The sequence below is a fragment of the Chenopodium album genome, chromosome 3 (assembly GCF_948465745.1).
Source record: "Chenopodium album chromosome 3, dcCheAlbu1.1, whole genome shotgun sequence".
Lineage (NCBI taxonomy): Eukaryota > Viridiplantae > Streptophyta > Magnoliopsida > Caryophyllales > Amaranthaceae > Chenopodium > Chenopodium album.
Window position 1 is genome coordinate 4588713 of NC_137836.1, and position 69770 is coordinate 4658482.

The window sequence follows — 69770 nt, forward strand, 5'->3', positions numbered from 1 at the left end:
GATGAAACCTGCAGTTATTTGTTTTTGAACTTCTTCTTTTATTTTAAGAGCTACGTCGGGTTTCATTCGACGCAACTTTTATTTTACAGGTTTCATTCCTGGGATTAGTGGTATAGTGTGTTGAGCTATTTCTCTATTAATGCCTGGCTTATCTTCATATGACCAAGCAAATACATCGATAAATTCTTTAAGCAAGTTAATTAAATCGGTTCTTTCTTGTTTATTCAATGTTAGTCCGATTTTAACTTCTCTTTTATGAGTTGAATCATTCGAGATGTCAACTATTTCAGTTTCTTCAATTACTGGTGTTTTCTTTTCGAGTGTTTCCATTGCTTTAATAATTTCTTTGTCTTTTTCACCGTTAGCTAAGCAATGCTCGTCATCTTGGGTTAGGGAAGAACACAAGAAGTAAGGAGAACAAGAAATATTATTATACTCTGAGATCATTACATCAAAGAGTGATATGTCCTCAGGGACTGGATCACTAACTATCCTAGGAGAAGAAATAGGAAGGGGAGGTGTTATTGTTAAAGACTTAGAAGACTCTAAAGGGAAAGACTCTGACTCAGACGACTCTTCGAACATCGGCCCTTGCCCTGTCGTGATTGATATCTTCCTTCCACTTGGAGTAGTCACTTTGATAGTCTTGCGCCACCCTTGTAATGATCCTTCGGCTGGAGTAATTAGCTTCGAGGGGTCGAAGTTTTCGCTTTGTAGGACTATTTGAATGAGCGAGGAGTTATCTTCTTCATAAGCTGGCTCATTCTTTTCTCGCCCAAACAGTAATCCCATGACGTTAAAGTCAAAGCATGGGGGTGCTTTCTCCTTATGGACGGGAGTTGGGATTTCGTCAGTGAAGTAGCAATCCAAGAAAATCTCGAATCCTGGTTGTCGTATGCCATTTACAACAAATGGCTCGGGAAATTCGTGACATGGATAATCCTCTCCTTCTTTTATGAACTGACCATTAAGTGTAAGAGGGTACTGATCCGTTGGAATTTCTTTCTTTTGAATGCGAGCGTCCCTACGTGTTTTCAAATTGTCCTGGGCTCGCTTGAGATCTTTCCGAGTCGGTTCGAAACCAAGTCCGAAAGTATCTAACTTAGGGAGGCCAGGTGACTCCAGCGATTTTGCTATCCCCTTCTTCTTTCTTAGGGTCATCCCAGGGAAGTGTCCTTGTTTCTTCAGCATGGTGTTGACAATCATGTTGGAATGGGGGTCATGGCAAAGAGATGTCCTTTCATCCTCCTGGATTAAGGAGACTTCTTCGTTAAAGCCCCATAGGTCTTCATCATCTTCGTCGTGCTCCACATTGATGATTGGATTTTCTATGGATTTGATCCTCATCGGCGAAGCATCAATAGTGATTGGAATTCCTCCAACTATGGCTTTCACTTGTTAGTGGAGAGATGAAGAGACGACTTTTAGATCATGAAGCCAAGGGCGTCCCAACAACAAATTGAATGAGGCTTTGATGTCTACTACTTGAAAAGTAGTGGCATGTTCTATTGCTCCTGCCGTCACATTTAGGGTTATTTTGCCAAGAGCTTGACGGCGAGTATTATCGTAAGCTCTTATTCCTTGTGTGGACGGAGTTAAATCCTTGTCCCTTATGCCGAGCATCCTCGCAGTTCTAAGTGGACAGACATTGATAGTTGATCCGTTGTCTTCAAGAGTCATGGGAACATTCATCCTTTTGCAGACTACTGTGAGGTTTAATGCTTTGTAGTGCTTGTCACCTTCCGGGGGTAAATCTTTGTCAGAGAAGGTGATTAGATTAATCGGACTAGGAAGGTCACTTGTGAGGAAGTTAGCTAGTCCCTCAGGAGTAGTGTCAGAATCTATCCCGATTTTATCCAAGGCATTCATTACAGCCAACCTATGTTTTCGATATGTTGCCAGGAGCTTCCACACATTCATCTCAACTTTTGTCTTCTTAAACTGTTTAACAATGTCGTTGTCTTCGATGATAGGTATGGGAACTTGTTGTACGGTAGGCATAGGTTGTGTTGAAACGGGAGGTTGCATCCTCCCAGATCTTGTGAGGACGTCTATTGATGAATCTTCTTCAGCCCAAATGTCGTCTGTGGTGTATGATACAGAAGGTGAAGGTCCTACTATGTCCTTTAGGTAGACATCTTCTTCATCACTGTCCCACACTCCATTAACGGTTATATCCTCTTCTTGTTGAAATTGGACTAATTTCTTTTCATCAATCATTTTCTATACCAAATCCTTGAATTTGAAACAGTTTTCTATGGTGTGCCCCCCTGATTGATGGTACTGATAGTAATATCTATCTGTCCTTTTTAATGACTCAAATGGTCTCGGTTCGAGAGGTTTGACCTTGCCACTCTCGGAGAGCATTTCGAACATTTGCGCATATGGGATCCCAATTGGAGTGTAAATCCTATTGCTTTTCTTGGGTTTTTTGGTGACTTGTAAGGGAAAATACTTTGCCTCATAAGTCGTTCTCGCTGGTGTGAATTCTCTTTTAGGTTCTTCCTTTGGACATGAAAGCTCATCATATTTCTTGTGAAGTTCGTTCATAACTTTGAGAGCTTCACGTAGTAGTTGCGATGCCTCCTTCATAGACAATGTGAGCAATTGTATGTCTTCCTTATTTGCCGGTTCTGGAAGGTTATCTTTGACATCGAAAAAGATCTCCTCTTCTTTTTCTTCGATGGGCTTAATGAGAGATGAGGGGTCAACCTCGTTTTCTTCATCGGAGATAGCCAAAGTATGAGCTAGAGGTGCATTGTCAATGCTTGGCTTCTTACTGGCAGGGGGCAACGACAGTTTGTTATTGTCAATTAGGTCTTGGATAGCTTCCTTAAGCTTCCAACAGCTTTCAATAGAATGGCCCCTACCTTGGTGATACTTGCAATGCGCGTTGGGGTTCCAGTTAACCGACCTCTACTCAACTGGTGGGTCTCCAAATGGTCCAATGGGAGTTATAATACCTTTTGCATTTAATCGATCAAATGCGGTGTCATAACTCATGCCAATAGGAGGGAAGTTCCTCCTAAATGGTTTCCTTTGTCCTTGGTTGTTCATGGCGAGGACTTCTCCTAGATTAAAGGTGCTAACGTTATTTGAGTTGGCGGTTTTGGAAGAAGAAGGATTGTCGTTCTTCTTTCCTTTCCAGCCACTGTTGGAGTTATTGTTAGCAGCTTTTGACTTAGCCAAGTCATCTTCAATATTGATCCCAATGTCATAAACAGCCTTAAAAGTATGAAGGTTATTTTGATATTTGAGATGTTTGGAATATTTTTCTTGGAGATTCTTGATAAACAGTCTCACATACTCTTTTTCACTTGGTACCTCAATCATTTTAGCTGGGGTTTCTCTCCACTTGTTAAAGAAAGAAGTGAAGCCTTCATTCTCTTTCTGTTTGAGGATTTCAAGTTCTCTATGGTCAGTCTCGACTTGAATGTTGCATTTGTACCTATCAACGAAAGCGTTTGCTATAGACTCCCAGGTAGAGGTCTTTTCTTTCTCGAGAGAAAAGAACCATTGTTGGCAAACGGTCTCGAGAGATAGTGAGAACAGAGAAGGGAAGACCTTCTTATCAATACCCTTGATACTCATTATTGTTTCAAATGCTCTTAAGTGGAAGTAAGGGTTGTCAATTGCTCTAAATTTTGGGATGTCGTTGGCGTTGAACTTCTGCGGAAGAAGATCTTTATCCACCGAGACCCCTTGGGATGTGACTTCTTGAAACTTGTAGTCGCTGGACAACTTGCTTAGGCTCTCTTGCATGAGGTCCATTTGTTGTTGTTTCACGGGATCATCGATCCTAAGTGCGAGAAGCTTCAGTGTCTCGGTCACAGTAGCCAGTTGGTTCTTAAGATCATTGACTTCTTATTGAGTTGCCATTATAACTCTTGCTTTCCTTTTGCGGGCTATAGGTTTGTCGAAAAGTTGGACTTGTACGAAGAGGTTATCTTTAATTAATCGTCCTTCCTTTCTTGACCACGCGCTGTAAATTAAACCATTTTGCGTTTTAATTACTCGACTCGAGTCAACTTGACTTTATGGTTTATTTTAAAAAAAGGGTGCATATTTTTGGCAACAATTTTGGCAACAATGATGTACATATTTTTAGAGAATTAAGTATTATTATTTATATTGAAGGATTAATATCCGACTTACCCCCCTAAAAAAAATGACGGAAAAAAAAACGCGCACACAAGACTCTCTTAATCATGGTCAAAGCATGTGTATTGGTGTGTGCATTGAGTGTAAGTGACATGCTTGAACTCTTGTGTAAGACCATGGGACTTAGTGCCTAAACTCGATCATTGATTCAATTAAGCATTATTGTCAGCAAAATTAACCGAATTAAACAGAAGACTGATTAATTAGACTTTAGGTGACGACTCGACAAATAATCCGAACTATCGGCCAAGCGACAGGACTGGCGTCACAATGTGGTGTTTGGCGCCAGACAATTTAGCTGTCGTCTGGCGCTACACACCATAGTGTGGCGCTACAGCTCAGACTTTGGCGCCAATAGTGGAGCTTCGGTCTGGGACTGTTTTCGGTATTATTAGTCAACTGGGGTTTGCCTAAAGTCGTACTAGGTCAATTCCGATTGAAAAATTAGACTTTATTGACTCAAATTAATCAATTAATTAATTAATTAGGCAAAGTTCTTTAAGTCATTAATTTATTTATTCTCAACACAAATCAACAAACGGTTAAGAGAAACATATAATGTATATGCACAACAAATAATGCACAATTAGTCAAGTAGGCACAATATGATGCAATGAGTTTGCAACCTAACCATGGCTCTAGTTCTCTAAAGTTCGGGATATGGTTTAGTCAAAGAGGGTCCATGGTTAATTGTCCGGATGCACCGCGCGGAAGCCTAACCGTGAAGGGTTGGCGCGAGTGGATAGGACACCGCGAGTTTTAAGAAAACTCGCTTCCATGGTTTGGTGAATTCAACATCTCGGATGTACCCTTTGTTGCACGGAGCGTTCAATCGGGTAGATGGAGCATGAATTCCCAGAGGGTTATGTCCATATGTAGAACACATATGGGTTTCAGAAAAGTGAGAAAAAATTCAATCAGGAAGTAGGATCGAGCAAACAATACGAAAAACCGGTCGAAATCAGAACGCATATTTCTGGCTCGGTATTGGGGGAAATTGGCGCCAGCAAACAGAGACTGGCGCCAGATTTTAACTGTAGCGCCTGGCGCCAATGCTGGCGTCTGGCGCTACGGCTAAAAGTCTGGCGCCAAGCTCTGGCCCCTGACGCTACTTCCCACATGCCTCAGCAGCTTTTTGTGCTCGATAAAATCTTCCAGTTTCGCGCGGTGTTATTTTAGTCTTAGTTGTGAAAGATATTTCTCAAATTTCCAATGTGTAAAATCCTATGTTTTTGACTCATTACGGATGGTCTTTCCAATGAGAACCTTTTTATGCATATGACAATAATGTTAATCAAAATTACGCACATGAAATACTTAGAACTTTTCGAGTTTCATCCACTCATTCTAAATCATTGTCGAAACAAATTCAGAAATTAAAATAGAAATCCTCCCCAGTGGAGTCGCCAAAAACTGTAGGGAATAATTTCAAGCCTTTAAAAATCCCACTAGCTCGAACCCCACTGTGATCATACACTAAAGTACGGTGGCGTCCAAAAGGGAAGAAGATAGAGCAAAAGAGTCGCCAACAAGTTTTTTAGGAACTTGTAAACCGTTCATAGGATGAAGGTTACACCTCTTAACGATCCAAGAGATCGTCAACTCCATAAGGTCATGAACCAAATAAGGGTTCGGGGATGATGGTACAAATCCAACCTAAAAGAGATTGAACTTGCCCTAATAATAGGCCTCTACTTTATTCTGATCGTATTCATGTGCGCTTTCTGATTAACATGCAATCAATAGGAGTAACCCTAAACCTGTTTATCTATGTTGGTTGAATATAATGCACAAACAAACTATTATTGGCGATCACTTGAAATTATAATCACATTAACCCTAACAAGATTATTAATTATCTTATTAAGCGTGATTGCAAGTACAAATTCCCTTTAAGCATGCATAAAGGTGATCAAGCAATAACAAATATAATATCAAGCAACAATAATAATCATAAATAATAAATAATCATGAACCATTATTATAACAAATTATAATGACCATGAACAATAACGAATATCATAATCATAGCAATCATAGTTAATAATAATCATAATAATCATAATATTCATGTTAAAGCATAAAAGCAAGATCCTAAGCATGATACTAACAAGATTAATAACAAACCCTAGCATGTCACTAAACAATAAAAATCAAATCTTTAACCCCAACATGATACTAACAATCATAAATATTAGGAAGAGAATAAAAGACATCATAGCAATCATATTTAATATCAAAATTACCCTAGACATGATACTAGGAATATCATAATAACAATATAAACATGATTTCTACATCATAATATCAATTAATCAATTAAAGTACTTACTTTGATGCTTCGTACCTCTTTCTAATAACAAAATACACACGTTAGTAACTTCAAGGAAAATAATAATCAAAACAATTAAATTAAATAATTGAAAGAGAGATTTGGGACCAAACCCTCAGAAATTAAAACCTTTCACGTCTAGGGCGAAGGCAACTTCGAATATGGCTAGGTGTTTCTAGATCTTGTGAATGCGGAATTTTGTATGAAAAACAAGGTAAGAAAGAGATGAATGAAAGAATGCTAAAGAATTAATGATTGTTGATGAAAGATAATTAAAACTAATTGTTGATGAGAATTCGTGAATGAAAACGGAGTTTTTGATACGATATTTATAGAGAAAATCAGCCAAAAAAGATAATTTAACAAAACAGAGTCCGACGCTCAGGAAACAAGGTTGGCGCCAACCCTGGCTAGCTAGCGCCAGGCACCAGTGGCTAGCGCCAGGCGCCTGGCGCCAAGCCTGGTTCCAGGCGCCAAGGCCTGGGGTTGGACGCCAGTCTTGATTTTAACGCGTTTTCGAAAATACGATAAGTTTACCGTACTGGAGGATAAAATAATATAATTCCTTCGAAAATGCTATTTGATTTTGATTAAAACTCTGAAAAGTCAACAAAGTCAACTTATCAATGCTAATTGAATTAGGAATGAAAAGAACCTTCTAGAAGAATCTAGAAGACTAAAACCATTCCTAATTGCATTAGGAATGATAAATCATATTAGGCCCTCCCCTAGATCATTGGGCCGCATATAAAGCTCAAATCGGGCCCAGTTTAGTAAATTGGCCATAACTTCCTCAATATTCATCGGAATTGGGCTTATAATATATCGTTGGAAAGGTCTTTGCAAGCCCCATCCAACTACACTATCATTGGACCCATATCATGGACCAAACAAACTGGATTGGCTGTTTTCTTAAAATAAAGTTTTCCAAAACAGAGAGAAGAGAAAAGAAATAAAAACTTTCCGCAACACTAGACCTATCCACACTTTCGTTTCATTTGATTATGGTTCGACGTGAAAGGTACTCATCACTGGGTTTGGTTTTGGGGAGACACAAATGGGTGTCTACAATTAGCTATTTATTACAAGTGTTTGGAGGATAGCTAATAGCTAATTTTTTGGGTAAAATGACCATTTTACTCATAGGCTTTTTTCCTTGATTCACATTTTTATTTTGTCTTTAATAGTATTATTTGCTCATTATGTATACTTAAGTCTTTTTTATGTAGATTTGTTAAAAACCCTTAAAAAAAACTATTTTAACCAGCTATTTCAAAAAGAGTTTCTTTCACCCAAAAATAAAACTATCGCAAACCTCTATCTTTTACACAAGAAAATAAGAGGTTTTGGATTATCACCAACATTACCACCACCACAAACGCGCCCAACAATAACATAAACAACTCGAACAACAACAATAATCAAATAGTATCGTTAGCAAAATTTGAAGCCAAGTGAAAATCGGAATTTTTGGTGCTGGTGAAGGCAAATTGGTGGTTGTGGTGATAATGTTGAATTTGGGGTCTTTGCAATTGTCGTGGTGATGTTGGGGTGGTGAATGGTGATGGGGGATAGAGAAGGAGATGAGAATGAATTTTATTAGATTTTTATTATTTTTTTTTTTTGGTTTTTGGTTTACTAATTTAATCGTGGTAATGAAATTTATGTTGCGATTAATTTTTCCATTCATTAAATGCTCTTTTTAAGGTTAAATTTTAGGTCAGTGATAGATAAATGGGAAGAAAAAGTGTCTTCATTGGTAATAATTTTGAAGTAATAATAATTTCGAAAAGGTGTCTTCAAATGGTAGTAATTAACAAACTTCCTTGTATAAAACCGTTAATTTATGACAATTCTCTAACCTTTAAATAGGACCAAAGAAAATCAGAATCTATCTACTAACAACATAACCCTAGTTCTACCAAATACAAAAGGGAGCATTTGGTATAATTCTACAAGCAATCAAATGAAAACAATATGACAAGGTTTTCTTTAATAAGGGGCCCGGATTTTAATTTCATTAATTTAACAACAATAACATATGCGTGGTTTTTGGTACCCTTTAAAAATGGTGTTTGTTACTTATATCGCATTATAAACAAATGCCAAACAAGTAAAAATGAAAACATTTAATCGAATCCATTTCCCACCTAAAAAGTTTCCACATTGAACACCATATTAATGTTGTTGTATGATCAATGTCAATAATATGTGAAGAAAATGAGATTAATACGTTCAAACCTAAAACGAGGATTCAAAAATTGAAGGTAGCATATGCAATTAACACTATTATCATAATTGATTCTATTCACATGGTAATGAAGCTTTTAAATGTCCTAGTTCCACACATCAGCGTAGCTCCTCTTTTCACCTTTTGAATGATCCTTTACCTACTCCAAGACAAATTAAATTATCCTTTACCACATCAACATAGCTCCTAGTTAATGACCTTTCGCCTTTTGAATGATCCCTCTTTACCTATGCAAAGACAATTAAATATACCATGCCAGCCAAAAAAACAAAAGCAGAACAAGCAACGATACAATAGAATAAGCAAGTCAAGTTTGTTAATGATGTCACTTAAAACTTGAAATACACTAATGCAACATTAGCTCTTTCTTGTTAATAAGATAAGTTCATCCACTTAAATGAAGCCCCCTTGATATATTTTCTCTTCATTTTCATATACTTCAACATTTAGAAAGACAAATTTAAGCTCAATATCCATATTAGTCGGTCATGCTATATAAACCTCCCAAAAAAGAAAAGAACAATGGAAAGCCAAATAGAGGAGAACAAAGAAGCAACAACATGAACCACCACAACGACTGCATACAAAAGCCTCAATAGGAAGAATAGAGAGGCAAAGAAACACCCACATGATGAGTCAGCGGAACCGAATACTATACTCTCCTTGTTCACACAAGAATTACTTCCAATCGAATCTAACTAGAAAGAAGCACACCAAGTTGGTAAAGAGGGCTTAATACTATTACATACTAAAAGTAACTAGAGATAAGAAAATTTTCTTCTATGGCTCTACAAAGATAATCCAAAACAAGGATGAAAACCCTGCCAAATGCCAGTGTATTGGAACAAAAAAGCCATAATGAGTAAAATAGACAACTTGACATTCAAATATATACAATAAGAATATATAATGCCATTAATTTAATAACATATGTGGAAACTGGACCTAAATTAAATACTAATACGAGTTTCATAGTTCACAGCTAAAAAGATTATACTCCTACATTTTTTTTTATACGGGGCATAAATTATCAACAACAGGCAGCATATAGCTTTCAATTAAATATCACTTAACTTGGTTATTGGTGCTACATAAGAAAAATTTCCTACATGAAATGTCATAGTTAGTTACTCCGTATGATTAGACATGAATGTAGAAACATCACCTAATTACAATGAAATATACCTGAAATTTAAGTCAAACCTATTCTAACACAATTTCAAATTTAAATAAACATGAAATTAACCACTTGAACATCTCTTGTACCCCTTCCGTTCAATGAATTATTTGCACCCTCTTCATTCTCTCATTGTATTTTAATTTTTGTATGCCTTTTAGTTGCAAACATAAAAAAAAAAAAAAAAAAAAAAAAATCCCGGCCTTTTTGCCACTCTTATTCCTCTATACAGGAGAGGCACTTGATCTCACCCTGAAGAATCATTAGTGTTGCAGTTAGTTGATAAGGTAAGCTTGGTTATTACCTAAAATTTTCACCTACAATGCCCTTACAATGCCCTCATGAATGGTTCATTTAGACCACGCTGTTGAACTCTTGGAGAGCATTGATGCAATGGACCAAACCAATGATCCGTTACAAGCTTAGCCACTCATACAATACCATAGAGGGGGGAAGCCGTTAGGACAAGCAAGTGAGGACAGAGTGCTGCAACCTTGGAAGGAGGGGTTCATCACTTAAGGAATGAAGACAAAACTCTATTTTTATGTTAAGAAAGTCAGCTTATAATTAGAATAGTATTATGGAAGTAGTATTGTTGTAAGTGCCTTTTGCTTGTATGTTTACTGTTTTTTTTTTTTTTTTTTTTTTTTTTTTTTGCTATTTAGGTGTGTATGTGTTTGTATTTAGGAAGGGAGAAAGGAAGAGCTAGTCATGTGAGAAGTCATTTGTAATTCAAAGATTTGTATCCTCAAGATACTCTTAGAGAGTAGTATCTTGAAGCTATTTTATTATCAATCAAAGCAAATTTCCTTTCCAAATTCTTTAGTTCATTCACAATTACAATATTATTGCTTTAATATTACAATCTTGAGTTATCTTGAGTTGGGGTTGTGAGTTGATCCATCACAATTGAATTAGTCTCATGAAACTATGTCAATTGTCGAAAGGTCTGGAAAATTAACAATCAAACATTCAAACCATAACCTCGCAAGGAGAAACGAAAAAAGAAACAAAAAAATAGAGAGAGAAAGATAGACAAAAAAGAAGATAATTCCTTCAAGAAAAAGTGTCCTCCCTTTTTTATGGTTGAATTAGAATATTTCCCTTGATCAAAGCCGTGTGCCATGAATCAACAAAATCAGATGCAACATCCTTTAGTCAAGTCATGAAAAAAGAAGTAAAAACAAATAAATGAGTCGGATTTAAAAGGGGGGGGGGGGGGGGAGGATCAACTATGCTAAGAAATTGTACCTTAAGCTTCAGATGAGATAAACAAAGTTACATGCCCCTCATACAGATTCGGCTACATTGCAAGCATCATTCAAATATGTCTTCTTTTTTTATTTTGGTAATTACATTATGCTCAAATTCTAGTTGATTTAAAAGAGGGGGGGGGGGGGGAGGGAAGATCAACTATGTTAAGAAATTGTACCTTAAACTTCAGATGAGATAAACAAAAGTTACATGTCCCCCATACAGATTCGGCTACATTGCAAGCATCATTCAAATATGTCTTCTTTTTTTAATTTTGGTAATTACATTATGCTCAAATTCTAGTTGTTTTAACTCCTGCAAAATATACTTAGCCACTGGAGTATCTTTGAAGGTCCACTCATCATATGGTATCAACAGCTTTTTCCGAGCAACAAACTACAAAATGATCATCTCAATGAAGTTCCTTCCATCAATAAGTAGTGATAGAACACTTTTAACGTCTTTCTTATGAAAATCCAGCAGAGTAGTAACAACAACAACTTCTTTCTACCACGAATAACATGTATTAAATAATAGAAGGTAACAATAGTGAAAAATGCTACCAAATTTCTTCAACAAAAAATAAAAACTAGCTCCAAATCATTATAATGAACAAAAATATTTGATACCATGTCTGAATCGCACAATGTGAGAATCAGGGTTGTTGTATCGTGTTTGACAGTCCATTCTCTGACACGTTTGTGATACCTGTGATGTGATATATCACGTGAAATCTTAAGAAATAAAAAATAATTATTAAAAAACATGTGAAAAAATATAGAAGACAAAGAAACACCTTAATGTTATGAGTGCACTACCAAGTATGGATGTATGGAAACCACGAGCATTAGCATCGACTCTATGTGCTAGGAAAGTTTGAGTTAGGGGTAAAGATAACTTAAAAGCGACTACCTCCAACGGAATAGATGCCTCACTGATATGAAAACGGTTGACATCAACATCAGGTCAAAGAGGAGACTCGAGTAATGCGGAGACACACGCTAGAGCATTGTTCTATCATAGTAAAGCAAAGACCTCCACGGTGGGGAAGTCATGAATTAATTCATGATTTGCGTTAAAAAATACAGCAAACTTGTCTTTGTCATCATCACGAATAACTTTTTCAATTTGGGTCAACAAATAATATGATGAAGAGATGTAATCAATCTTTGATTTATCCAAGCCTTTGGCATTGTTGAAGCTAAGTCGAGTAAGTCAGGAAGAACACCGAACATCTCAGCGTTGCTTAGATTGAAACAATTTTCTCTCAAGTCAGCTAACTCTTCAGCCTTAACTTCTGGGGAGAAAGTTCCATGACATCCTTCGAACTAGCAAGAATAATACAACAAATAATAGAATAATCATTAGTTTGATCAAAATATATAGTGAGCAAGCAAAGTGGAAGATCCCAATGTCCGACAATATGGAAGAAAACATGATGGAAGAAGATCAAGAGCCAAAAGAAAACATGATGGATAGATATTTACATGTCCAACAGCCACTCGTACCCTAAACCCAAAGTCATTCAATTTTGAAATCCCAATGACCGACAATATGTACCAAGTCAATGAGCCATAGGAATAAACAACAAGAATATGGGAGGTTAATCATCGAGGCAAAATAAGTAGGTAATTCCCAACAATTTAGAATGATTGTGGGAATAAAAAGTTTTACTTTTTAATTGAATTATTGAATCCCAATAGTTAAAATTAGATACTTCGACTAATGTCCAACAAAGTGAAAATAAATATTTCCCAATATAGCAAAACTGAAAACTCTTTTATTTTCAATACAAGGGTTGAGTTCATGAATGGTGATATAAGTCGGTTTTAACTATAAAAAACATAAACATGGACTACATGGTTAATTATTTATCAATTAATTGAGTAAAGTAAGAAGGATTGAAAGATGATGCATAAGGCCTACCTGAGCTTTATATAAACTCATCGTTCCTTCCTGAATTAAGCAAGCTTCTGGATTTTTCCTTCCTGCATTGCATAATGTTTTCATCATATTGCGTGATTTTAAAGAATAATTTAGCAATTGATTAGTTTCAAACACTAAGCATCACTCTCGAATCTGGTTTCAATAAGCTTTGCCTTGAAATCGATTGCCTTAAGCTCTACTCTTGCTTGGTGAAGTCGGATGCTAGTCCTTCTGTTTTTGGGTCGATTGTTCATGATATTTTAAAGCTTTCTAGTTCTTGTTTATCTTGTTCTTTTTCTTTTGTTAAGAAGGAAGGAAATCGAGTTGCCCATAGTCTAGCTTCTCTATGTAATAGCTATGGGGAGCTTATGGTTTGGATGTAAGATGCTCCTGCTGCTGCTTTGGAGCTTGTAATGGCTGATATTAGCTTTCTCTCTTCTTAATAAAAGTAGACAAGAAATGCAAGACTTTTATTAAGAATAGAGAAAGCTAATATCAGCCATTACAAGCTCCAAAGCAGCATCAGGAGCATCTTACATCCAAACCATAAGCTCCCCATAGCTATTACATAGAGAAGCTAGACTATGGGCAACTCGATTTCCTTCCCTCTTAACAAAAGAAAAAGAACAAGATAAACAAGAACTAGAAATCTTTAAAATATCATGAACAATCGACCCAAAAACAGAAGGACTAGCATCCGACTTCACCAAGCAAGAGTAGAGCTTAAGGCAATCGGTTTCAAGGCAAATCTTATTGAAACCAGATTCGAGAGTGATTCTTAGTGTTCGAAACTAATCAATTGCTAAATTATTCTTTAAAATCACGCAATATGATGAAAACATTATGCAATGCAGGAAGGAAAAATCCAGAAGCTTGCTTAATTCAGGAAGGAACGATGAGTTTATATAAAGCTCAGGTAGGCCTTATGCATCATCTTTCAATCCTTCTTACTTTACTCAATTAATTGATAAATAATTAACCATGTAGTCCATGTTTATGTTTTTTATAGTTAAAACCGACTTATATCACCATTCATGAACTCAACCCTTGTATTGAAAATAAAAGAGTTTTCTGTTTTGCTATATTGGGAAATATTTGGTTACTCGGTTCCCATTATTCTAATCAGCTCACAATTCAGCCATGAATTATATGTCATAGCACAAAAGCCTATGGTACTTCATTTCCGATGGCCCACAATATATACTCTGTATTTGCAAGCAACAAGCCAACAACACACAGAGCCACAAGAAAGAATTTAAATCATAGAATGTAAGCATATGCATTATACAAGATTGAGTAAATATTTAAAATTATAATCCATTTAGCTTTTTTTTTAAAAAAAAAAAAAAAAACAAAATCAATTTTGCGTTCACCTTCTCCTTTTGCTTTCCTTGACTCAACGTCTCCACCTTTTCAATTTTAACCAAAAAAAAAAGAAAAAAAAAAGCAAATTCCTTTCTATTAATCTCAAACAAATTAAAATCTACATATTATTGACCAAAATAGCGATATAATTGAGGAATATAACAAAATTGAAAACTTATTTTGTATGAACTCAACCAAATTATCCTGAAATCATATTGTCAATTCCAACAAGATTACGACACAATTAAAATGAATAACATAATTGAAAAGCTAGAACAGAACATAATACATCAAAAATAGAATTAGGTTAAAATTACATAAGAAATTGAAAACAAAAATATCAAATTCAAAACGGAGAACAGACAATTTACCAGATGAAATACAAGGGATTAGAAGGCAAGCTTTAAAACTTAAATTCTCATCAGAAAAACTTAAAATTTGGATTTTTCTGCAAAAACCAAGTGAAGGATTCCAGGCTCATTGGTTGAAGCAGAGCAAAAATTAAGTTGGATTACTTATATAGTTTCCCCCGTATTAAGCAGAGCAAGAAAGCACCACTGCCTCATATGAATGGTGGAACAGGAAGCAAGGATATAGGGAAAAGCACCAAATACATTATTAAAAAAAAAAAGAAAAACAAAATCAAAAGTAAAAATAAAAATAAAAAAAATAAAAAAGAGAAGACAAGGGTAATTTTCGATCAAATTGAACCCTAAAATATTCAACCCACAAATATTAATAAAAATTGGTTTCCATTTTTTTCTCAAATTAGATCGAAGTAAATATGATAATAATTCACAAAGAGTAAATCCGATTTTAAAATGGAAACTTGATGATTGAAAAACACATTACCTTGTAAGCTGCTTCAATAAAGGGGAAAGCTCAGAATTTGCTTTAATCGGAAAAAGCTCGGAAGCTGCTTCAATGGAGAAAAAAAAATAAGAAAGTCGCATATTCGATCATTTAATAATAATAAAAAAAAAAATTTAACCTCAAAAGCTATTTCTATGGAGGGGTGAAAACCTAAAAGCCGCTTCAGAAACAGATTCAATCAACAAGAACAAGCAGCATCTACAAAAATATCACATAAATCGAAGAAATTGAAACCAAAAACTAACTTCGTTAATTAAATCAAAATCAAAGAACTCACCTTGAGGAAAGAGAAGAACCAAATTGCAAACAGATTTCTCAGCTTGAACCGCTACAACATCACCGCGATAACCCCGGCTATATGAGAATTGTTCCTAATGGTCGTGATCCCATGATTCCAGGCCCTTTGATGTTGTTAAGATAGAAATATATGATATTATCTTATATTGTATAGTTGGCATAACTTAGGACTTATGGCAATATTTGATCTCATCTAGATTGTTTCTTAAGTCCAACAGGATATCTTTGTACACTATATATTGATGGCATCTCTAATGAATGAAGGCAAGCTTTTACACTACACATTATTTTTTACATGGTATCAGAGCCGATTTTTTTAACCCCTAGCAATAGCAGACGATGATATACCACCACCGCCACCACCTTCAAAAATTGAACCGAATTCCCCTTTTTACCTTGGGTCGCAAGATCGACCTGGTGATTTTATAACTCCGACCCGCTTACGTGGAGACAATTACGATGATTGGGCTGCGGATATTCAGATGGCATTGGAGGCACGCCGGAAATTTAATTTTTTAGATGGAACGATAATAAGTCCGACTCCCCCCTGTACGCAGTCGGATTGGAACACGATCAATGATATGCTTGTTTCGTGGATTATGAATACCATAGACCCTGAGGTTAAGAGTACCCTGACAAAGTATAGAGAGACAAAGAAGCTATGGGATCATCTAAATCAGCGCTTTGCACTTGTTAATGGTCAGAGAATTCAACAATTGAAATCCTCGAGTGCAAAGTGCGAGCAGACGAAATCCATGTCTATTTCCACCTATTTTGGAAAATTAAATGCTCTGTGGGAGGAGCTATTTCATCATGAACCCATAATCAATTGTGTGTATTGCTCCAATTTCAAGGCAGGTGAACTCCACGCTCAAAGACGTGAGGCAAGGACGCTACACGATTTTTTGATGGGTTTGAATTCTAAGTATTACGCTCAATTGAGGGACAACATCCTCTCACAAAACCCTTTGCCCACCATTGATCGGGCTTATCTGCTAGCAATTCAAGATGAGCAAGTTCGGCAAGCAAAGACCACTTCAGGGGATAAAACAACGGAGTCAGTAGGCTTTGCTATGCGTGCTGCTGCTCCTAGTGCAGGTAATGGACGTGGCAGAGGAGAAAAATCCACCTTCACTCATTGTAAAAGGGTAGGACATGAGGCGTCAGGGTGCTTGTATTTGCAAGTTTGTACCCATTGTAAGAAGCAGGGTCACAAAGTTGGTGACTGCTATCTATGAACTTAATGGCTATCCCGAAGGATGGTTTGATCAGCCACGGTCTGATAGGGCAGGTCGGGGTCGTGGCAGCAACACAGGCAATAGTCGAGGTGCATCTCGTGCAAATGCAATGCACAACAATACAAGGACTTCGGTTCCAGGCAGCAACAATAATACGGCTACTCAGATTTTCACCCCGGATCAATGGAAGGCTATCGCAGCTGTTGTTAGTAATAATAAAATGTCGGATAATTGATTGAATGGTAAGTTCAATGATAATTTGTGGATAATCGATACAGGTGCAACTCATCATGTCACGGGAAATTTTTCGTGGTTGTTTGATACAACTCCTATTTTTGATTGTCCGGTTGGCTTGCCTAATGGTGAGACCGTGCTTACCGAGAAAGAGGGCTCAGTGCGCTTATCTAATTCCATTGTGCTTAATCATGTCCTCTATGTTCCAAACTTGACTTGTAATTTGATTTCGGTTTCTCAATTAAATGATGATTTGTAATGTATTGTCAAATTTAATTCCTCTTTGTGTGCTATACAGGACCAAATGGGGACGCTGATTAGAATGGGAGCTAGACGAGATGGACTTTACTACTTCGGAGGGCATTCGGTGCAACAAATCTCAGTGAATGTGCCAACATCTCAGTTAGATCTATGGCACAAGAGACTCGGTCATCCTTCGGAGAATGTAGTGAAGTTACTTCCTCTTGATAGTTTGAAGGGTAGATTAGGTAAAAATTGTGAAGTTTGTTTTAAGGCCAAACACCCTAGGGACAAGTTTCTTACTAGTGATAATAAGGCAAGCCGTATGTTTGAAAAAAATACATTGTGATTTGTGGGGCTCTTATAGACATGCTTCTTCTTGTGGAGCTCGTTATCTTTTTACTATAATTGATGATTTTTCCCGTGCTGTGTGGGTTTATGTGTTGGATGATGAAACAGAAGTTTTTCGTGTTTTTATGAATTTTGTAGCCATGATTGAACGTCAATTCTCTCAAACAATTAAAATTGTTCAAAGTGATAATGGTACGAAATTTAATTGCTTGCGTGACTATTTCAATGCCACTGGAGTTCTGTTTTACACATTTTGTGTTGGGACACCTCAACAAAATGGTCGAGTCGAACGGAAACACAAACACATTTTAAATGTTGCAAGAGCCTTGCGTTTTCAGGCACAATTAACTATTTACTTTTGGGAGGAATGTGTTCTTGCGGTCGCCCATCTGATTAATAGGACTCCCTCTCCTTTATTAAACAACAAAACACCCTTTGAGTTTTTATTTGGCTTTACTCCATTATATAATACAATCCATACCTTTGGATGTTTATTCTTTGCACATAATCAGAATGAAGGAGTTGTGTCTTCGATAAGTGCAATTACTAGATATATCAAGGATCACTATTATGGAGATAATAAGTTCATTCTCTTGGGGCGTCATCATCTGTTGCTAGACTATGAGAGATGATCTTTAGGCTAGTAAAATAGTCCAAAGCCCGCTAGAATGGATCCTATGAGGTCACACACAAAGGTATTGGGTTAAGCAAGTAAGAGGCCCATTAATGGGCCTTATGAGCATTTAACTAATCATGAATAGGATTGGGCTAGTGTAGTTTGATTGGGATTAGGAATTGGGCTTTGTAATGGACTCTTATTAGAGATGTGATCTATAAATAAGATCCATGCCTAGGGTTGATAAATTAAGTCACAATTAACTTACAGTGAATTGTGAATCAAGGCAAACAAAATCCTAAAAACCCTAACCTCCCCTTCTCTCTCTCACGACACCCCTCTCCCCTCCTTTGGACTTGTGGCCGGCCACCCCTAGTGGCGTTCGCGGTGGTTCATGGTGGTTTGTGACTAGTTCGTTGTTCATACTTCTCCGTAGAAAGTCGATTGAAGAGTTCGATCGCGACTAACTAGCATTAGTGGAGGTCTTAATCCGTGCATGTGGACCAAGTAGAGGAATCACGTTTGAGGTTCTTTGTCTTCCTTGTTCTTGCTCGATTACTAGTGGAATCACGCTTCAAAGGTATAATTCTTACTCTTTATGTGTTATGCATGAGATCCTTGGTTAGGTGCTTTATGAATATGATTCATGTTTATTCCGCTGCGTAGTACCTATAAGTCCCTACACAGAAAACCAAGGGGGATAAATTTGAGAGTCGGAGTAGAAAATGTGTATTTTTGGGATATCCGTTTGGTAAAAAGGGATGGTCATTATATGATCTCGAAAAGAAAGAGTTTTTCATTTCCCGGGATGTGAAGTTTTTTTAGGATGTCTTTCCATTCCGTGATTCGAATGAGGTGAATATTGAGCCAAAGAACATTATGCCCATGGTTGATGATGTCGTGGTTGATCTAGATTTTGAGTATAATTTGGTACATGGTGAAGCGCAAGAGATGAATGTCGTTGAGGAAGACATTACAGTACAACAGCCCCCTCAAGAACAGACTGCAGCCACGCCACAACAGCATGAAGCTGCCCTCATAGACCACTCCACGGGCAACCCGTTGTAATATGTTGCTGCCCGCATGGAGGCCGCGGAGTGCACTGCCAGCACGCAACGGCAATCTGCTGCTGCTATTCCAGTTCACCAGCAGCTCGGGTCTGACCCCCAGCCCGAGGCAGCAATGCCAGAGCAAGCTTAGTATCTTGAACAGTCCACGGCAGCCCAGTCTCAGCAGCTTGGTCGAGGTTTTCGTGAAAAAACTCCGTCGGTGAAATTGCGGGATTATGTGACGCATACAGTATTAGCAAAAAGTCCATCTCCATCAACGTCTACTCCATGTTCACAGCGATCCTCAGGTACTCCTTACTCTATAGCACATTATATCAATTGTGACAAATTTTCTGCAAATTATCGTCATTTTTTTGCAGCAATAATTTTGGGACAAGAACCAAAATCTTTTAAAGAGGTAATGAAGCATGAAGGGTGGAGGAAGTCAATGCAAGAGGAAATAAGAGCGTTGGAGGATAATGGGACATGGACTCTAGAAGAATTGTCGCCGGGAAAACGTGCCCTTGGTAGCCAGTGGGTATGCAAAACAAAATATCTCTCAAATGGAGATATAAAGCGTCTCAAGTCAAGATTAGTGGTGTTCGGTAATCATCAAAATCCGGGCATCGACTATAATGAAACTTTTGCTCCTGTTGCAAAAATGACTACAGTCTGAGCTTTCTTAGCTATTGCTGCATCGAAGAATTGGGAACTTCACCAGATGGACGTTCGCAATGCCTTTCTTCATAGTGATCTTGATGAAGGAGTCTACATGAAATTGCCTCCCGGGTTTGAAACACAAAATCCGAATTTAGTTTGTCGATTGAGAAAATCGTTATATAGTCTGAACAGGCTCCAAGATATTGGTTTGCTAAACTGGTCACAACTTTGAAAGGGTATGGTTTTCTCCAATCTTACTCTGATTATTCCTTATTTATATTCACTAAGGGGTCTGTTCAGATTAATGTTTTGTTATATGTTGATGATCTTATAATTTCGGGTAACAATTCCGCTGCGTTGCGTGCTTTTAAGGCTTATTTGTCAGATTGTTTCAAAATGAAAGACCTAGGTGTTTTGAAATATTTTCTTGGCATCAAGGTTGCTCGGAGTGCGACTGGATTGTTTCTATGCCAGCGAAAATATATGCTTGATATCATTTCATAGGCCGGTTTGACTGGTGCAAAATCGTCCGGTATTCCTATGGAGCAAAATCACCGCTTGGGTCACGCACAAGGTGCTACTATTTCAGACCCAGAAATGTATCGTCGTCTAGTTGGACGACTTGTTTATCTTGCAGTAACTTGGCCTGATCTTGCCTACTCCGTGCATATTTTATCTCAATTTATGCAACAACCTCGAGTGGAGCATTGGGAAGCAGCTTTACCGGTTGTCAGATATTTGAAGGGAACCCCTGGTCAAGGTATTCTTCTTCGAGCTGATAGTGATTTGACTTTGCAAGGATGGTGTGACTCAGATTGGGCAGCTTGTCCACTCACTCGTCGTTCCTTGAATGGATGGTTGGTTTTCTTAGGAAAGTCACCTATTTCGTGGAAAACAAAGAAACAGCCCACAGTTTCCACATCGTCCTCAGAGGCGAAGTATCGTTGTATGAATGCTGCCACTTGCAAACATAAATGGGTAAAGGGCTAATTGCTAAGTCTTGGCATTCAACATCCCCAAGCTATTCCATTATTTTGTGATAGTTAATCGGCCATTCACATTGCCAAGAATCCGGTGTTTCATGAATGCACCAAACATATTGAGATCGATTGTCACTTTGTGCGAGATGCCCTTACGGATGGTATTATTGAGTCGTTTCATGTTTCTACGGACTCTCAGTTGGCGGACATTTTTACCAAGGCACTTGGTAAACGACAATTTGATAACCTCTAGTCCAAGTTAGACACTTTCGATCCGCATCGTGCTCCAACTTGAGGGGGGGGGTGTTAAGATAGAAATATATGATATTATCTTATATTGTATAGTTGGCATAGCTTAGGATTTATGGCAATATTTGATCTCATCTAGATTGTTTCCTAAGTCCAACAGGATATCTTTGTACACTATATATTGATGGCATCTCTAATGAATGAAGGCAAGCTTTTACACTGCACATTATTTTTTACAGATGTACATCCATGAACGATATTCCGACCAAGGACGCTGACATATGGATCATCGAAAAAACTAAATGTAGCAGCTCGATCTCCAACACCCTAAATTGATAATTCTTTTTTTTTTTAGGGAAAATTGATAATACTACCTCCGTTACAGGTTATGTGCAACGATTTGACATTAATCGTTGCACATAACCTGTAACGGAGGTAGTACTTCGTATTGAATTATAGATAGAAAAGGAGAAATTAAATTAGAGAGAAAACAAGAGGATGAAAGTACTACAATTCATCATTTTAGAGAGAAGAGATGAGTATGGATTGAGGTGAGAGAAGAGAGAGAAACAGAGAATGAGTGGTAGAGAGTAACTCACGAGAAAAAATATGAAAGATGTGGACACCTGGGTAGTGCACCAGCAAAACTGATAAGGGCAAATTTGTAAATGCACTTTTTAAAGGTTAAAATGGGTAAAAAAAAAATAAGAGACTTTTTTTAAGGGCAAGATCGTCCGCACACTATTCATAAGGAAATCCCAAAAAGTAAAAATTCCTCAAACCAATTTGGCTTTTAAGAGGTTATAGATTTGTTTGGTTTTGAGTTGAGAATGGTATGTTTTTCCTTTATTTTGAAGCTAAAGGTATGAATGTGGCTCATATCCACTTCCCCTTAGGTTTCAAAACCCCATACCTTGGGGATTTAAGGTATGAATTTCAAAATTGAATTTTATAAAAACAAACGATAGGTATTGGTTTCACTCATTCTAGCTAAACTCATACCTCATACCTTAGATTCTTGAACCAAACGCCCCATTAATGGTTTTTTAATTTATTTTTGACCTATCACGTGTTGACGCGCGTTAAGCAACCTACAATAATGGGTTATTGACTTTTGTTAACCGGTTTGAGATAGTTAGAAGAAAACCTGAAATTGGCATAAAACATGTTAGATTAAGCAACAATACCAATTAACAAACAACCAATCACACCTATTCACTGTGGTGGTTGGCCACCAAAATGGGGATAACCAGGGGGTGGCCAAGTCCCATTTTGTTTCATCCTATATTCGATGATGCAGTCAGCCAAGAAACCAGGGTCATTTGTGCTTCCAACATGTATGATGTAAATGTCCTGATTAGGTAACCTCCTAATCATCTTGAACACATCACCATCATCTTCTAAAGTCCTATACTTCCCTTTATAAATATACTGGAACATGGGGTACATGATGTCAATTGATCCTTCTACTGGATCATCCATATCCCGAAGTTGATCTTCAAATGCTATTGCTGTATCTTGTAAGTTACTTTTGCCAATCTCATATTCAATGTCAATAACAACACTCAAATACTTAAATCTGAGATCCACCTTGTTCTCTTCCATTTCTGCCACAATAATTTCAACAACAAATAAATATACAAGCTGACAACATGCTCCAATCAATTCTAACAGTACTTAAGTAAACAAATTGCAAACACAATTTCACCAGAATTAGCAGCAAATCATTGATAGAAAACAAAAATTGGGCGAAGAACAAGAACCCTAATTAACTATTGACCCAATTTTCCCCAATTACAATACTATAAGAACCCTAATTTGCGAATAAGAAGAACCCTAATTAACTAATCAACCAGTTTTCCCCAAATTCACTACAATAAGAACCCTAAATTTATAGAGTAATCGACAATACCTGATGTGAATTCACTTTATTGCTTTTTTTGAGGATGCGTCTGCAATTACAAATTAGGTGAATTTGTGGAATTTGGAGAGAATTTGCAGTAGAAATCACAATTTATGGTAGGGGATATGTTTTATAGGAAAAAAATCGGGGGAGATTTCAATTGGGAAGCAAGAACTAGCCATTATTAGCCGTTAGCAGGGTCCCACACATCAAAAATCAGCCGGGATTTCAAATAAGTTGGTAGTATTAATATTTATTCAATTTAAGGGGTTGTAATTTAAAATAAAATTTTTAACGGGTGATTATTTTGAAAATGGTTCTATTTTTGGGTGGTATTTTAAATTTTTTCCTATATATTTTTATATTTGATGCATTGTTTGTTTTGGAAAGTTTTTTGTTTTTAATTTTAATATGAAAAAATAAACAAATTTAGAAATTTTATTGGGTTTTTATAATTTATGCCCCAAACTTCTTCAATTTATAAGTTGTGCCCATGTCTTTTCAAACGTCTAAGCTGTGCCCTGAAACTCACTAATTTTATTAACAATAACCTTTGACGTCAATAATAAATTTTTTTATTATTTTATTTTCTGATTTTTAAATTTTTTTAAGTGTTAAACCAATTAGAACGGGACATGTGTCAAATTAATAAAGTCACGATACATTGTTGATAAAATAACTTAATTTTTGTTAATGGATATGACTGTCAAAGGAGGACACAGTTTATAACTTTGAAAATGCATATGTACAACCGTATAGTTTAGAAATCGAATAACTTGGGGGACATGGACTAATTAGAGTCCAATTCATTAAAGCATACAATGTTTATATCAAAGAGATAAACCAGGGATTCTCATGGCTTTTTCCTTCAACTTGACAATCTCCCCTTTCTTCCTCTCTCCAATTCCCTTCATTAATCCTCCCTTACCCCGTTTTCCGATTCGCGTTAATGGGGCTCCCCAATTCAACAGAATCGCTGCACCATCATCAATTGTCCGAGCTTTCAAAGAGTGGAAGGAATATGAACGAGCTGTAAAAGAGAAGGACCTTGCTAAAGCACTCAAGTTCTTAAAGTCAATTGATGGTGGAATTCGCATTCAATCCAATGAGTCTGATTCCGGGGCTTCGATTCCGACTCGTTCCCAATTGGGTTTTCCTTTATTGGACAGAGATTGGGAGGTTCTTGATACTTGCTTGAATGCAACTGATATGAGGCTTGTTAGTAGTGCTTATGTCTTTCTCCAAGATAGAGGGATGTTACCCAATTTTGGGAAATGCAGAAATCTTGGTTAGTTTGGAAATTCTGAATTATTTTCAATTTTGATTTTGATTGTTTATGCAATGGTATTTTTGGTCATCTTATTGAATTATATGGATTGTGATTAGTGATCTTAATCTTTGCTTTTTGGAGTGTAGAGAAAACCACGTAAAGAAATGATATAGACGGGATTTGATACCAAGACTTTAACCAATTAGGCTAAGTTGGCGTCCCCTTACTTTGTTGTGCTTTAGATCATAACTTTATAGGGTCTAATTGTGCAAATAGCAGGTTACCAAAATACCAAGGTTTTGAGATGATCACGAATTCGGTTATCTTGTTAAACCCATATCCATGATGAGGTTAAGAAGGCATGCTATCAATGAAAGTTCTTGAATAGCTTGTATGGTAAGGAATTTTTGTGAGGAAGTCATGTATGTAAATGGCTATGGTGATGCAACTTTACCCCAATCATAACTTTGACAAGTCCTAATCACAATTGATAGATATTACATGATTGATTGTAGAAATAGAAAAGGATATTTAAGGATGGACATGTATTAATGTGAGTTTATATATTGTGTATGTGCTTATTTTGTGAATTTAGTGATGTATGGATATGATGTGGAACATATCTTTGCAACTAGATAGAAAAGCGTGGAACTTACAAGTGGCATTAGGAACTATACAATTCCTTTTTAAAAATGTGTGATTAGTTTGATTTTAAGAAAATGCTGCCAAGTTACACTTATTCTTGCCTGAGTGGAATCCCTGACGCTGCTAGACAAGTAATATAGGTCGATCTAGCTGATTTTGTTTTGATGAAAAGCCCTTTGGAAGAGTTTTTATTACAGCTTATAATCTGCCTCATTTAACAAATCGATCAAACCGTGAGAACTATTTTAATCTGAGTGCTAACACTTATCGAAATCTGCGGCGTTGGGCAACTGATAATAAACGTGTTTTCACTCTTGGTCGTCTTGGACATTAATTTTCATAGAACTTCTCGAGCTTTCCCAAAAATGTTAACTTATCTCTTACATCTAAGAAATTGGGTGCAATAGAAACTCTTGTTTGATCCTGTCATTGGAAGCAAAGCTTATGGTACTGGTTTAAAATTTGAATATCAGCTTGTTCCGAAGTATATGGTTTTTGTGCTATTGTGAATTGCACTTAACTGTCCTTATGCTACTTATCTAAAGAAGACTGGCTGAAACAGTTCTCATTTCTTCTGATTTAAAAATCTAAACATTAATCTACAGGGCATATATGGTCCAGAAAATATCATATTTTATATTTGCAATTATTATGCTTTGTGTTAGATAGTATTTCTTTTATGTTTACTGTGTTCTGCATATTATAAATCAGTCTCTGAAACAGTCAAACTCTGATGAGCTATGACTCTTAATTTACTCAACAATCTTATACATCCAGTTCTAGAAGGACCGCGAGATGTTACTCCAACAATTCTGAAGTCTTCGACTGGCTTAGAAGGTTTGTCCTGTTGTCCTTGCCTTCCTACTATGCAAACTTGATTTTTTTTTTTTTTTTTTTCAAGTATTTGCTTATAAGCTTACAACATCACACTCATTGATTTGTTTCCTGTTTGGGAAATGCAACTAAGGCTACACACTTCATTAAAATTTCACATATATCATTGTAGTTTTGTGTAGCAGTTGCTTATATTGAAGGTATGTTACTTATATTTGGCTAGAAGTGCAAGACTCAAGTGTGTTTAAGTGTCAAACACGGTCATTTACTATGGTGTGTGTCCAAGCCTCCAATATTGTATGTCTACCTATTTATCTAATCAATTTCATCATTGTGTTTTATCTTACAGTGTCCAAACTCTCTCCAAAAAAATGGGGTATCAGTGGAGCTTCCAGTGCTGTTCTATTTACCTTTTTTGGTGGCGTGTCTCTTTTGCTCTCCCAAGGAATAGATTTGAGGCCCAATTTAGCAGCGATTTTAGGATTAGCTGTAGCAGACTCTCTTTTTCTTGGTGGTTCTTGTCTTGCACAGATTTCTAGCTATTGGCCTCCATATAAGCGTCGCATCCTTGTTCATGAAGCAGGGCACCTTTTGACTGGTAAGTTCTTGAAGTTCTTTTGAAACAAATCAAGTATTACATATAAGCTACTTCAAGTTATCAATCTGTTCAAGATTCTGCATTGATGATGTGTTTGAAGATTGCAACATATGTTATTTTAACACTTCATTTTACTTTAATTACTAGTATTGAAATTGAACTCTTAACACTTCAACATGGATATGAATCCCTAACACCCCAATGTAGGGGTGAGCATGGGACGGGTACCCGTACCGTTAGTACTAACGGTTCGGGTACCCGATAACCAAAATCACTAAAAGTGATACCGATAACCGGAACCGATAAGTTCGGGTACCCGGATTTTCGGATCGGTTATCGGGTACCCAATAATGATAATTGAACTTAATTATGTAGTTATTATGATATAATTTACAACTAATTAAAAACAATACCATATGATCTTGACCAAATTATTAATAACATTACTAATCATTGATATTATAAAGTGATTATGAAGTAAAGTAAAAGTTTAGATTTATATTAATAGATTTAAGTAGGGAAAAAAAGCAAAAAAAAATGCTTATCGGATCGGATCGGGTAACCGTTAATTTTAAAATGATACCCATAACCATACCCGATAACAAATTATCGGAACGGGTACCCGAACCGTTATGGTTATCGGATCGGGTACCCTAATTTTCGGAACGGTTACGGATCAGTTTTTTGGGTAGTTTTGCTTAGCCCTACCCCAATGTATGCCTAAAACATGAACCTGACACTTAGATACATAAGCATCTCTAACATGGGCAATGAAGTCATATTTACATGGCTGACAACTATATCGCCAAGAATTGATATGGTTGTTATGGGCTATGTTACTTGGACTCGGGCAACCATGTCCGACACGGGTACGTGTCCAAGTTCCCGACTCGGTTATTTTGTGAAAAAATTCCATGATTTTAAACTAAAAGTGAAGTGTCCGGGTGTCATACCCATGCCATTGTCGAGGGTCTGACACGGGTACATGAGGTGAAATGAAGAGTCCGAGTAACATAGATTATGGGTATGAAAGGTATTCGACACTTTGAGTTACTATGCCCCAAAATTCAAAATATGGAGATATTGTTCTAAATTTGATTACAATATGAGGACTTGGCATTACCTTTCTCTATTTTCAGACAATGCAACAAAGTCAAAATGAATTGAAATAATACATACATACATAAAACAAAATTATATAAAACAAAATAATATACGAAGTATTTTTTTTTTTCCTTTTTTTGTATGGCATTAAATACTAACCTTTCTTAGATCCTTGATGATACAAAATAATGTTTCTAAAGAAAATTGATTTGTCTAAAGCAAAAGGCTACAAATTGTATGAGGGAAAAAAAATATACGGAGTATTACAGAAAAAGAGAAAAACTGGGTATAAGGAGTGTTTATCTGTTTAAACTGATGCTTAGATATAAGGAGTGTTTAGCTGTTTACTGGTTAGATGAAGTCATAGTCCTTCATTTGTAACCTGGTACTCTGCTAGGTTGTCACCATGTAACCTCCTACTATAGACTTAGCAGTTAGCACCTATAAACCTTTCCGCATTACCTGCTAGGCTGCCACCTGGGTCAAAGTGTCAAAACTATTTTGTATCTACTAGATATGGAAGTAATGGACCAATCCATTATCTGTTCTTCTTAATTAGCTACTGCTACTCCCTCATTATGCTGTTTCTACTTTCTGAACATTTGTATATTACTTCCTCTTCATCCAATGGTAGAGCAACAGGAATGATATATTTCAGTTTTGATTTCTAACTTTTATACATTTTTTTATCCCTTTTACTCCTACTACGTTCCTTCTCACTGATTCACTGTCCTGTCCAACTGTAAACTAAAGTGTCAGACCTGGATTTAGTGTCAGGATCCATATCATTTGGTGTCAGCATCAGCATGTCTGGCTACAGACGAGTCTGGGTAACATGTGTTTGCTGTGCTTCTGTGGTATAATTCTTATGTTTGTATTGGATGCATTTGCAGCGTATCTTATGGGCTGCCCCATCCGAGGGGTCGTTTTAGAACCAATTGTGGCAATGCAGATGGGCATTCAAGGGCAGGTATCTTTGCTACTTTATCGTCCAGTCTTGTTTGGGTGTGACTTGCCAAGTAGTCATCTGATCTTCATATCTCTGTTTATATGATGCAAGATAAAATCAATGCAATTTTGCACATCCTATGTCTTTTTACATTCATGCAATAAGTCTTGTATTAGATATTATTTTGAATAAGAGATGGAAAATATGCTGAAGGGAGACTAAGTCTAGCCCTTTATGTGCTTCTCTTTCTTTGCCACATTCACTGTGCTTAGGGAGATTCGCAAATCTTTAGTCTACGCTATACATAGAGGAATCTCCTGATCCCCTTAATTCTACTATCCTTTGGGTTTTCTCTACAATTAGGACTGGTGGCTGAGTAGGATGCAACCTTTGACGCATGCAAAACTTGTTCTTCTAAAGACTCGACTTACCTCCCAGGCGCAACAGTTTATCCAAACCAATCTTTGGAATACAGCAAAAAATTTCCTTATCAATGGTTTGCACCAATCAACATTGGTGCTTTTAAGTAACCAAGTAGAAAACAGATATTTTAGGGTTTAGGAAAACAATTATTCACTTTTAACATTCACCCAATTCATACCTACCTGACTACCAAAATGGTTACACATGATCCCTATGTATACATATGATCATGCCACTTGATAAATATGAAATACATGCTGTCCAATTGATACATTTTCACTGTATCCAAGCTGATATATTTAAACTCGTCGTAATAGGAACATCAATGATAATTAGAATAATGATCTGCGAGACAACCATACGATAAATCAATGCCTCGGTAATGGATATACATGGTTTTTACTAAAGCTTTTCATGGCGCAATCACATGCATGGTCCAACCATGCTCTTGTTTGTCCTTCAAAATTGTTTCATTTGCTCATATATCTTTGATTAAACTTTCTTTCAACAATCTAATTCTTGCTTGGATAATCTCCAAAAGTGACGATCAAGCAATTGCGAGTAAAAGTTTGGCTTTCAATCTATGTAGTCCAGAAAGCCCACCTTACCAAATTCTGCGCAAGTTTTATGCACATTGTGCTTTCAGCTCTTGAGATGAACCAATTATGTATGCCATATGCAACTAGGACCTGCTTGTAATTTTAATGTTTCTTGTTAGATGAGTCCAACCTAGTGAATTGGTGCCACTCTCTAAAAAATCAAAACACTTCCTAGCCTTGATTGAGTACTCTAAACATTAAACAAGGACTTAATTTAAACACCTAAACGCATAACAAATTGCATGTACCTTTTTTCAATGGAGCTACATTATTAGTTCCTTGTTGAGTTGAGCAATATTACTAGTGTGCATATCCATGGAACATCCTCCCCACCTCCCCCCTCCTTCCGCGCTCATGGGCCTTGCACCTTTTTTTTTGTGTAGATGAGGTGATTTTGCGGAGGCGCAACTTTTTTTCTAGCTTTATTTTCCCCATTCTTTTAAATGCCTCACTTCAATGAGGCTCACTGTGGTACAAGGAGGTGAAATCTCTATCACCTTCGTGCCTTTATACGTTGCTTCTTTATTTTTTTTTTATTTTTTTTTTGTTTTAAATGAAGAGGCCTATGAGCCGAAAGGTTCTAATGCTGATATACGTTTTACCTAAACAAAGACTTGTGAAATTCTTAGCTTGTAGTAAGATGTACTACCTCCATTTCTCTTTGCTCTTGACATTTAATATTTATCATTTTCAGAATTTAGGCAATTGGAGATTTAATGTTTGCCTCATCCTGCTTATACATGGAAGCTTGATTCACCTTCATATCCCTAGGGAAATTTATGGCTGCACAAATCTCATCAAGCTCCCTAATCTAGTTTTAATGGAGGCGCCCCTTAAAATAAGGTGGCTTCACATGAGCTAGTTCCTTGAACATTTACTAGATTGTGTACTATTTCCATGACTTCATCTGCTTCTAGCAGCTCTGTACTTAGAATACGTGCTTACTATAGAATCTTACTTATGACAATGTGAGTATTGGGAAATACATTCAACCTATTTCCTTGCCTAATAGAAAACCTTACCCCATTGCTTACAGGAATAGTCGAGGGTAAATGAGACTTGTTTCATTGGGAGATCAAAAGGGAGCATGTACTAATTAAACGAGTGTGGAAGAGTGAGAACCCTATCATCATTAGTAGTGATGATAAGTCTAGTTCCTCTCGCTAAGACACCATTGATTAAGAGATGCTCAAGATTTTAACTATGGATGATTCTTCGAAAGGTGAGGAATTCATTTAGAGATGGACTAAAGCTAGAGATATGATACTTGAAGACCTATTTATGAACTAGCTACAAATGGGTGGTTCAACAACATGAGAAGTATAGTGAGATGTAGCCGAAAGCTCGCATGAGGAAAGAGCGAGTGAGAGTTATAAGAGCATTGCCAATAATGATAAAAAAAAAACCCTTATTCTCTTTCTACTCACTTTCTACTTCTCGTGTTCATTAGCATTTTGATGATCATATTTTAATCCGACCAATGATCATAAAAAGTTTCTTTAGTGTTCTCTCTCCACCACTTCGTTCTCTCTTACTTTTACTAATACTCACTTACATTTCTCTCCACTACATTATTTTTTTCTCTTTTTTTTACATGCCCTGTGGGCCCCACATAGTTACTATTCATCTCCAAAAATGCTCATCCTATGAGCATTTTTCATTTTGCTCATGAGCAATTTTGTTTTTGCTCATTGGTGTAAGTCATTTTTTTTTTAATTTTTAATTTTTAATTTTTTAATTTTTTATTATTATTATTATTATTTTTTTTATTTCACCCAAATTTTTTGCTCATGAGCATATTTTTGCTCATTGTTGGCATTGCTCTAAGAGATCTACTCAAGCTAAGAAGCCAAACTATAAGTTTGTTAAGGAATACAAAGAAGATAAACTAGACAAAGAGTATTCTTTGGAGATGATGAGAAGATTGACAAGAATTTTATTGTTATCCCATTAGGGAAATTTAAATAAAGACTAGTTTTTGAAGTTATTTATAAAATAAGTGGCTATATATGTCCACAACTTTTGGATTGATACGAGGATAAAGTATTGCTTTCATTAATGCATACTATGATTATGAATATTAATAATGTTATGGATTCTTTTCTTATACCCACTCCTTGAAATCTCAAAACATAAATTTTGTGGGAACTAGAGTATTAATTTATTTTGTTTATTTCCTAATGATGTTAAATGATTAGAATTTACTAAGTTATTTCTCAAAGAATGAACTAATATAGGAGTAGAGAAATAATTACCTTTCAAACCAAGCATTAAATAAGTGATAGTTTGATGTGTGAATGTGTTGTAATTAGTGAAGTATTCCTTGTTTTGTATAAGCCTATAAAGGAATTGTGAATTGTTCTTGCCATCTTGGACTGAGATGGCTAACTATGCTTTGGCCAATGCTATCAGACTTTTAGCCCAAAATTTGACCTTAAACCACCATAAGCAATCCAATCTTGTGGGTGAAATGTTTAAGAAACTAGCTGAGGTGAAGCCACCTTACTTTGGGAGGTCTTTAGCTGTTGTGCTGAGGGAGAAGTTTTACCCACCATCTGAGGCCTTGATTAGTATAATAGTACTTACTCCGTTTTTTTAGTCGCAACACTTCTAAATTTATGGTCTCCTAGGCAATTTTTGAAGATGAGAGAGATAGAGAGAGAAATAAGAGGGACCCATGTGGGTATGAGAGAGATAGAGAGAAATAAATGTCACAATGGAAAGTGTTGCAAGTAATTAAAAATTTCTAAAATAGGAAAGTGTTGCAACTAAAAAGAAACGGAGGAAGTATATCAATTAACGAGTACTGCAGTAAACTTTTGAACTTGTCATGGTTTTCCCCAGGTTTAAGCTAAACTTAGTTACAGAAAGATTTGGCAGGAAAGAGATTCTAGTCAATAGATGAGGTGTATGGGACAGCTGTACACTTGTATGTTTTACAAGTCAAGTGTGCATCTAAGAGTGGGAATTATGGAGAGAAGCGAAAGGATTTTGGGAAAGCTGATAGCCAAAACGACTATATGAAGCCAATAAATGGGAATTTCCCAGCCAAGAATTATGGATGATCTTCTAGCCCGATTGTTTGTAGGTTTTTATATAAGGAGGGGCATAGGGATTTCGAGTGTTTTGCTAATGAGAGTAAACCTACCTAGCAATCAAGGAAGAAAGCCGCATAATTACATGCTGAAATTTAAAATTAGAAAGTTTATAGATCCTCTCAATCCATTGGGTCATCTCGGAAACTAAAGCTTTTTGAGTTTTATGCATCCATCTTGAACCAAAATGACTCAACCTATAAACGGTCATATTCCCCTCCAGTTGAATTGTAGATTTTTTTTCACTATCCTTATTATTGGATTTATTTTGTAGTTAAGATAAAGTTTATCAAGGTATATACATTCCATTCCTCCACCTCTTTCTCTTTTAATGAAGTACTACGTATAAACAAGGATAGTGTGGTTATTCCATGTTATAATTGTTTAATGCTTGTGCTTAACCCTAATGCATCATTTATTTGTTTTCAATTCGAGGAAGTAGTTTATTAATTGTGAGCAGAAACTGCTGGCATTCCTGATATCCAAAAATAGGTTGGATAAATAGAGTATGATCTTATAAACCCAGAAATTTGTTAGTAATTGGATCACTGGTGAGTTATTGGTAGATATCATTAATGCTACTGTGATTGCCTTTGACTGGTACACGGTTTTGTTGGTGTGAAATCTGTGGATGACACTAGCTGGCTTCTGCTTGCTCTCTCCTGCTGCTGCCTAGTTATTATGGATTTACTTTTTGTAGCATGTGCTGTACTTTTCTGAACTCTTTCCATTATTAGCTGCTGCATATTTAAACCCTTACTTTCTACTTTGAATGGTAACGCATCCTGGGGTTAAAAAAAAAAAAAAAGGTGATCTAATTGTACATTCTCTTTTTCTCCAGTTTGCAATTTCATTTATTTGGTTGCAAATACTTTTGGACAAGAGTTTCGAAGTTGAGAAAAGCTGTTTTCTATTGCAGGCAGGGACCCAATTTTGGGATGAGAAATTGGAGAATGAGCTTGCTGGAGGACGACTTAGCAGTACTGCTTTTGACAGGTAATGTTTGAGACTGCCATATTTGTGTTCCCCCGCTCTAAAGAGATGAAAATGAGTGTGATATTATGAAAAAAGGATATGATAGGGTAAAAGTATATAAAACAAGGGGAATTATACGTGGTCATCTTTTAGTTTTGACAATAATATATGAGAGACTCTGAAACTTTACATTTATATCTGCCCTTTAATATGTAATGCAATTTACGCTGCAACTATAAAGACCTTTAAATTGTTCGTTGACCACATAAACCTTTAAATTGTTCGTTGACCACATAATTGTTAGAGAGGGGAGGGAGAATAAAGACCTTTAAATTGTTCGTTGACCACATAAACCTTTAAATTGTTTGTTGACCACATAATTGTTAGAGAGGGGGAGGGAGAGAGAGAGGGGGGGGGGGAGGGGGAGGGGGGGAGAGAGAGAGGGAGAGGGAGAGAAAGGGAGAGAGAGAGAGAGAGAGGGGGGGGGGGGAGGGGGAGGGGGGGAGAGAGAGAGGGAGAGGGAGAGAAAGGGAGAGAGAGAGAGGGGGGGCCTATAAAGACCTTTAAATTGTTTGTTGACCACAAAATTACCACTTGGCGTTGCAAGGCCAACATGCATTTCTGAATTCTGATAATATATGCAAAAATTGGGTGGAGAATCTGGTGGTTCTACCCAGATTCTGGTTGATCATTTTCCCATTAAAGTTTTTTGGTTTTTGGGTCTGGTGGAGGGTATGCTTGACTCAAATCATCCCTTTATTGATGCTTGATGTAAGTATAATTTTCTATAGTGGCAGACTGGCAAGCTGCCATTGGAAAGGATGAAGAATTAAAAAAAATCATATGGTACACTTTTAATCTTTCGGCTCAATTAATACGAAGTACATCTTATTCTGTAATTTTTCTCTCTTTTAAATTGAGTGGTATTTTAGTCATTTTAGTACCATGTAAGTAATTAGCTGAAATTAACAGATGTTACATATTGTGTAAGGCATAATTGTGCCCAATATTGTAAGGGCACCATATTAATTTCATATATATATTTCTACCAACAATATTCGTCAAAACTAGATGGGAACCATGTAGAATATCCGGGGCTAAGAATCACTGTTATGTACAATGTGGAAGGATGGTTTGTAATCTCAAAATTTCCTAAAATTAAATTAGTTTATACGGATTATATAGTACCGGGACCTAAAATCTACTTTCCATTAAAGAACCTTTTGCTACATAAAAGCTGCGCTCTTCCAAAGGATTAGGTAAATTCTTTTTTCAGTGTCTCAAAAAGATTTCTGTGGTGATGAATCCAGCTATCTGCCGCTTTGTTATTTCTTCTTTGCTTATTTTGGTATGTGGAAATGACGTTGTATGTGGTATCTTAATATTCATTTCCATATTTTTCTGGACAGTGAAACTTGTAACATCTATAACACAATGCTGACTCACTCTTAACTGAAATGCTAATATAGAATGATCTTAATAACATGAAAAAATTATGTGTGCATTATCTACTTCATAGGGGCTTCAGGTTATAGCAAGAAAAAGTCAATTTGTTGTCAGTTTTAGCATTTGGCTTCTGAAGATTAAACTGTTCAGGTACTGCATGGTGCTATTCGCTGGTATTGCAGCAGAAGCTCTTGTCTATGGTGAAGCTGAGGGTGGAGAAAATGATGAGAATCTATTCAGAAGTATCTGTGTACTTCTGCAACCTCCTTTAAGTACTCCGCAGGTTTGTAATAAATTAGTAACCATTGAGGCCACAGCGCAAATGAACTTCAAGCAAATATATTTAAGTGTTGCTGTCTGTTATATTATGCAGATGTCAAATCAAGCAAGATGGGCAGTTTTGCAGTCGTATAATTTGCTGAAGTGGCATAAGCAGGCTCACAAGGAAGCTGTTAAAGCTCTTGAGCGTGGTGGCAGCCTTAGCAGTGTAATAAGGAGCATTGAGGAAGCATTGTCTTCAGAGGGATGATATTGGTTGTAATATCATGTTCATCCTCTTCAAATGAAAGGTGTGTTTCAATCTTTGATCTATCTAAATATCTCATTTCTAGTGTTACTACAATTTTGGCATAGAAATGCTTCTTTTATATTAAAAGTGCATACCTTTTTGGTGTGTTGTGAACGAGGACTGCAGTGATCTTCATGTTTTTGTATCTAATTTATTCAACTACCCATGTAGGCCTCACATTGAGATCTTTGCGCTGTCTTCTAGTAGTCTGCCAAAAACCACCCTGGTCTAGCAGGGATCGTGTTTCATTCGTCTTACAATATATATCTACCTCACTCAGCTTCAACGGTGGTATAGTCATACTATATATTGAGATGCAAATCCTGATCATCGTTGCTCTCTCTCTTTCAATATACCTCAAGAGGTTGAGTTGGCCATCTTTATTCTCCTGATGGTCAAAATTTGCACGTCTTGTGAAGTTTGTTGGTCGATTCTCCAACCATGTAAAGCTGTTTAGCTTGCTCTACCACCATGCCTGCTAGTGTACAGTTATTATATCTAATTGAATCATATACAAATGTAATGCATAATTTTAGCGCCGCATTACCATTACACTATTGTATGGCTTACATCTAAAAGTTGTCCAACTTTTAGAATTGACTTTGTATATTACTCATGGCCAAGTCAAGGAGCATGATATTGTATTACAAAATGAATGAATCATGTACATCTGATATGTTATAGGATGTAAAGGCCTACATTATTTTTTATTCTATATACAACTTTATTCTTCAACTATTGAATGTTTTTTACATCAGATATTTCATAAATTTTAGTTATATCTCTCAATCTTTCATGTGTACAAGGATACATAAATTTTAGTTCATTTTAAGTATTTTGTACAACCTTATGCATTACATTATGGAATGATTTTGTACATAGTGTTTTTATAATTTATAATTCAACATCTTTGTTATTTAAAGGTTAATAAGTAAAAAATTGTAGAAATGAAAAACTGGGACAAGTTTGTAGAGAGAAAGGAGGCATTTAAGCGTATACAACAATATAGTTTTTCATGCAGCCAAGAAACAAACATGAATTCAGAGAAATAAGACCTGCTTATAAAACAGCAGTTTCTAAAGTATTGGCTAAAATAATCCACTATGATATCCATTTGTTCATAGACCATTAACTTTGCACTTGACAAGATCCACATTTATAATTATTGTTGTTGTTTGTCCAAGGCGACTTTCATACGTGTAGCATGTTATGCTATCATCTGCCTAAATAAGCATATGGATCCCAAATCGTAGAGCAATGATGAATGATCATGCATGGCCTGTGCTAAAAAGTTCAAAAGGAGCATTGATTAGTTGAGATTGATAGAGTATAAAACATATTCCTGGGCCTCAACCATTAGTTTAAGCTTATGGTTGAGTTGGTCCTTTAACATGGTATCGGAGCCATTCCTGGGCCTCAACCATTAGTTTAACCTTATGGTTGAGTTGGTCCTTTAACAGAGATGCTACACAATGCTAAAACATTGAACCATTCTTTCATACACAAATATCATTCAGCATATCAATCATGTATTATTTGATAAAATAGTGAAAATTATATTTTTGCAAACAATCTCAAACATCTGGAAAAAAACACACGTTTACAGTTTTACACTGTTGAATTACATAGTTGTAAATTATATATATATGACTAATGTGAAGGCACGGAGTCTTCAAAGATTCTATATTTTCCGTAAGATCATGGGGACACCGTGTTGAGGTTGAAGGCTGGTAAGAAGGAATGGCGAATGAGAATAAGATGGTGACAGCTCAAACGAGTAACGTTGTAAGATCATTGCAAAAGCCATCTTCACTTCAAGCAGGGCAAAGTTCTGCCCAACGCATACCCTTGGACCCCCACTAAAGGGGATGTAAAAAACTTGGCCGTTGGTTACCTTAGCTACACCTTCGGAAAATCTCTCAGGGTTGAATTTAGTGGCATCCTCACCCCATAGTTCAGGATCAGTATGTACAAGCATTGTCGGTACACAGATTTGTACTCCTGGTGGCAGCATATTGTCCCCGACTTTGGTTGGTTTGTGGATCATACGATACATCAGAATCACAGGCGGGTATAACCTTAGGACCTCATTTATTATCATTGTCATCTGTTTCAAAGTAATCACTCTAGAGTTAGGATGAAATAGAAGCAAATAAGAGTTAGATCAGTATGCTGCATGCTAACAGACTTCTGTACAAATCTAGAGACTAATCAGAAAAGCCATCATCTGAGTATTAGTACTTACAACTTTCAAGTTGTTCAAGCTGTTGAAATCTGGTTTGTTCTGCCCAAAAACGCGTAAAACCTCCTCCCTAGCACAAGCTTGCCAGTCTACATGCTTGCCTAACATAACCATCATCCACACCAGCAAGCAAGAAGTTGTATCCCTCCCTGCTAGGTAAAAATCCTTGCACTCTTCAACTACCTCATCAATTGTTAGCCCAACATTCTTCTTGTTTCCATGTTCTTGAACTGCCTTTGAACTAGAGTCCAACAAAATTCCAAGCAAGTCATCGTTGCAAGCCTCCCCCATCTCCATTTGATTCTCTCTTTTAGTGATGATATTGTTCATCAAAACTCGCATTTCATTATTGATTTCCTTCATCCTCTTATTCGTCTTAGTTGGCAAAAACCTACACAGAAGTGCATGAAAATGAACACTTCCATATTCTATACAGAACTCGGAAACTGCAGATAAATACCAAAAGTATGTAGACATACCTCAGTCCAGGAATGTAAACTTGCTGCAGTACTTTCATAGCAATTGCGATCTGCTCTTTCTGTAGTGTGAATATCTTCTTTCCCTCCTTATAGCTGCTACCAAATGCCGCCCTTGAGATAACATCACCGGACAAGTCATCAAGGTGCGGCCACACATCTAGCTCACATGATCCGGTAGATGACACCATTTCTTCCCATTTGCTGATCATTTCATTACAGCTTACATAGAATTCTCCTTGAAGGGCCTTCATCAAATTAATGAACAAACAGGAAAAAAAATCAGTAAAATTGGAATTAGAAAAGTAAAAAACATATCTTGTATCTTTCAGTTATCTATAAGAGAAAAATAAAAAAGTAAAATAAACCTTGAGCTTCTCCAAATGAAATGCAGGGTTAACTATTTTTCGGTGTTTAGCCCATTTCTGACCCTCTAATGCAACAATCCCTTTGACAATCATTTTGGCAAGAGGGTTTGCATTTGGCTTCTGAAACTCTTCATATTTCGTCATCACTTCTTTTATCATCTGAGGTTCCATGATATTTATGCATGGTACAGGCCCAAACCATACAAAAGAGTTCTTACCTGCAAAATTATCGGTATCAGAATCCAACAGACAGAAATTTTGTGACAGTTAAGCAACAGTAATGACACCAACTGTTAGTACTTAAAAGCAATACCAAAGTTCTTAACAATCTGATGAGTGAAGGGCTGAACACGTGGCACAATGTCATCAGAGATTCCGACTGGACTTGAAAATGCCTCCTTTGTCATCTTGGAACTCTCCTTCATGTCTCCATACAACAGGCGATAAGGGTTACCAGAAAAGCCTTGCTTCCTTAGTTGCTTTTCCAGCTGCCTTGGCCTTAACCAAAGCCAATTTAGTACCCTCCATGATATCGAAACAAGCAGCAAAGCAAAGGAAGTTGCTAACAAAGCTATTATAGGACTCATCTTCAACTCAAAGAGCTCTTAAATGAAGAAATAAAAGTAGAGAAAGATTAACAGTATTGAAAGTTTGATTGCTGTTTTTTGTGATTCTGCTTAGGAAGAGAAGTTTATATCCCTTTTTATAACAAAATAAAAAAAATGTAATAGGATTGTACAATATTTGTAAACACAATACAAGATCCTGCTAAAATTTAGTCCAATATTGAATGAATGTACAAAATGAGAACATAAGATATGATTAATTGTTACTGCTCTGTCAATTATCAGATATTGTTTTATCAAATCATCAAGAAATATATGCATGAGCTCAATATATCTAAACAAAGATTTGGAACGTAAAATTGAGTTGAGTGATGAATTTAAGATTATTTTAAATGGACTTATAACATAAGTCACAAAAATCACAGTCTGATTGCAAAACAGATTTAGATTTTGTTTAAATGATCTAAACAGGATCTATACTACGAGGAGATTAATGTACGTAATAAAATATATTGTATAATATCTTTGATTATGATAGGTTTGAACAAATTGCAACTAATTCCACAAAGGGGCATTTTTGTTGCTTGGTCAATGGCTAAGTAGTATGGAGTACATGATGACATGAGCAGCAAATATATTAATTTGTCGAATTATATAAATGCTGGTCATCTGACTGACGGGAAATAGGCAGCATATTATATACCGAGGTTGAGGTGATGGAGTAGTGGTGTCGCTCTCTACCTCATATTTCATATGGTGTAAGCAATGGGGCTCATTTAAGGAATTTTAGTTATTTCCCCCCTCCCTTAGATGAGGTTCCTTCACCTTAAATACCTGTCTAATTAAGGTCATAAAAGAGTAGAAGTCCTTAAAATTCATGGAATATTTTAATTAAGTAAAAACCGTAAATTGTTTTAGGCTATAATGAATAAGAGTACAAGACCATGAATAACACAAGGTACTTACCATGTGTTTGACATTCTTGATTAAGTGGTAACAAAGTATAGGTTTCACAATAAATGCTATGTATAATGTACACGTAATATTTGACAGTTCCAGTATTAGCAACAGCTTGTAAATGCTGCATTAATTAGGCCCCGTTCTCTTCACCTTAATTTTGCTGAACTGAAATTATTTTTGCTGAACTGAAATTAATTTTACTAATTTTCTATTATAATTTTTCTTTAAGAAAACTAAATTTTATTGAACTGAACTTATTTTTACTGAACTGAAATTAATTTTACTGAACTGAACTTATTTTTACTAAACTGAAATTAATTTTACTTAATATTATTTTTTTAAGGTGAAGAGAACAGGGTCTTAGTCTATCACCCGAAATAAAGGGAAAGAAAACATTGAGATCAAGAAAGTTAAGGTAGCAGCTGAGCAGCTTGAAGATACAGATGAATAAATCACACGTTAAGAATGTTTCATACAAATCTATATCAAGCCAAGAGGTATCCAACGTTTTAAGTGGATATCCAAAGTAAAATCTCAATAAGCAAGCACTACACTGATCTATTGATTTAATGCCTATACATTCTGTAACATTTGCTTACATAAAAACCACTCTGACTATCCTCCAAAAACCTAATCGCCAGTTGACCGACAAATCAATAATACACTAATACAATTCTAGTAACAGGGTATGGATATTTCTTGATGCACCCCCAAGACACACAATAAGCCAGAAGGGTGAACGAATAATCAGAACCGGACCTATTAACTATCTGTCAACTACCTGTGGGTTGACATAATACTAGGACTTCAGCCATACCACATAAATCATCCTCACAACCCAAGTAAAACCCTGATACAGGGTGTAGCCCAGATCGCATCACTTATCTCCAACAGTCCATGATGCTATGATCCTTTTGTCGTTGTATGACTTATCATTGCCCCATCCAGGGGAAGAGAAGATATTCAAAATTCCTAACTATGCCATTGTTCAACTAACAGCTCCATTTTCTTCGGAGGTAGCAAGACTCAATACGGGTGGTGGGGGGACTGGGTTGAAAACATTTGTTTTGAGAGGAGAATCATCTTTTGAGGTTATGACTTTTAATGGCACAACACTAGCCTCTTGAGAAACAGTTTCCTGCTGCTGCTGTAGCATTTCCAACCGTTTCAAAGATGGAGCATCGCCTTTACAGTACCTGCGCCAAATGTTTCGATATACCTCCTCTAAACCAAGAGTAAAATTCGCTCCGTCACAGACTGGTGACTTGACCATAAGATCCCGCAAAGTCATCCTTAAATTCGAGAGGGCTGTCACATCTGAAGCCAACTGAATTGCCAGCTGAACATACTGATCTTCAGTCTTGGCAACCAGATTACCTAACCCTGCATAAAAAAGGAGGCAAACAGTTTTAATTTTAAACACCAAAAGATAACTTTACCTATGTCCAAAAAGAGGTTCCTTTTCTATATAAAAATTATACTTTAGTAGAAAATGCAAAATTTTGGAATGTTATTTATATTCCCTGAACAATTTCTCGGAAATGGCCTTAACATTCTTTGCTGAAACTGCAAAACGCTTACTTCCTAGGTATACATGTAGGAAGAGTAACTTATGTGTGCAGGGAGGGAAAGGGCACTTTTGATGTGATTGTTGTGGGAATTTCCTATTCTTAAGGAAATTCCATTTCCTCCATCCTCACTATGGTCAGCCAAACAACTCAAATGAGCAATTGAAGTATAGCTTGAACAGCTCAAAGCACTTTAATCCAAAAATAAAAAATAAAAATAAAATAAAATAAAAAGCTCTAAGCACTTCCCATAAAGTTTAGCTTCATCTGTCAAACACCAATAGCTGAAGCACTTGCTTAGAAGCAATAACAGCAATATACACGTGTGAAGTTAAATTGGAACTTCTATACCTTAAAATAAATAAAATAAACCAACAGACCTGTGATCAAGAATTTGATACTGAAACAACAACAGAACCAATAGAGATAACTCAGATCAGCATAAATAGATATATAACAATTTGCTGGCTGCAGCTTGCCCAAAGCCAATGTAAGTGTAGAGGTATCAATTACCACTTCAGTATTAGAATAAAATTTTGGAATTGCTGTAATAATTATGAAAATGATGAAATGCAGTAAATTAACCTGCAAAGAGAATGAATATGGAGTACAGGCTGTAATTTCTTACCGACTTTACTAAGGAGACTAACGCCAACATTATGAGCATGCACACTGCCAGCCATGGTAACACAAGGAACTCCCATGTAGAGTGACTCACATGTCGTGGTTGTTCCAGCGTATGGAAAAGTGTCCAAGCTACATAAAGACAAGAGTATAAAGTATAAGATAAATTACATGTACCACAAAGGGAAAAAGAGCGTATAGCCACATATTATAAAGATATAAAGAACAATTATAAGAGAAGCTTTAAAATGCTAGTGATTAGCACAGCATGTAAGAGAGAGAATCAATGCAATTCAATTGAAAACGTTTGGGTAACAAACTTGACAAGCAAATAATGCATTCAGCATAAAACAAATCAGATAAAAAACTAATTATGTTTGCAGTGCTTCAATATAGGTGAACAAGAGAGATCAAACAATGAACATTGAATTGCCAAAAGGAAATAACAGGATACACTCAATTTGCAAGGAAAGTTGCCAAAAGGAATCAGAATTTGATTAAATGAATAAAATATGGGAACATTGAGTATAACTATATGACCAATTTTAAAACATAAACAAAAAAACTCCATTTTTCATTCATTTCACTTTGGTCCAGAGGTACCTAGACGGCTAGAACATAGTTTAGTTCCACTATCGCTACATGTGAAATATACTGCTCAAGTCCGTTAAACTAAGTAAACATAACTGGAAACTCAGGGTGCCTGGTCCAATTCAGTTCAACATATCGTATGCGTTCATTATGTGTTCACAGGGAGAGGGCATGAGCGAATTTGATGACAATAATGGCTGGCGAAGGCATGCCCTAAGCTCATACCTCCGTGGTCTGAAATCAACTTCAAGGAACCAAGCTTTTACCTCAGATTTAATGGTGTTTTGAGATAAAAGGTGTTTTGACCTCGCAAGCTCAGCGTGATTATAGAGGTTGATAAATTCTAGATGAGGCTCTCGTGACTGAGGAGGTGATTGATGATTTAATGGTGTTCAATGAAATGACCAGGAAAATAATGTTGTTGAAGTGGGCCTTGAGCAAGCGTATGACAGGGTACATGCAAAATTTCCAGGATAAGGTGACGTGTGCAAAGGTTTTGAGCATGAGAGGGGGAGTAGATTCAAGCCTCAGTTTCTGTCTGTATTCACTGGAGCAAAAAGGGGTTGAAGCAGATTCCATCTTCCTCTTTCCTTGGTTTATATAGGTAATGATCCTTCAAATCTACAAGCAAGAGGTTGAGTAACCTTGAGCACTTTAGGGTCAAAGTGGTAGGTTCTGTCTCTCACTCCCACTTTGCAGTTTGCAGATCTCCACAAATCTAAAAATGTTCTTGCTATTCTTCAGAAGTTTAAAGTTGTTCTTAGGCTCGAGATTAATTAAGAGAAACCATCACTTAGCAACCTTGTTTGCACAATAGATCAAGACCCTGCTCTGCTGGTTCAGTTGCTTTCCCTGCTAATTGTATGACCCAAATATATTCTAAGTTATTATCTTGGAGTCCCATAAGAGAAACCATGAGAGAACCTCTTTTTGGAACTCTGTGTTGAAACAAGTTTCTAAGAAGCCAACCAGATGAGAACGACGTAGTTTACTATTCTTCATAAAGGCACAGAAAGTACATAACTCTCATGCAGTCCTATTTGTTGAAAGTTTCTCTATAACACTTGTCTCTTCTCTATTAAGGGTTTAAGGATCAGGCGATGTTGCTAAAAGTCTTCTGTGTGTTATGTGTTATATTATTAAATCAAGATGAGATAGCTATTTAGTTGGGTGAAATAAAAATCATAATTCTAAAGAAGGTAAGATAGGTCTTGGAATTTGATACCCAAGGATGTTTCCTAGATCTGGGAAATAATAACACTTTGATGCCTGATTATTTAAAGCACGTTTGGAAAAAAAAAACTGTCTCCATAGGAATGGCAACAGGCACACATGCCTCTCAGACACCTTTTTTATTCCTTAACAGCTAAACTTGGTAGTTGGTACAGTATAAAGTACATGGACTCCATTATAGGAATAAGATCTAGACTTTAAGAGTTATCCTGCATCTATAATTTCACCCTCATCTAAATCATATCTCCACTTTACATAAAACTCTTAAACTCTAATCTTTGATTACCAAAAAAAATGATGTCTCATAGTGGATTCTATAGTGCTATCTCAGGCTCCCCAAATAAGATTACTCTGTCAATATTTTTTCACAAATTCCCCATGTAACTTATAATAAGCATATGACAAACATCACTCTTCCTTTCTTCAACCTTTCAACTAAATTTGTAAAACCAAGGTCCCGAAGAAAATTAAGACATCAATAGGACAACATGATCAGAAAGGCTCAACACTAACAACAATCTGCAAAATTGAAGGCATGGCATAACAAGGGCTTATCTCCTGATGTTCCAGTCTTTGCTCAAAATTCAAATAGTGGGAACATTGCACTCATCTGTTCTTCCATTGTGAATTTGTGATATAGCTTCCTCTTTTGTGGAACTCATTTTTTGTGATAATAGGAATAGGAATTAGATAAAGTTGTTGACATATTTCTTAAAGTAAGATCCTGGGCCCAAAAGCTCCTAAAGAAGTGAAACCGGAGAATAAAGCAAAGGCAAGAGCAGTATCAATCTCGCATTTGCAGGTCCAAAGTGCCACTTTTAGGAGGCATGACCATTTCACCATTCGGCCATTCCTAAGAAATTGTATGGAGAGACGGCACAATTTCTGGGAATAAAACTTAAAACTGAAAGAGTGATAGTTTTTGTAAAAGTGTTGTAATTTTACACCTTTATTTTTGGTGTAATAAAATTTTTACTCTTTATGATGACAATATATGGGGATTAGGTATGACTAACATCTAGTGTGATTGCTTTTAGAGTACTATTGACCCTGGTACAGTGTACTTGTATTTTCTTGTATTTATGAATTATTTCACTTTCACCCAAATGCTTGAAGAAAAAAAAAAACCAAGCATGAATGAGAGAAAAAAAAAAGTCTATAGGGGTAGGGGATGGAAGTATCCACATTAGGTTGATTAAGAAACTGAAATATTTTCAATGCCTCTCATAGCAATTTAACCTAGTGTGAACAGGCAGTCATAAGCTGATGGACATGCTAATATAATTATCTTAACCATATATAGTTGGAATCTATATCTAGTAGGACCATCACCGTACTATCAAACTTACTGTCAGTGTCATTACTGTGCAGATGTATTGTCTAGAAGTAGCAGCATTACTCAAAGTCTGTACTGTCCTAATGGTCCACGAGAATGTACAAGGATCGCAGTTCCCCCCCCCCCCCCCCCCCTCTTCCCCAGATGAATAAGCTCAGCATCACATGAAAAAAAGGAAAGGAAGCATAACAATACCTTGAATACCACAAACACAACAAATAGCATAACTCCCTAATCAATACCAGTGACGTACATATCATGTAGAGAAAAAAAGAACAAGTTGTTTCTGATAACTAGAGGATTAAATATATACACTGCACATCAATGATATAGAAAACATTATGCAGAGGTTGGAAGATGGGGTAAAACATGGACACGTTTCATCATGTAAAACATATGCAAGAAAATCTGGGCCCTTACCTTATGTCCATGAGAGCATATGCTTGCAGGTGATCATGGTTTAGAAGAATCAAGGGTAATAAATCAACACGAACAGGATCCACTCCCAACTGCTCTAAAGTGGAAAGAAATTTATGTCTTATACTGTCGCAACAAAAGGGTTTGCATTTCACCACTAAACGTGAGTTTGGTACATCACACAAAATTCTAGCCCAAACTTGCAAAACTTTAGGTGTAATCTGAAAAGTAGGCAGAGAGAAGCATTACTAATGATGTATTTCAAGAAACATGGCTGACAAGTTCAAATAGACAGGAACGCACTCATTTCCAAGGATAAGAAAAACATACCTTTGCTAAATTGTTAAAGCTACCAAAAGTGACGAAGCCATTACTTAGTGCTGGAGCCGCAGAAACAGTGCCAGCTTCTGGAGAAGGTGTGTAACATAGAAACGAATCTGGTAATCGAACTAAATCCTCAACATGCCTGTCATCGACAGGTTAGTAAGTACAGTTCTTAGTAGCAGGCTTTGCCACTACCAAAGGAAAAGGTAACATGTACAATACAGCACAAATACATCCAGAGAAAAGCAAGTATTAAGCCAGACATACTTCTGTTTTGTTTCCGGGGGATCAGCCAGTGCATCAGTAATTCTGTAGTCAATAGTAGGTAAGCCAGTGGTATTTGGGTAACCAATCCAAGTCACCTGTAACCCAGATGGATAATGAAACAATTGAAGATGAAAATCACTATTAACGTTAATGTAGGTTATGACACTGTAATTTTCGCCTATATAATAAACCCCCAAACATATAGCAGCTACCTACCATAATAGGATCCTTCTACCCCCAGCCCAAAGTTCTTTAATAATAAACATTATTTAACGCAAACTCCGCCAGTGGGTTTCCCGCTGCCAGTCCCAAGCCTGGATAAAGGAGGAGGGTTACGGTAGGCCAGTGACAGCCAGTATAAAACTTCGTCACATCCCATGACATGAGCCAAACAGATATTTTCGTGGGGGCGTTCCCTACTCAGCGACGCGCTGCACTTCCTAGACCCGGGTGTAGTGATAAGTATGCAAGGGTTGCTAGGTCGTCGCCCAGAAGCGACGCGCCACATTGCCCGAGTGTGGTGTCAAATGAGCAAGGGCGTGCCATTGGGGCGTTCCCTACTGAGCGACGCGCTGCACTTCCCAGACCCGGGTGCAGTGATAAGTATGTAAGGGTTGCTAGGTAAAGGATCATTTATAAGATGGCAAAGAGAAGACAAGAGGCAAGGAAGGATATTGGCATGGTGAAGTGTGTCAAAGATAAGAACCAAATGGTCCTAGTGCAAGAGGAGGGCATCAAGGACAGGTGGAAGGGGTACTTCGATGAATTATTTAATGGAAGTAATGGAGTTGTGATAGGAGATACCTCTATGAGTGATGAAGAAATCAACATGGAGTATGTGCGAAGGATTAGGAGAGTAGAGGTGGAGATTGCACTGAGGAAGATGAAACCTAAGAAGGCGGTTGGCCCTGATGGGGTACCGATAGAGGTGTGGAGGTGTTTGGGTAAGATTGGTATTGATTGGTTAACAAACCTTTTCAACAAGATATGGACGGCTACAAGGATCCCACAAGATTGGAGGAAGAGCACCTTGGTCCCGGTTTATAAAAACAAAGGAGACGCTCAAGATTGTTCTAACTATCGAGGAATTAAGCTTATGAGCCATACTATGAAGTTGTGGGAAAGGGTGATTGAACAAAGGTTGAGGGCATGCACAAGCATTTCAGATAACCAATTTGGTTTTATGCCTGGGAGATCTACTATGGAGGCAATCCATTTGATAAGACAAATGATGGAGTTTTATAGGGTAAAGAAGAAAGATCTTCATATGGTCTTTATTGATTTAGAGAAGGCATATGACAAGGTGCCAAGAGAGATACTTTGGTGGGCAATGTTGAAGAAAGGTATCCCACGAAGGTATGTAGACCTAGTTAAGGATATGTATCGGGATGTGTCAACAAATGTGAGGACATGCGGAGGGTTGACAAAAGATTTCCCTATTACAATCGGATTGCATCAAGGGTCTGCATTAAGCCCTTTTCTTTTTGCAACGGTTCTAGATGAAGTAACTAGACCAATTCAAAATGAGGTTCCATGGTGTATGTTGTTCGCAGATGATATCGTTTTGGTGGATGAGACTAAGGATGGGGTTAATGTCAAGTTGGAGCAATGGAGGCAAAGGTTGGAATCTAGAGGGTTTAAGCTAAGTCGGAGTAAGACTGAATATTTGGTATGTCGTTTTGGCACTCAGAGGGGGACAAGCAATGAAGTGGTGAGTTTGGATGGAAAGGATTTGACCATGAGTGAATGTTTTAAGTACCTAGGGTCGATCATCCAGAAGAATGGTGACATTGATCAAGACGTGACCCACAGGATTAAGTCAGGGTGGCTTAAATGGAGAGCGGCCACGGGAGTGTTATGCGACCGCAGCATTCCCTTAAAGTTGAAGGGAAAATTCTACAGGACTGCCATAAGACCAGTGTTGCTCTATGGTACAGAATGTTGGGCTTCTAAGAAAGAGCATATTAAAAAGATGGAGGTTACGGAAATGCGCATGTTAAGGTGGATGTGTGGAAACACTTTAAGAGATAGAATCAGAAATGAGGTTATTCGCAAGAAAGTAGGTGTGGCGGGCATTGTAGATAAATTAAGGGAAAATCGTCTGCGTTGGTTTGGACATGTAAGACGGAGACCCGAGGGTGCACCGGTGCGAAGAGTGGAAGAGTGGGACCATGGAGGGATTAAACGAGGAAGAGGGAGACCAAAGATGACTTGGTTGGAAGGAGTGAGGAAGGATATGAAGTGCATGGATTTACGTGAGGATGAAGTTTTGGATCGTAAGGGATGGAGGAGAAAGATTTATGTTGATGACTACACGGAATAATCAAATTTGGTTCATGTTAGCCGACCCCACTTTTGGGATTAAGGCTTTGATTGATTGATTGATTGATTGATTAACGCAAACCATTAAGAACGTGTAATTTAGTTCATTTACTATCTCCAACAATAATAAAGTCATCAATTGATTAGAAAGAAGCTTCAGAAAGTCATAATATTAAGTCCTCGTATAACATCAGAAAATCAAAAACCATCATGGGGCGCACTTAGAGCATCTTTCTCTCAAGCTTACCTGCAACGGAGCAGGTCGACAAGCCATTGTTCCCAATTTATTATTCGCTGTATGCCCAGTCAGTTCTACAAAAATATCAACCTTGTCTTCTCTGACCATTTGAGCAACCTTTTTCTCATCTATGCCATAAATATCTCTCCAGACTCCACCCTTTTTAATGACTTTCTCTCGAAATCTCAAAGTTTTGGCATCTGCCTGCAGAAACAACATGAGCAAAGAAATCAGGCAAGACATCAATGGAAACAATTATCAGAATTTGTCCAGGGAAAATGCTTCACCACTAATTCAAGATGTCCTTGCAAATAAAACAGTCAAGCCAAAGAATATTTTTTTTCCTATTTTTTTTAAGTAAACAACAACATGAAAACATACCTTCACAACTGCTGAGTAAACAATCACTTTGTAGCTCGAGTAGTCATGGTGTGCTAGTGGTGCTTCAATAAAATACGATACGGAGTGGGTGAAAAAATCAGGGGAAACATAACCAACAACAAGAGGTCTCTCAGGTTCCTTTGGATTATCCCATGATGTATACTGTGGATACAGCCTTGTGAACCGCCGACCCCAGTCTCTGCAGAAGCATAGCTCAATTTAGATGAAGCAGAACTGAAAGCAAAAGCTTAATTATTCTGGCATATGATACTTCCCTACCATAGTATCTTTCCCTTTAAGTGAAAAAAATCCATTGAAACAAGGAGAATTCCAGAGGGGAGGAGAGGGGGGGGGGGGTTAAAAAGGAAACTGAAATAAAGCACCCCCAAACTGAATAAAAAAAAAAGGCATGCCAGTGAAAACCTCATGAATGAGCCTGAAGTGCTGTTTACTACACCACGTGGTCCCACACAGATGCTGAGCAGCTGAGTCAAGTGCTCACTAACTCGTGTATTTTAAGGTTTTAGAGGCATGTGTTTATTTCAAATCTTGGACGGTTGTCAGATTTCAATTTCTAAGGATCTCCAACTTTGTCCTTGACCTCTTCACAATCAGAAGGAAAATATCTTTAAAACTAAGTATCCTTTATATCAGTTACTTATAGTGCTTAATTTGATGTGCTTTACATTGACCATAGAGGACAGTTATAATTACCAATTTACCATTACACCACTGATAGGTAAAAGGTGATATATTGGAAGTCTAAGCAGATTACTTTTAGCTAGAAGATAGAGTTACTCCAGCCACAATATCGAAAAATTCCCTTCAATTGGAAATAATGGTCAGTGTCCCTGTTCCCAATACCTAATATGTGGGACAACTTCCTCAAATAACCCTTTAATCCTTTGTAACAGGATTGGGGGGGGGGGGGGGGGGGGGGGGGGAGAGGCTTCACAATAGTTACATCGTGTCCTGCATTTCCCATCATTCTTTCTAAACAGCCATTTCAGAAATCCCTATTATTACTACTTTCAAAAAGGTGACTACTATTTGTAATCATACTTAACAATGTGTATGACTATAATTGCCAGATGGAGGTAGAAGTAATACAAAAATAAAAGGTACTTAATTCCAAAATATGCTATGAGCCTATGAGTGATCATAAACTAATCCTTGTAAGACATAAGAAGATTTTGTATTCAAAATAGTACAGTGATAATTCCAAGACATAGATAAAAGGTTTCTAATAACGACATCAAAAAAATTATGTGTCACATACGTACAGAGCGTCTTGTCCCACACAAAAACACACAAGAGTTCGACCTATTTGTTGTTAAGGAGGCGAGGAGAGTTGAATTTGATCTTCCATAATCACAGTTCTATTATATTTAAGAAATATGTATTGAGGTGATGATGCTTGAGTATCAAACTAATTCAAAAAAAAAAGCTAAGAATACTTAGAATCGGCACAGACCTATGAGCCTCGTATAGCTTGTCATCATCTCCTTCATTGATGTAGTTCATAGCAAGTAAACGATTCTGTAAGAAAATCAGATTACATTTAAGATGATATTGAATACTAAAGTCATGAAACAGAAGACAACTCATAAGATATCTCATAACACTCTTAAGAAATTTCTTCCTCTTTGATCTTTTCTCCAGGATGAGTTCTAGGAATCTCATCCTTTCAAAATAGCAAACAAGTTCAAACTAAATGGAAGACAAGGCAGTAGAAGACATGAAACAAGAGCCCTGGATTTTCTAGCACAACTACAATTAGCTGAAAAACTGACTGATATAGCATGTCCACAGAACATAAAAATACACCATAAGCCCCCACAGTTGTACATAGTTCACTGAAATAGACTCAACAGCCTTAAATTAAGAACCAGGGACCACATCTTACAACCTTAAGACGGGTACCTGAGCCATCCTGAATTTTTACAATTGGAAAAAAGTAAAATGCCTTCTCTCGATAGAAATATCCTGTGTTATTCTCCCATAGTCCCATGTTTAGCAGTTGGGATAATATGCAATTACAAATTAAAACCTATATCTAATCCAGGCATCTTATATACAAACATATGTGCAGATTGTAGATGTATGACGTCTCGTGCAGATTGTAGATGCATGACGTCACTAATACACAACTAGACTTTTATTGGACAGAAAGAATTGAACCTAGTTCTTCCCCACCAGGAGCTACATTATATAGCTCCAACCCAAGCATTTAACAGTCGAGTTACATTTTCAGACAACTGGAAGAAAGATACCTGGCCTGCATTGCGCGAATCAGGATCTATCTTCAAACATTGCTCATAAGCTTCAATAGCACGAGAAATCTCACCAGCATCTCTGTATAGAACTCCTAAAAGTACCAATGCAAAAGAATATGTAACGTTCCCGGAAAGAAAATAAATAAATAAATAAAAAAAAAAAAAAAAGTATCAATTACCAGTTTTACAATACTGATGCAATTTTAACTGAATTGCTACTTTAAAGTCCCAATGGAATATTGCTAGTTAGTTTTGAATACTGATTTTATAACTTTAAGGTCTATCAGGCACAATCTTACAAGACACATAAAAAGGAATGGAGGTAGAACAAAGCACCATGTTTTCTTTACCCACTTTTAGCTTTCTATGATGGAATCTTTTGAAGGTACCATCAAAATCCAACCTAATCAAAATTAAAGAGAACTTGTAATATATATTTTTCCTTACTTTGAAAGGTAAAAGAATCATTAAAACCCGAAAAACTGTATCAACCCTCTTATTGGTAATGTACTAACAAAACAGCATAACTCCTAAGCACTCTCAGTAACATTTCAGCAGGGTCTAATGTATAATAATCAAATTTATTGTCAATAAATTTAGGTACAGCAATATTAGGCACAAATTTGAGAGATCTTAAATGGAATGTGAATGCACAACTATTTATCAGTACATACCTAAATTATTATACGCTTCAGCATAAGTGGGATTTGCTATGATGGCTTTTTCAATCATGCTAGCAGCAGCATCCATTTTACCCTGCATTAAGAGGAAAGACTCAATACAAAGTATTTATATGGTAAAATATTTAATATGAATTAAACATAATATATACCTGAACTGTATAAACAACACCAAGATTATTCAGAGACTGGGAGAAGTTCGGTTTAATTGACAGAGCCATCTGAAATGCAGTAGAAATGAAAGATGTTTTATTGTATTGAGGAATTGATCATTGGCACTATGCCAATAACAAAACACAAAACCATTTCAAATGATGCACTTTATATTGGAGCTACCTGATAGCACTCGACTGCCTTATCAAGATTTTCACGATCTTTGTAGATAACCCCCAAGTTATTGCATGCTTCAGCACATTGAGGATTGAAATGAAAAGCAAGTTCATAGAAAACAATTGCCTGCAACAAAAAGAAAATAAGTTTCCTCAAAATCAGGAGACTACTCCTCCAAATACTGTTAGCACTCTTAGAAGCAACTACTTGCCTTCCAAAGCTACACCACTTCTATATTAATGTCTCCTATACTTTTTTTTGTTCACCTTGACTTTTTTTTTGTCTCACAACAAGATTCCAAATGGGAAGAACAAATAGAATCGGAGAGAGTACTATTTAATGACAGGAAAATTGGAAAGAAATAGAATGCCACGTGTCTCCTCATTGTTTTCCCTTTTTACCACGAGTTTTCCAGATTTCAATTCCAAGCGCCACCCTTTTCCAAATCCTTTCCCTTCAATTCAAATGACCCTAATGCCCCTTCATGTTCTAATTTCACACTATATCATATTATCATCAATTCCCAATTCATTCTCTTTCCCCGTTGAATGATTCACTATGATATCTAAGCGCAAATTGTAATATAGGGGAAATTAATAATTTCTAAATTTATAACAGCTTATAACTCCTTTTTTTTTTTTTTTGAAGAAATAACATATTATAACTTTATTACCATCTTCAATGTTTTTCTGCATGGTCATATTACAAAGTTTTTATAAAAAAATTAATTAATTAATTAAAAAAAAAAGTCACTTAACAAAACAAAAGCTTGTGCACCACATGGGGTTAGAACTAGTTTTATCAAGATAAAGTACATTTTAAGATGGAATAACAATTTCACACACACACACAGACAGAATGTAACTTACATTGTCAAACTTCAGCATTTCACCATATGCAACGCCAAGGTTGTACATAGCATCAGCATAATGCCAATTGTAGAACAGAGCTTTTTTATAGTATGCTACACCTTGTTCAATCTCACCCTCTAGTTTAACCTGAAAGTGAATGTTTTGAGGAACTTAAAATAAAAAATAAAAAAATAAAAATACAATGCAGAGAAGGGAAAAATGAATGGGTTTTCAGATACTCATGGAATCAAGAATATACAAATAATAACCAAAACAGATTAGTGAAGATGCATCAATAATTTTTAAACTGAAGGTCAGCTACAGACCTACAGCTGAACAAGAGAGCTGTGAGGAAGAGGTAACAGACAGCATCAATATCCTTTTACCTTTTATGACAAGTAATAAGAATTAGATTTGGAAGACGGGGACAGAAAAAACTTATGCCCTCAAGCAATTATGGAGCATATTATCAACAAAGTCAACAACAGTGATCCTCATACGCTAACACTTGATCCAGCTCTACAAAATCTTCAAAAAGGCTTAAAAGCATAAACAGGTAAGCTATTTCTTAATATAGGTTCGATAAGGAAACCATAATCCATATTTCAACTGCCTCCAAGGTTCACCAGCCTCTCTCTCAAAAATGTACAACACAAACACGTTTTTACAATATATATATATAGAGGGCGAAGTTTTCCTGTTAGCTGCAAGGTATATACAAGAGAAATAAAACTATATTATACTGAAACCTTTCCAGAATGCTCAAACTTAAGGAAAGCTTAAAGGGGATGATAACATAGTAGACTGAAGAGAAGGGATATAATCTTTGGGACAAAAGGAGTAGAATGTGAAGATCTAATCCAGGACCAGGAATACAGTAAAGCTCACTTTCAATTGAAGCTTAGAGCACCTTATGTAACAACAATAATGTAATTTAACACTAGAGAGCTCAAATGTCAATAACTACAAGAAATAAAAGCTTCAAGATAAATCACTATATAACATAAGAAACAATGATAAAAAACAATTACTATAAAACATAAGCTAAATGATGAACCACAACATACCTTTGTTCCCAAATCAGTCAGTGCTATTGCCATATTATTCTTAGCAATCTCAAAATTTGGAGACACTGCTAAACACCTGAGTCAAACAAAGTAGTACAACAAATCAAATTATATACAGATTACATTAGGTACAGTTAAAACATTTACACAGTTGCGAAAATATGATCAGAAATACAATTTTGAAACATTATCGTAGTAAAAACCTAACAACATTTAAGTGCAACTCAAAGTTTATTTCCTATCACCATTAGTATTTATCCTGCCCTTGGGAAGCTCAATTGCTTGCAGCCTTACCCTAGATCATCTATTATTAGCAGACCTTGCCGAAGATCAACTACTGCAGAGATGCTACTTCTGTATAACTTCTTAAATCACTAAAACTTGTAGAGGAAAGAATCCTCGCGAATGCATGTCTTCTCGCAAGTTAAAAAGTGAAGATAAAACACAAAGACAGCCAAGCACATAGAGTCAGAGGAAGGCTACCTCTCATAACATGTAATAGCAGACTCTAGATCCCCTCGGTTCTTGTATATGACACCCATGTTGCAGAACGCTTCAGCATACATAGGCCTTTCTAGTGCTGCCTTTTCATAACATGTGAGGGCAGTGTCATATTGCATCATTTCGGAATAGACAACACCAAGGTTATAGTATGCTGGCTGCATATATAGCATATAAATGCTTAAACCGGTATCATTTGAAAATTGCATATGCTTTAAGAAAATAAATAAGGTACCCTTACAGCATAATGTGGATCTATTTTAAGAGCTTCATAGTATTTCTGAATCCCTTCTTGAGTATTTCCAGCAAGCTTTAAGCTGGTTCCAATATCAGTCAGAACAATTGCTAAGCATTCTGCCGCTGGCTTATATGTTGGATCAGCTCTCAGAGCCTTTTGATAAGACTGTAAAAAGCACAAAATAAACATCTCAACGACAAATTAGAGCAAAGATAAGACCCAGATCTACTTTACGACAATCGCAACAAAATGCATTTGATTTTCACATTTCATTGTTTACTATATTCAGTTAATGCAATACATAAGAATGTACCATATAATGAGGATATATTATCCCCCCCCCCCCCCCCCTTTAGGTATTAGAAAGGGTAGACTTCCCACCCACATCATCTTGTGACACAATGCAAACGAGAATGACTTATTCAACTAATATTTAGTAGTGGTAGTTGAGTGGAAAAACCTTTAACTAGGTTTATAAGAATATGCAGCAGTACTACACTACTATCCAAAAAAAAAAGAGTATACAACTTTGGCCAAGTTGAACCAATTTGGAAATGCTACATCCAGAAAAGATGGTGACAGAGGAGATTATGCACTAAAGACGACTACATACATTGTGTACCAGCACAGCCCCATAAAGATTGTAAGCTTAAACAAGATTGACCGAGGCGGCAAACCAAAGCTCAACAAATTTTCTATTGTTAAAAGACTTAAACATAGTACAACTGTTTAAGTTACACCCTCCACAGTGTTTAACCTTTTACAGGCTACAACCTTTATAACAATAATTTACCATGCCTTTTAAAAAATAAACTTCCTCTATTTCTTTGAAGTTGAAACCAAGTGAAGTGGCACAATTTTAATATAAAAGAGAGAAAAAAGGAAAAGGTGCAAGAAGATTAAGATCACAATTAATTATGAAAATAAAGTTTGGTAAGTTGATTCATTGAAGGGGCATTGCGACAGTTATACAGCTTCAAAATTTATTAAAATTGATTGATTGCAATGTATATGACATTTCCGAAAAATGGAAGTGATGCAGCTAAATTTGAAGCTACATGTAAGACTCAGATTTGATAATCACAATACAAAGTTCATTTTAGGGCTTCTAAAACAATTTGTCTCAATTCAAAAACATTTTGAAGATAAGAGAGAGAAATTTAAGGCACCCAAGAATCATTCCTAGTAAACAAGCAAGAGATCTAGTAATGCAGAACTGTAGATACCTGCAGAGAAGCATAATCTAGGAGTGATATTCTTGTTAGTGGAACCAGTGGATTCACTAATTCACACTACAAATGTATATTTCATCCATAATAGTCCAACTGAATCAATTTTTAAAATACAAAGAATTCTGGATTAATTGATAAGAAAATTTTAATTCTGCATGTTTTTTGTCACAATTTCCTAAAGTCACCACTAATCATCAGTTAACTAGACTCCACGAGTATCATAGCTCCAAAATGAAAGAGATAAGACTGAGTGTCATATAGCCGGGTATATGTATAAAATCTTTCTAAATTATTGTTACAGCTCATACAATTCTTACAACACTAAAATGATCTATTAATGCTTACAATTAGAATCTAGCAAAAAGTAATGCTAGAATAAATTTATCAGGATAAATTTTGGACAAAAGGTCATATGCCAAATAGAATATGTCAGCATTGAAATAGTGCATACTACATAGTTACGTGGTAAAAATATTAGACAATGAAAATAATTACTATAGGGTAAGCATCATTGGGTTTAACTAAAAAATCAGTGTCACAACATGAAAATATAACAAAACGAACCAGATTTACTACTAGCCTCCTCAGATTCTATTCTCTAAATTGGTTGCTTCTATCAATCCTTGCAATTGCAAAAAAGATCCTTATGGAAATTAAAATAAAAACAAAAAAAGAGATAAACCTAGTAAGAGATGAATGAAGTGTCAAATTGAGAAACAACAAAAGTAGTCCTCAACTAACTAAACAATCACAACTACAAGTAAAACCCTACCACAAAGGGGTTCCTAAGTTCCTAAAATTCCAAGTAGCATCACCACGAAATCCCCCCTCCCACAAAGGGGTTCCTAAGTTCCTAAAATTCCAAGTAGCATCACCACGAAATCCCCCCTCCAAATAAAGAAAATGGATGAAAATAGGAGTCAACAAACAATCACTATCCTGCAGCATCTAGGTCCTTGGCATCCTTCACATAGATGCTTTAGTTAGGACCACTCCTAGTGTTTCATTCCAAGTGTTTTGCCATATCAACGTAGAAAAGACTCTATTCTAATGGTTCGAAAATCTCGCAGCCAATAGACATTGGGAATAACTAGAACATAACGATCAACCACTAATGTTTCCCCATTCTAGCAAGTAATATGGAGTAGAAATGTAAACAATAAGGTTTACACCATATTACATCCTTCTCGTGCTATTTCGCCCACTCCATGGGACAATTTAAAATGTCAGGTTCTCATAATGAAATTTCAATATCCTCCAAAAGAGAATTCTCTTGTAATTGCTTGCTTTTCATTTGAATACAACTTCATTTAGTAAATGCCAAAAATGACATACATTTGTAAGTAGGGCATTCATATCCAAGTATAATACTCATATAAATTCCAATTCTTCTAGCCTGTAGCAACTAAACAACATGCAAATGCTGATTTTGGTCAATTGCCATTCACCCAATATCTACAATCTACCAGACAATGGTCAAAACTTTAGTAGCAATTAACATATTATACATATGGATAACATATGTTTATAAAAGCAGATTCTAATACAACAAATAATCCCTTGACATAGCCAGGGTCTCAGGAATCCAAAAACACACAAAAAAATATATACAGGAGGAACCATTTTTTTGGATACATAACAAAGAGATAGGTAGAAAAGAAACTAATTTATGTCACCCGTGAGAAAGAGAAGTGCAGGATGTCACCCATGAAACCAAAAAAAAAAAAAAAAAAAAAAAAAAAAAAAAAGCAATGCAGGAGAATGTCTCAATTTATTTTTCATAGTTCATTAGGTCAGGAAAAATGCAAAAGGTATACAAGGATAGATGTGTTCTGATTCCAAAAGCACTCGTGGCCTCATGGGAGTAGAATCATTTATGGTTGGCCTATGGGCTCAGAAAGCTTAAAAATTCATATTGTTGGTTTATGCAACATCACTAAAGATTGGAAAGCATTATTGTATTAATCTCCATTGTCTAGGAGGCAGGAGCCAACATCTTATTCTCCACGTCAATGCTCAACAATTCGCTATCCCATAACTTCAAGTCCCTTACTTTTTTGAGGTCCTCTTAGCATTTCAGAGTACCTAATTTACATAGTTTGACCAGTTCATGTTTATAAAGACTTCTAAAGTAGCCAAAAATAAAGAAGACTAACTGATTATGCTCCCTCATTCATAAATAACTAATGATGCATTTATCTGATCCTACACCTTGTATTATAAGCTATGCTACACACAGTTATATCATTGCTATACAACCAACAAGCCACCCGATACATGAGCATGATCCACCCTGCTATAGTACTATATCATAGAATCATAGCTATAATACAGCTCAGCTGTTCAGAGTGAAGCAACATAAGAAGCATACCTCAGCAGCATCTACCAATCGACCATCATCCTTGTACAAAATACCACAATGCGTAAGGGCGCAAGCATTGTTAGGATCAAGTCTTATTGCTTCGGAGAAACTCTCAAAAGCAAGCCTCCCCTGGTTTTGCATTTGCAAGCATATCCCTTTTCCTATAAAAGCTTCTACATTCTCCTTGTCCTTGTCTAGCAATATTCCTTCATATATTGCTAAAGCCTCGGCGAATTTATTTCGGGTACGAAGAATGTTTGCATAAGAGAGACTATCCTTCACATCAAGTTCCTTTTTCAAACTACCATTACAATTCGGAGACCCCGACCCGTTTTCCGTTGTTGGACAAGAAGTTTTCAGAAAACCATTCTCACATGGTGGTGATTGCTTCTCAGGACTGTTATCAACCAGCTTTTCCATCCAAGCCATACAAATAATCCTGATTTCTGGAAAGAACTAACAACGTCAATTATTTTGCTGCATTATGTATATACAATCAATCAAACCCATACAATTAACTAAATAATCCTTAACTAGAATAAATACTTCAGAATCAGCTACATTTCACAAAAATTCACAGAATTGTGAAAAAACACTATAAACCCATTAACCAAAATCACTTCACAAAACACAAAAACCCTACTTTCGTAACATACTGAATCACAAAACAGCTAAAATGTGTCAAAATAGTAATAAAAACCCAAAACCCATCAATGGCAAAAACAAAAACATCAAAAGGGGTTATTTTTCCCGTTTAAATTATCAAAAATAATGAATACAAATTAGGAAACAATCACTGCTAAATAGAATTGAAAGAAAGACTTACATGAGGAAGAAAAGGGGAAATTAGGGATTTGAAAACCACATTCGAAGCAACCCAACCAAGTGTAACTACTCCGTATTATTGATGATGAGAGAGAAAGAGAAAGTGATGGTAAAAATAGGAGAGAAATTGATGGGAAAGAGTGGGTCCCACCTCTCTGTTTTCTCTCTCTTGTTCAAAGAACACTCCCAGAAACTGGAAAAGTAACAGAGAAGGGACTATTTTGGAAGGGGGAAATGGCAATAAATGTCAGTTGGGGAAGAAAAGGCTTCGCAAACGGCAAAGAAGCGTGTAAATTGTGCGATGACATGTTGGTGGGAATGGTTCTTGACCCAAACCCACTTAAACTTAATTCTCGATTTATTGTAAGCGGGTCGGAGATAATCACGTTTTGACCGTTACAGAGAGGCGTTAATTTGGAATGTAATCTAGGGTTAGAGATAGTCAATCCTAACCGGGTTTAAGTCATGCAAAATTATCCTGAATCAAGTCACTTTTGAGTTAGGTTGGATACGTCTAGTCATATCGATTCATTTTTAAATTTCTACGCTTACTATAGGGAATAATTTCAAGCCTTTAAAATCCCACTAGCTTGAACCCCACTGTGATCATACACTAAAGTACGGTGGCGTCCAAAAGGGAAGAAGATAGAGCAAAAGAGTCGCCAACAAGTTTTTTTAGGAACTTGTAAACCGTTCACGAAGTGAAAGTTACACCCCTTAACGATCCAAGAGATCGTCAACTCCATAAGGTCTAGAACCAAATAAGGGTTCGGGGATGAAGGTACAAATCCAACCTAAAAGAGATTGAACCTGCCCTAATAATAGGCCTCTACTTTATTCTGATCGTATTCATGTGCAATTTCTGATTAACATGCAATCAATAAGTTTAACCCTAAACCTGTTTAATCTATGTTGGTTGAATATAATGCTCAAATAAACTATTATTGGCGATCACTTGAATTATAATCAAATTAAACCTAACAAGATTATTAAATATCTTATTAAGCATGATTACAAGTACAATATTCCCTTTAAACATGCAATAAAAGGCGTGATCAAGCAATAAATAAAATAAGCATCAAGCAACATAGTAATAATCATAATAAATAAAATCATCATCAAAATAATAATAATAATATTAATAATCATTATAACAATTATAACCATAATCATGTTCATGTTAACATTAAAGCATAATAATAATAGCAAGATCCTAGGCATGATACTAACAAGATTAATAGCAAATCATAGCATGTCACTAAGCAATAAAAATCAAATCTTTAGCTCTAACATGATACTAACAATCATAAATATTAGGAAGAACATAGGAAGCATCGCAGGAATCATACTTAATATTAAAAATACCCTAGACATGATACTAGGAATATCATAATGACAAGGTAAACATGATTTCTACATCATAACATCAATTAAAACCATTAAAGCACTTACTTTGATGTCTCGTACCTCTTTCTAATTACAAAATACACACGTTAGTAACTTCAAGGAAAATAATAATCAAAACAATCAAATTAAATAATTGAAATAGAGATTTGGGACCAAACCCTCAGAAATTAAACCTTTCACGTCTAGGGCGAAGGCAACTTCGAATATGGCTAGGTGTTTCTAGATCTTGCGAATGCGGAATTTTGTATGAAAAGCAAAGTAAGAAAGAAGAAAGAGATGAATGATTTAGAGGATGCTAGGGAATTAATGATTGTAGATGAGAACTTGTGAATGATGAGAATTGGTGAATGATTAGAGAGAATAGATGAATGAAGATAATCGGTGAATGAATGAATGTAGATGATGAATGAAAACGGAGTTTTTAATACGATATTTATAGAGAAAATCAGCCAAAAAGATAAATTAGACAAAACAGAGTCTGACGCTCAGAAAACAGAGCTGGCGCCAACCCTGGCTAGCTGGCGCCAGGCACCAACACCAGCGCCAGGCGCCAATGGCTAGCGTCAGGCCTGGTTCCAGGCGCCAAAGCCTGGGGTTAGGCGTCAAGCCTGATACCAACGCGTTTTCAAAAATCCGATAAGTTTGCCGTACTGGAGGATAAAATCATATAATTTCCTCAAAAATGCTATTTGATTTTGATTAAAACTCTGAAAAGTCAACAAAAGTCAATTTATCAATGTTAATTGAATTAGGAATGAAAAGAACCTTCTAGAAGAATCTAGAAGACTAAAACCATTCCTAATTGCATTAGGAATGATAAATCATATTAGGCCCTCCCCTAGATCATTGGGCCGTACATAAAGCTCAAAACCGGGCCCAGTTTAGTAAATTGGCCATAACTTCCTCAATATTCATCGGAATTGGGCTTATAATATATCGTTGGAAAGGTCTTTGCAAGCCCCATCCAACTACACTACTATTGGACCCATATCATGGACCAACCAAACTGGATTGGCTGTTTTCTTAAAATGAAGTTTTCAAAAACAGAAAGAAGAGAAAAGAAATTAAAACTTTCCGCAACACTAGACTTTCCACACTTTCGCTTCATTCGATTATGATTCGACGTGAAAGGTACTCATCACTGGGTTTGGTTTTGGGGAGACACAAATGGGTGTCTACACTTACAAACCTCTAATTTTGGTTTAGTGTCATCTCTGAAAATGTTGTTCACCCTGGTATGTTTTGGTCACTTGATAGTATCTTATTTGAACAATTACTAACGTTCCTAAGATGTGGCACACTCCCTTTGTTGATTTTCATTACACACATGATTAGTATGGAGTACTCCATATATAAATATGTTATGGAGTACTCCATATAAATATGTCTAGTTTTTAGGTGCTCTTTGTTCTTGTAATTTCCTTTTCTCCCAAAGATTGAAGAACTTTGGGATGAAAGGAAAAGGTAAACCAAAGTTTTCATTTGTTTTATTTTATATGATTTTATAAGTTATACTCTTAATGATCGTAGTCTTATTTAACGAGCTCATATTTTGATCAAGAATTTTCACTAGCGGCAAGGAAATTGTCTTGGTATATTGTTTCCAAAAAGTACCTTTGTCCTATATTAGGTTTTACAGTTTTCACTTACAATTGTCCCAAATTATATTAGTTATTATACTTCCTTTTTAGAAAAAGGTTTCACCGTTATTGTAATGCATCTTTCTGTTTGTTACAAAAAGTCAAGTCCCACTCTTTCTTACACATTCATTAAAAAAATTATGCTATCTAACTATCTTCTATCCCACCTAGGGATGTCAGTGTGACAAATCAAATCAATAGGAAACTCTTCTCAATGGATCTTTGTTTTTACTATTTAAATACATCTACGTTTTCTTTAAAATAATGAAAATTATGAAACAAATTATAAAGAAGCAATTGATTTGTAAAATTTTAGATAAACCTAATAATAATAACTACAAAAGATACATTATTAGTATAAATCTATAGATTTATGGCTTTCAAAATCATTAAATCAAGAATTAAAAACCAATAGTATGTCAAATAAGCCCGATTTCCCAAGCGAGCCCTATTTACTAACAAAATCTGCATCTCAAATGGCATTTTGGAAGTTATGAGCAATTTGGTGAACCTTTGACTCTTTTTTACATGCTTACTCACATTGTTAGTATAAACCTTTGACCCTTCTCATCAACAATGGCATCAAACAAACTTTAACACCACAACAAGCACCAAGCCCAACACCATAACAAACTCCTATCCCACCACCACCATCTTTGTCGCTGCTAAATTTAATCAAAAACCTTAAGAAAAATGGTATAGTTAACTCCTAAATGGTAGGTGTTGTTGTGTGAACTTTCCCTCCTTCATTGATTTCCTCGACCTCTATTGTTGTAGAATTGTGAGGCTCCATTTTTGAGAAGAGAGAACGGTGGGTTAACATTGTCAATCTTTTGTATAGGGGTGTTCATTCGATTTTTGATTTGGATTTAGGCCAAATCCAATCCGATCCGAAATATAATTTGGTTTTCAATTTGTCAATCTGATCCGATTCGAATCACTCTCTCAATCTAATCTGAATTAAAGTACGATTAATTGAATCCAATCCGAAAATCCGAATTAAAATCCATAATTTATAGCATCTAATATTCTAGTACGATAATATAAACATAAGAATGCAATTATAAATATAATATTTTGTCCAACCCTTAAGATTGAGGATTTTTTAGAAAATAACACCACAAATTATGTTTTTTTTTTTATAACACCACATTATCTCAAAGTTTTATTATAACACCACATAAAAAGTTAATCTTTTGATATCACCACCAAAATTGTTACTCCATTAGTAGAAGACTAGAAGTGTTAGTAGGGCCCACTGTAACAACTACTTTCGGGAACCCCTTTTAAATATCTTCGATTATCCTCCTAAACGTTAACATTTTTGCAATTGTAGAAAAATTTAGGTTATCAAATTGGGGAAAATTGCTGAAAGGAAACTCCAAACATAACCTAATTGAAGGAATCAACAACCATTTTAGATTTGTTGGTGAAGATTATATTGCTGAAACAAGGTAAGTCTTCAATACTTAGATTGTTCTTAATTCGCTAATGGAAGGAAAATTTGAAAGGTTATTTGTGATTAATTCCACTTTATACTCGATTCAACATGCAATTAATGTATAATTCATCGTGTAATTGTTTGTGTTATCCCCAAATTATCCCAATTTTGAAATTAGGGTTTATCAGAATTTTCAATTGGGGGGTTTTCAATTTCTAGACTGAATTTTTGATTCCATCTTCAAAGCTAGACAATTGGATTAGAATAGGGTTTAAGGTTTAATGTGCATGTCATACTGCTGCAGGCCATGTCTTTTATAATCTCATCTCCTTCAAAAGAGAAGAAGTGTCAATGTGGTGTTCCTTTTGCAAAGTTGACTAGTTGGACAAGGGAGAATCCTGAAAGAAAATTCAGAATGTGCATGTTTCATGATCCTGTGACTGAAAGCAAGGGGTGTAAAGCATTTGAATGGGTTGTGTAGGGAATATTTCAAGCTTTAATCCCACTAGCTTGAACCCCACTGTGATCATACACTAAAGTACGGTGGCGTCCAAAAGGGAAGAAGATAGAGCAAAAGAGTCGCCAACAAGTTTTTTAGGAACTTGTAAACCGTTCACGAGGTGAAGGTTACACCCCTTAACGATCTTTAACGATCCGAGAGATCGTCAACTCCATAAGGTCTAGAACCAAATAAGGGTTCGGGGATGAACGTACAAATCCAACCTAAAAGAGATTGAACCTGCCCTAATAATAGGCCTCTACTTTATTCTGATCGTATTCATGTGCGCTTTCTAATTAACATGCAATCATTAGGATTAACCCTAAACCTGTTTATCTATGTTGGTTGAATATAAATGCACAAATAAATCTATTATTGGCGATCACTTGAATTATAATCAAAATTAACCCTAACAAGATTATTAATTATCTTATTAAGCGTGATTATAAGTACCAATTCCCTTTAAACATGCATAAAGGCGTGATCAAGCAATAACAATAAATATCAAGCAAAAAAAAAATAATGAATATCATGATAATAATCATAAAAATAATAATCATCATATTATTAATAATAAAATAATTATCATAAATAAAATAATATTCATAATATTCATAATCATCACCAATTATAACAATTATAATCATAATCATGTTCATGTTAATATTAAAGCATAATAATAATAGCAAGATCATAGGCATGATACTAACAAGATTAATAACAAACTCTAGCATGTCACTAAGCAATAAAAATCAAATCTTTAACCCTAACATGATACTAACAATCATAAATATTAGGAAGAACATAGGAAGCATCGTAACAATCATAATAAATATGAAAAATACCCTAGACATGATACTAGGAATATCATAATAACAATATAAACATGATTTCTACATTATAAATCAATTAAAACCAATTAAAGTACTTACTTTGATGCCTCGTACCTCTTTCTAATAACAAAATACACACGTTAGTAACTTCAAGGAAAATAATAAACAAACAATTAAATTAAATAATTGAAATAGAGATTTGGGACCAAACCCTCATAAATTAAACCTTTCACGTCTAGGGCGAAGGCAACTTCGAATATGGCTAGGTGTATCTAAGTCTTGCGAATGCGAAATTTTGTATGAAAAAGCAAAGTTAGAATCCTTATCCTATAAAAGCACCAACACACAAAAATTTGGGGTTCCTTATGAACAGTGTACTGACCAAATTACCCCTGTATTTGTACTTGCAATTCCTTATCTACAGTGTTGTGACTGATTTGCCCTAAAAAAAGTCTTGTGGTATCTTTGCACATGATCTTCTGAGCATTTGGTCCAAATTCCTTCACTTTTCCCTTCTCACTCTCTCTCTTATTTCATTTTCTCTTTCTACAGATTTCTTCTCACCTCACTTCTCTCTCCTAAATAGCCTCTATGAATTATCAAAAATCAGGAGCAGCAGAACTAATATCAGCGATGGCAATTTTACCCCTAGAAGTATCGGACTCGCAATCGCTCAAGCTGAGAAATCCTTCACTAAGCTCATCGAAAAATCAAGGTGTTATGTTATGCAAATGAGATTCAATTTTAGGTGACGGGTATTATTCGAGTTATGACTTTAACAAACTAAGCTGATCTCTATTTATGTATGGATAATAAAAATTTTGATTTTTATTAGTGTTGGGATAGTAAAACTGAAGAACAACGTATGGGCTAATTTGGGGCAGTTTCTCTAAATTTCGATTACTCTGTTGCTCAAGTTTTGGGAAAACAAAGCATGATATTGATCCGACAGCTGAATGGGGGGAAACTGGACTCGAAGATAATACAATAAAACCGCTCATTTTTAATTTTGATTTTATTTTTGGGTTTTTTTGAATTTTTGGATGATTTTATTTCTAGGGTTTTGTAATGTTGTTGGTTAATTGAATGATTTGTGGTATATTGTTGATGGAAATGTAGAGTCTATGTGGAGATTGGGTCTTTCAGGTCGAGAGACGTACCCATAACGACCTGGTGTATCTGATTGTGTCTATTACATGCGTACTGGGTTCTGTGGATTTGGTACCCGTTGTCGTTACAATCATCCTCGTGATCGTGCGGCGGTAAGCCCCCTTTGTGTTTTTAATTGTATATTTTGTTGGATTTTGTGTTCAATTTGAGCTGCATTATGTGTTGTGATTTGGGAAATGGGGTTTAATGAGTAATGTGGTGTTGAATTGTGGGCTGATTTTGTAGTGATCTTATGAAATTCGAGCTTTTTCGAACGTTTTACTGTATTTATTGTGGGTTTTAGAGAGAATTTATTTTACCAAATGTTCGGATCAAAAGAGATTGTTATTGAAATTTTTTCGCGTAGATTGTGTTGAATGCTGGAGGGTTGTTTTTTTTTTTTTTTTTTTTTTTTTTTTTTCTGTTTGTGTTGAGAAAGACAATGCCTTTCCATTCAAGGGTTTAGTTAAGACACAATGGTGAATCAAGGGGTGCATAATAATTTAAGTAGTAAAAACCTAAAATGATACGAGGGGTGAAAATGGGGTTGTTTGAATGTTACTTGTGCATAAAGAATAGATAGAAATAATGAGCTTCTCAAGACTTGAAGTTGTGACCTTGAAATTCAAATGCATGTACTAATCATGAGGCCACTAGCGATCAATGTAACCTCAATGAAGTCTTTAATTGTTATTAGAGCTGTCAGTTTCTGACCCGAACCGTTAAACCCGACTGTTTTGAACCGATCCAAAAAGGAACTGAACTGTTTAAAATCCGTTTTTTGGAAACCGAAAACTGACCCGACCCAATTTTTTCCAAACCGAAACTGAACTAAACCGAATTTGTGCAAACCGTTACTAACCCGACCCGTTATCAAGCCAAACCGTTACAACCCGAAACTGAAAGCAACCCAAACCGATTACGTTTAAACCCGATAGTAACCCGACCCGTTTTAAACCGAAAACCGTTAAAACCCGATAAAAATCCGATAAACCTAAATCGTTCCAACCCGTAACCCGTTGTGACCGAACCGGTTATAATCCGTAACCCGTTGTGACCGAACCGTTTACGACCCGTAGCCCGTTATGACCAAACCGTTTAAAACCCGTAACCCGTTATGACTGAGTCATTTACAAACCTGTTACCCAATATGTTTATGATCTAATTTGTATCAACCCACTACTCGATAAACCCAACTTATTTATGACTTGACTTGATTATAACATGACTCGTTCCTACCCATTATCTGACTAATTCGACTCGATAATCATCCGACTCAATTTTAACCCGATATGATTTTGATTAGAAACCCGTTTCAAATTGGGTAAACTCGTTTTCAAACCAACCAAGTTCAATCTAAACCGATTATAACCGAAACAATAATGGTTGGGCCCGATTTCACCCGATCTATTTTGAACCGAAACCCATTTTCGAACCGACCCAGTTAAACCCAAACTGATTATGACCCGAACCAATTACGACCCGTCCTGATTAAGACCCGAACTGTTTTTAACCGAAACCCACATTAAATGGGCTAAACCCGTTTTCAAACCGACCCAGTTAAACCCAAATTGATTATGACCCGAACCGACTAGAACCCGACCCGATAAGGACCCGATCCGAATAGAAACTGCAATTAAAAAAACCAAACCGAACTGACCCGATAATTTTCAAAACCGACCCAAACCGACCCGCTTATTATTTCAATCCGTTATAAACCGACCCATTATAACCCGAAACTGATAAACCCAACCCAAACCCGAATTGTTTAACCGAATTGACACCCCTAATTGTTATAATAATTTAAGCGAATTTACATGTACACACCCTTTTATATGTGGACTCACCTCTGCTAAGAAAGTCGTCATTTCATTTGTGGTTTTGTGAACATTTGACCTCCCTTTACTTTGCTATACATGGAGGCATAATGAATGTGTGGGATCAATGCACAGCTTGCTTATTGATCTGTTTTCTGAGTTTATTATATGATCAGAAAACTTTGATGTTAAATTAACACGTGTAAGAGACACAAATACGTTTAATTCTTTCTTGCATGTTAGCATTTGAATTTCAAGGTCACAACTTCAAGTCTTGACAAAGACCAACATTTTCTGATCACAAAATGCATGTATGTTAAATTATGCTAACATTTTCTCTAAATTTCTGTTAGAAATATCATGCTTTGTTTTCCTGATTTTTATTAGTGTTGGGATAGTAATCTTTAAATTATACCTTAATTAGTGGCTAATTTGGGGCAGTAATATTTAAATTATACATTATTTATCTAACAGTTTTACTACCACAAGTAATAATTGGGGCAATGTATGGGCTAATTTGGCTCATCTTTTTCTCTCACCTCACTTTCTCTCAACTTGATTATACAATTTATGTGGTGTTAAATTGAAGCTATTCTTCCAATCACAATCAGGTTATGAAAGCTCTTGGCCATTCGAATCTTCATGAGATTTCTTACACCGTTCAATCTCATCACAAATAGGTACCATCTCTCTTCATTTCTCTTTCGGCTCAATTAAAATGCATTAATTTGGACAGAAATTAGGGTTTGAGTGATTGATTAGGAATCAAATTAGGTATTTAGTGTTGATTTTTAAAAAAAAAATGTTTTTGAGAATATTGAATACCATCTTCACAATATAATCTTGGGTTATCAATAATTTTATTTGTCGATTAAGAGTTCTTTTAAGTTGTCTGTTTTATTTAGGATTTATCTTATGTTTTCTGTATTTTTTTTTCCTGGAAATTTATTGGAAACCCAGGAATCTAATTCATCATGGGGTATCTAAATTGGTAAGCTGCTAGGAGTGTTGTTTCCTTTGTTGATTTTGATCTAAAAGTTGGTGCTT

General features: G+C 36.1%; 4 protein-coding genes and 1 long non-coding RNA gene across 14 annotated transcripts in view; 3 read left to right on the forward strand and 2 right to left on the reverse strand.

The window, feature by feature from the left end:
• Window positions 1-16235: 16235 nt before the first annotated feature.
• On the forward strand, window positions 16236-19383 carry LOC145624747 (uncharacterized). Its single transcript, XM_081677840.1, has 5 exons — window positions 16236-16734; window positions 16895-17083; window positions 17153-17289; window positions 17407-17664; window positions 19141-19383. The coding sequence occupies exons 1-5, from the start codon at window positions 16236-16238 to the stop codon at window positions 19381-19383; spliced, it is 1326 nt and encodes a 441-aa protein (XP_081533966.1).
• Window positions 19384-23933: 4550 nt separating this feature from the next.
• Window positions 23934-36397, forward strand: LOC145610793 (uncharacterized). 2 transcript variants are annotated; one of them, XM_081666087.1, is made up of 8 exons: window positions 23934-24444; window positions 25849-25908; window positions 26255-26503; window positions 28501-28577; window positions 33593-33669; window positions 35245-35377; window positions 35468-35663; window positions 35834-36397. In XM_081666087.1, exons 1-7 carry the CDS (start codon window positions 24012-24014, stop codon window positions 35621-35623), a joined length of 1185 nt encoding a protein of 394 aa, XP_081522213.1. In that variant the 5' UTR covers window positions 23934-24011; the 3' UTR covers window positions 35624-35663; window positions 35834-36397. The 2 variants fall into 2 exon arrangements, with proteins under 2 accessions (XP_081522213.1, XP_081522217.1); XM_081666091.1 differs by having other exon boundaries at window positions 24320-24444; window positions 25783-25908.
• Window positions 36398-37343: 946 nt separating this feature from the next.
• On the reverse strand, window positions 37344-39335 carry LOC145610806 (cytochrome P450 CYP72A219-like). Its single transcript, XM_081666098.1, has 5 exons — window positions 39062-39335; window positions 38749-38966; window positions 38384-38628; window positions 37908-38295; window positions 37344-37769 (listed from the first exon to the last, which is right to left on the reverse strand). The coding sequence occupies exons 1-5, from the start codon at window positions 39333-39335 to the stop codon at window positions 37344-37346; spliced, it is 1551 nt and encodes a 516-aa protein (XP_081522224.1).
• Window positions 39336-40690: 1355 nt separating this feature from the next.
• Window positions 40691-60206, reverse strand: LOC145623737 (putative UDP-N-acetylglucosamine--peptide N-acetylglucosaminyltransferase SPINDLY). 2 transcript variants are annotated; one of them, XM_081676601.1, is made up of 18 exons: window positions 59939-60206; window positions 59122-59551; window positions 55522-55683; window positions 55263-55438; window positions 54780-54855; window positions 53731-53859; window positions 52868-52987; window positions 52684-52752; window positions 52526-52607; window positions 51849-51943; window positions 51050-51114; window positions 49576-49774; window positions 49204-49398; window positions 46635-46729; window positions 46374-46509; window positions 46047-46264; window positions 42471-42598; window positions 40691-41657 (listed from the first exon to the last, which is right to left on the reverse strand). In XM_081676601.1, coding segments are annotated over exons 1-18 (2772 nt in total). In that variant the 5' UTR covers window positions 59941-60206; the 3' UTR covers window positions 40691-41262. The 2 variants fall into 2 exon arrangements, with proteins under 2 accessions (XP_081532727.1, XP_081532728.1); XM_081676602.1 differs by having other exon boundaries at window positions 59122-59558; window positions 59939-60205.
• A 6674-nt stretch (window positions 60207-66880) lies between these two features.
• LOC145623738 (uncharacterized) overlaps window positions 66881-69770 on the forward strand; it is a 6439-nt gene continuing 3549 nt past the window's right edge. For 5 of the 8 annotated variants that reach the window (XR_014110215.1, XR_014110216.1, XR_014110210.1 and 2 more), the window contains exons 1-2: window positions 66881-67019; window positions 69335-69403. This is a non-coding gene — a long non-coding RNA (uncharacterized LOC145623738). The other 3 variants (XR_014110214.1, XR_014110213.1, XR_014110217.1) reach the window with 1 other exon arrangement.

Bases quoted from the DNA above. Each gene is read 5' to 3' on its own strand.
- LOC145624747 (XM_081677840.1), top strand. From the start codon at position 16,236: ATGAATACCATAGACCCTGAGGTTAAGAGTACCCTGACAAAGTATAGA. The intron at 16,735-16,894 runs GTAATGGACGTG...GCTATCCCGAAG, and splicing joins TGCTGCTGCTCCTAGTGCAG to GATGGTTTGATCAGCCACGG. The intron at 17,290-17,406 runs GTGCTTAATCAT...TGTGCTATACAG, and splicing joins TGCGCTTATCTAATTCCATT to GACCAAATGGGGACGCTGAT.
- LOC145610793 (XM_081666087.1), top strand. From the start codon at position 24,012: ATGGCTTTTTCCTTCAACTTGACAATCTCCCCTTTCTTCCTCTCTCCA. The intron at 25,909-26,254 runs GTTTGTCCTGTT...TTTATCTTACAG, and splicing joins GTCTTCGACTGGCTTAGAAG to TGTCCAAACTCTCTCCAAAA. The intron at 26,504-28,500 runs GTAAGTTCTTGA...ATGCATTTGCAG, and splicing joins AGCAGGGCACCTTTTGACTG to CGTATCTTATGGGCTGCCCC.
- LOC145610806 (XM_081666098.1), bottom strand. From the start codon at position 39,335: ATGAGTCCTATAATAGCTTTGTTAGCAACTTCCTTTGCTTTGCTGCTT. The intron at 38,296-38,383 runs GTATGTCTACAT...ACTTCTGTGTAG, and splicing joins GTTTACATTCCTGGACTGAG to GTTTTTGCCAACTAAGACGA. The intron at 37,770-37,907 runs GTAAGTACTAAT...ACTTTGAAACAG, and splicing joins GCTTGAACAACTTGAAAGTT to ATGACAATGATAATAAATGA.
- LOC145623737 (XM_081676601.1), bottom strand. The intron at 52,988-53,730 runs GTAAGTTACATT...TTTTTGTTGCAG, and splicing joins AAATGCTGAAGTTTGACAAT to GCAATTGTTTTCTATGAACT. The intron at 52,753-52,867 runs GTAGCTCCAATA...ACTGCATTTCAG, and splicing joins AGGCAGTCGAGTGCTATCAG to ATGGCTCTGTCAATTAAACC.